This window comes from Zea mays, chromosome 7 (assembly GCF_902167145.1).
Source record: "Zea mays cultivar B73 chromosome 7, Zm-B73-REFERENCE-NAM-5.0, whole genome shotgun sequence".
Lineage (NCBI taxonomy): Eukaryota > Viridiplantae > Streptophyta > Magnoliopsida > Poales > Poaceae > Zea > Zea mays.
This window is the reverse complement of record NC_050102.1, coordinates 22,106,767-22,177,660: the sequence shown is the minus strand read 5'-3', so window position 1 is coordinate 22,177,660 and position 70,894 is coordinate 22,106,767. Positions and strand designations below refer to the sequence as shown.

Sequence of the window (70,894 nt, the reverse complement as noted above, 5' to 3'; positions counted from 1 at the left end):
TTAATTTTTCTTTTTATTGCATGTTTAGGTTGGCAAAAAGAGTGCGTAAATTATCTTCCTCATCACTAGAGGATTCATATCTAGTGGAGGATTTAGATTTAACCTTCTTCTTTTTGCCATCCTTTGCCATGAGGCACTTGTGGCCGACGTTGGGGAAGAGAAGTCCCTTGGTGACAGCGATGTTGGCGGCGTCCTCGTCGTCGGAGGAGTCGCTAGAGCTTTCGTCGGAGTCCCACTCCCGACAAACATGGGCATCGCCGCCCTCTTCTTGTAGTATCTCTTCTTCTCCCCTTCTTGTCGTCGCCCCTGTCACTGTCACTAGAAATAGGACATTTTGCTATAAAGTGACCGGACTTACCACACTTGTAGCAAACCTTCTTGGAGCGGGGCTTGTAATCTTTCCCCCTCCTTTGCTTGAAGATTTGGCGGAATCTCTTGATGACGAGCGCCATTTCCTCATTTTCGAGCTTGGAGGCGTCAATGGGTGTTCTACTCGGTGTAGACTCCTCCTTCTTTTCTTCCGTCGCTTTGAATGCGACCGGTTGAGCTTCGGACGTAGAAGGACCGTCAAGCTCGTTGATCTTCCGTGAGCCCTTAATCATAAATTCAAAGCTCACAAAGTTCCCGATAACTTCCTCGGGGGTCATTAGTGTATATCTTGGGTTGCCACGAATTAATTGTACTTGAGTAGGGTTAAGGAAAATGAGTGATCTTAAAATAACCTTAACCACCTCGTGGTCATCCCACTTTTTGCTCCCGAGGTTGCGCACTTGATTCACCAAGGGCTTGAGCCGGTTGTACATATCTTGTGGCTCTTCTCCTTGGCGAAGACGGAAGCGACCGAGCTCCCCCTCGATCGTTTCCCGCTTGGTGATCTTGGTGAGTTCATCACCCTCATGCGTGGTCTTGAGCACGTTCCAAACTTCCTTGGCGCTTTTTAATCCTTGCACCTTGTTGTACTCCTCCCTACTTAGAGAGGCGAGGAGTATGGTTGTGGCTTGGGAGTTGAAGTGCTCGATTTGGGCCACCTCGTCCTCATCATAGTCCTCATCCCCTACAGATGGTACCTGTGCTCCAAACTCAACAACATTCCATATACTTTTGTGGAGTGAGGTTAGATGAAATTTCATTAAATCACTCCACCTAGCATAATCTTCACCGTCAAAGGTTGGCGGTTTGCCTAATGGAACGGAAAGTAATGGAGTATGTCTAGAAGTGCGAGGGTAATGTAAGGGGATCTTACTAAACTTCTTACGCTCATGGTGCTTAGAAGTTATGGAGGGCGCGTCGGAGCCGGAGGTAGATGGGGATGAGGTGTTGGTCTCGTAGTAGACCACCTTCCTCATTTTATTTTTCTTGTCGCCACTCCGATGCGACTTGTGGGAGGAGGCCTTCTTGTCTTTCCCTTTCTTTTTGTTGCGGGACTCTTCCGATGAAGCCTTCCCATGGCTTGTAGCGGGCTTGTCGCTGGTTTCCATCTCCTTCTTGGCGTGTTCTCCCGACATCACTTCGAGCGGTTAGGCTCTAATGAAGTACCGACTTTGATACCAATTGAAAGTCGCCTAGAGGGGGGGTGAATAGGGCGAAACTGAAATTTGCAAAGTTAATCACAACTACAAGCCGGGTTAGCGTTAGAAATATAATCAAGTCCGCGAGAGAGGGTGCAAAACAAATTGCAAGCGAATGAAGAGTGTGACACGCGGATTTGTTTTACCGAGGTTCGGTTCTCGCAAACCTACTCCCCGTTGAGGTGGTCACAAAGACTGGGTCTCTTTCAACCCTTTCCCTCTCTCAAACGGTCCCTCGGACCGAGTGAGCTTTCTCTTCTCAAATCAACCGGGAACAAAACTTCCCCGCAAGGACCACCACACGATTGGTGTCTCTTGCCTTGGTTACAATTGAGTTTTGATCACAAGAAAAGAATGAGAAGGAAGAAAGCGATCCAAGCGCAAGAGCTCCAAAGAACACAACAAATCACTCTCACTAGTCACTAAAGCTTTTGTGGAATTGGGAGAGGATTTGATCACTTGGGTGTGTCTTGTATTGAATGCCTAGCTCTTGTAAGTGGTTGGAAGGTTGAAAACTTGGATGACTTGAATGTGGGGTGGTTGGGGGTATTTATAGCCCCAACCACCAAACTAGCCGTTTGGTGGGGCTGTCTGTCGCATGGTGCACCGGACAGTCCGGTGCACATCGGACATGTCCGGTGCGCCAGCCACGTCACCAAGGCCGTTGGGTTCCGACCGTTGGAGCCCTGACTTCTGGGCCCGCCTGGATGTCCGGTGGCGCACCGGACATGCACTGTAGACTGTCCGGTGCGCCACTTCGCGCGTGCCTGACTTCTGCGCGCTCTGGCGCGCATTTAATGCTTCTGCAGGTGACCGTTGGCGCGAAGTAGTCGTTGCCTCGCTGGCTCACCGGACAGTCCGGTGCACACTGGACATGTCCGGTGAATTATAGCGAAGCAAATTCCCGAAGCTGGCGAGTTCCTGAGACACCCTTCCTTGGAGCACCGGACACTGTCCGGTGTACACCGAACAGTCCGGTGAATTATAGCGGAGCGTCTCTGGATTTTCCCGAAGCTGAGGAGTTCAGCGTGAAGTCCCCTGGTGCACTGGACACTGTCCGGTGGCACACCGGACAGTCCGGTGTGCCAAATCAGGGCACACTTCGGTTATCCCTTTGCTTTTTTGTTGAACCCTGTTCTTGGTCTTTTTATTGGCTAAGTGTGAACCTTTAGCACCTGTATAACTTATGCACTAGAGCAAACTAGTTAGTCCAATTTATTTGTGTTGGGCAATTCAACCACCAAAATCATTTAGGAAATAGGTGTAAGCCTAATTCCCTTTCAATATGTCATATGTGTGATATCCTATTCTCGGTGGATGGTGATATCCTGGCCCAAACCTTAATAGAATTAATAGAGTATGCATACCAATAAGGTGCATCTTCTTTTTTGAAAGCCTATCTCAAAAGAACCTATGGATTAAGCGTGTTTGGAATGGAGAAATCGTAGGATGTGTGACTGACTGGAAAGTCTTATCGGGTGCGCATTAGTGAGGACAAAGTGTGAACAAAAGACTCGTGTTGGTATGTGGGGATGATATATGATTCTAGAGAGCTGCCAAGAGTAAGTATCGTCGGCCCAGAAGTGGACAGGGTTTTACAAATGATATTAGAGCCAACCCTCGCGGTTTCACGGGCATGTGTGGGCTAGGGGTTCAGGCATATAACACATGATGTATGTGGACCCAAAGTGGTTACATGGCATGTCATATGACGACACTAGACACACAGACGTGGCTAAGAAGAGAGTTTCCTGGCTTTGAGTTGAACGACGAGGACATCGGTATTCTAGGGGGAAGGATTGTGATATCCTGGCCCAAGGTTTAATAGAGTTAATAGAGTACTCATACCAATAAGGTACATCTTCTTTTTCGGAATTCTATCTCGAAAGAACCTCTAGGTTAAGCATGCTTGGCCTGGAGAAATCTTGGGATGTGTGACCGTCCGGGAAGTCTTCTCGGGTGCGCATTAGTGAGGATAAAATACACATAAAAGACTCTTGTTGGTCTGTGGGGATGGTATATGATCCTAGAGAGCTGACAGGAGTAAGTACCGCTGATCCGAGAGTGTCGGGTACCATAATTAGGGGTACCCCCAACACTCCTAAACTCGGCTGGTAATCACCATCAGCGCAAACTGCAGAGACTGATGGGCGCAATTCAGGTCAAGGCTTCGTCTACTCAAGGGACGCAATCTTGCCTCGCCCGAGCCCAGCCTCGGGCAAGAACAGTAGTCCCAGGCGAATTCACGCCTCGCCCGAGGGCCTCTACAGCAACGGGCGCACCCTCGACTCGCCCGAAGCCCCAGCTCGGGCAGGCTTCGTTGTGAAGCAACCTTGGCCAAATCACCTCACCAACCGACCGTATCGCAGGCGCATTCAATGCAAGGATCGCCTGGCGCCTTATCCTAACACGCGTGCCTCAGTCTACAAGGTCGAAGTGACCGCAGTCACTTCGCCCTCCTACTGACTAACCTGACAGGAAAACAGCGCCGCTCGCCCCTCTCCGACTGCTGTGCAGCTGAGTCCAGCCTCAGGCGCAACAGGAAGCTCCGCCTCGCCCGACCCTGGGCCTCGGCCTCAGTAGGAAGTCACCGCCTCGCTCGACCCTAGGGCTCGGCCCCCGCCTCGGCCTTGGAAGGTGGTCTCCGCCTCGCCCGCCCCCAGGGCTCGGCCTCAACCTTGACCTCGGAAGGTGGTCTCCACCTCACCCGACCCTAGGGCTCGGCCTCAACCTCGACCTCGGAAGGTGGTCTCCGCCTCGCCCGACCACGGGGCCCGGCCTCAACCTCGACCTCGAGAGGAGTCGCGTCCTCGCCCGACCCCGGCCTCGGCCTCAGGAGGAGCCTCCGCCTCGCCCGACCTTGGGCTTGGACCGACCACGCCGCAGGGGGTACATCATTACCCTACCCCTAGCTAGCTCAGGCTACGGGGGAACAAGACCGGCGTCCCATCCAGGCTCGCCTCAGTAACAAGTAATGATGGCTCCCCGCGTGCGTCCATGACGACAGTGGCTCTCAGCCCCTTACGGAAGCAAGGAGACGTCAGCAAGGTCCCAACAGCCCCGACAGTTGTGCTTCTACAGGGCTCAAACGCTCCTCCGACGGCCACGACACCGCGTACACAGGGCTCTAGCACCTCTCCGACAGCCACGTTGGCATCTACATAGGGCTCCGGCTCCTCTCTGCCGGACACGTTAGCATATTGCTACACCCCCATTGTACACCTGGACCCTCTCCTTGCATCTATAAAAGGAAGGGCCAGGGCCCTCATACGGAAGGTGGTCACGCGGGACTCCCTCTCTCCCTCGCGAACGCTTGTAACCCCTACTGCAAGCGCACCCACTCTGGCGCAGGATAACACGAGCCACGGTTTTCCCCCCTTTGTGTTCCATCTCGCGCCAACCCATCTGGGCTGGGGCACGCAGCGACAATTTTACTCGTCGGTCTAGGGACCCCCCGGGGTCGAAACGCCGACAGTTGGCGCGCCAGGTAGGGGCCTGCTACGTGTTGACGAACAACTTCCCGTTGAGTTCCAGATGGGTAGTCTCCAGCAACCTCTTCAGCCCGGGACGCTGCTCCGTTTCGGGAGTCTCAAGTTCATGTCCCTCGATGGTAGCTACGACATAGTACTCCTTCCTCCGCAATGCGGCAGCGACAACGACGGTCGTCAGCCCGCCCGGCGGCAGCGGACTCGGCGACGTCTTCCCCCCGTGGCGGAAGAGCAACATCCGGGTTTGTCCCGTCGCCTTCCTCGCTGCAGGAGGAGGAGGCGGGGCAACCGTGGCTAGGCAGGAGGCGGCACCTTGTCGGCTGTCGAGCGAGTCGACGACGCCGGCACCCCAGCGGGGGACATGTTTGGCGTTGACCTCGCGCCTGAGACAATGACGAGTGTTGTTTCCCCGCAATATGCCAACCCCAAGCGGATAGATGACGCCAGCACACTCGCAGAGGGCCTACTGGGCGTTAGCCTCGTACCTGAGATAACGGTGCAGTCTGTCCCCGACGCGACTTCGTCACCGTCCATCGATTGAGAGGTACCGTCCGTTTTCCACCCTGCGCCTTTTAGATTCAGCTTCGATCCACCAAGCGATCCCGCTTCGGTGAGCGCTTTCATAAAGGCATATCCTAACCATCCGGGGTACCATATGTGGTCAACCTGGGATCGACTGATGGCCGTCTTGACTTACGGGCCCCCGGGCTTCGAGGAAGACGACGAGCTCGACTCTGGTTGGGATTTCTCTGGGCTCGGTAATCCCAGTGCCATGCGAGACTTCATGACCGCATGCGACTACTGCCTCTCCGATTGCTCCGATGATGGCCACAGCCTTAACGATGAAGGTTGTGGCCCAAGTCGCGAATGTTTCCACATCGATCTAGGGGGTCTCGACGAAGGCAACCACCTTGGTATGCCGGAGGACGATGATCCCCCTGGGCCTGCGCCTCGCGTTGACATCCTGCGGGAGCTAGCTGTGGTCCCAGTCCCTATGGGGGGTCAGGACACACAGCTCGAGCAAATCCGCGAGATGCAGTCCAAGCTCGACGAGGAAGCAGGACAACTTGTGCAGCTCCGGCAAAACATCGAGCAGGAGTGGGCAGGCCGAGCACTAGCCGAAGAAGCGCGTCATCAGGCCCAGGACCTCCAGCGCTGTATCACTAACGATGTCAGGGCAAGGCTGCCCCCGGCTTCCAATGGGGTCAGCCAAAACCTGGCTGCAGCGGCAATACTACTCCGAGCGATGCCGGAGCCATCCACCACCGAGGGGCGGCGTATCCAGGGAGAACTCAAGAATCTCCTGGAGGATGCCGTGGTCCGACGGGCCGAGAGCTCTACCTCCTGAAGGCAAGGGTACCCCCCGGAGCATCGCGCCGCGACTTCCTGATTCATGCGGGAAGCCTCGGTCCACACCGGGCGCACGCGGGACGCGACGCCTGCGGCCCCGGGTCGCCTCGGCAACGAGCACCACCGCCACGACCGTCGAGCCCGCCTCGACGAAAAGGTGTGCCGATGCTACCACCCCAGGCGTGGGGGACGCTACGACAGTGGGGAGGATCGGAGCCCCTCGCCCGAACCACCTGGTCTGCAAGCCTTCAGCCGGGCCATACGACGGGCGCCGTTCCCGACCCGGTTCCGAGCCCCGACTACCATCACCAAGTACTCGGGGGAAACAAGACCAGAACTGTGGCTTGCGTACTACCGGCTGGCCTGCCAGCTAGGTGGAACGGACGATGACAACCTCATCATCCGCAACCTCCCCCTGTTCCTCTCCGACGCCGCCCAAGCCTGGCTGGAGCATCTACCTCCTGCGCAGATCTCCAACTAGGACGATCTGGTCAAAGCCTTCGCTGGAAACTTTCAGGGCACGTATGTGCACCCCGGGAACTCCTGGGATCTCCGAAGCTGCCGCCAGCAGCCAGGGGAATCCCTGCGGGAGTATATCCGACGATTTTTGAAGCAGCGCACCGAGCTTCCCAACATTACCGACTCAGATGTCATCGGCGCGTTCCTCGCCGGCACCACTTGCCGCGAACTGGTGAGCAAACTGGGTCGCAAGACTCCCACCAGGGCGAGCGAGTTGATGGACATCGCCACCAAGTTCGCCTCTGGTCAGGAGGCGGTCGAGGCCATCTTTCGAAAGGACAAGCAGCCTCAGGGACGCCAGCAGGAAGATGTCCCTGAGGCATCCGCCCAGCGCGGCACGAAGAAGAAAGGCAAGAAGAAGTCGCAAGCGAAACGCGACGCCGCCGACGCAGATCTTGTCGCTGCCGCCGAGCACAGGAACCTTCGGAAGCCTCCCGGAGGGGCCAACCTGTTCGACAAGATGCTCAAGGAGTCATGCCCCTATCATCAGGGTCCCGTCAAGCACACCCTTGAGGAATGCGTCAGGCTTCGGCGCTACTTCCATAAGGCCGGGCCCCGGCGGAAGGTGGCAAAGGCCATGACCACGACAAGAAGGAGGGCAACAAGACAGAGGAGTTCCCCGAGGTCCACGACTATTTCATGATCTACGGTTGGCAAGTGGTGAATGCCTCGGCTCGGCACCGCAAGCAGGAGCGCCGGGGCCCGGGAGGTCTGCTCGGTGAAGGTGGCGACGCTAGTCTACCTAGACTGGTCCGACAAGCCCATCACCTTTGACCAAGGCGACCACCCCGACCGTGTGCCGAGCCCAGGAAAGTACCCGCTCGTTGTCGACCCCGTCATCGGCAACGTTAGGCTCACCAAGGTCCTCATGGACGGAGGCAGCAGCCTCAACATCATCTACGCCAAGACCCTCGGGCTCTTGCAGATCGATCTGTCCACGATCCGGGCCGGTGCGGCGCCCTTTCACGGGATCATCCCCGGGAAGCGCGTCCAGTCCCTTGGACAACTCGATCTGCCCGTCTGCTTCGGGACTCCCTCCAACTTCCGAAAGGAAACCCTCACGTTCGAGGTGGTCGGGTTCCGAGGAACCTACCACGCGGTGCTGGGGAGACCGTGCTACGCCAAGTTCATGGCCGTCCCCAACTACACCCACCTCAAGCTCAAGATGTCGAGCCCCAACGGGGTCATCACCGTCGGATCCACATACCGACACGCGTACGAATGCGACGTGGAGTGTGTGGAGTACACTGAGGCCCTCGCCGAGTCCGAGGCCCTCATCGCCGACCTGGAGTGCCTCTCCAAGGAGGTGCCAGATGCGAAGCGCCACGCCGGCAACTTCAAGCCAGCAGAGGCGGTTAAGTCTGTCCCTCTCGAACCCAGCAACGACGCCTCCAAGCAAGTCCAGATCGGCTCCAAGCTCGACCCCCAAATAGGAAGCAGTGCTTGTCGACTTTCTCCGCGTGAACGCCGAGGTTTTTGCGTGGAGTCCCTCGGACATGCCTGGCATACCGAGGGATGTCGTTGAGCACTCGCTAGATATCCGAGCTGGAGTCTGACCCGTGAAGCAGCCTCTGCGCCGTTTCGACGAAGAAAAGCGCAGAGCCATAGGCGAGGAGATCCACAAGCTGATGGCTGCGGGGTTCATCAAAGAGGTATTCCATCCCGAATGGTTAGCCAACCCTGTGCTTGTGAAAAAGAAAGGTGGGAAATGGAGGATGTGTGTAGACTACACTGGTCTAAACAAAGCATGTCTGAAGGTTCCCTACCCTCTGCCTCGCATCGATCAAATCGTGGATTCCACTGCTGGGTGCGAAACCCTGTCATTCCTCGACGCCTACTCAGGGTATCACCAAATCAAGATGAAAGAGTCCGACCAGCTCGCGACTTCTTTCATCACACCTTTTGGCATGTACTGCTATATTACTATGCCATTTGGTTTGAGGAATGCAGGTGCGACATACCAAAGGTGCATGAACCACGTGTTCGGAGAGCACATCGGCCGAACGGTCGAGGCTTACGTCGATGACATCGTAGTCAAGACGAGGAAAGCCTCCGACCTCCTCTCTGACCTTGAAACGACATTCAAGTGTCTAAGGGCGAAGGGCGTGAAACTCAACCCCGAGAAATGTGTCTTCGGAGTCCCCCGAGGCATGCTCCTGGGGTTCATCGTCTCCGAGCGGGGCATCGAGGCCAACCCGGAGAAAATCGCGTCCATCACCAACATGGGGCCTATCAAAGACTTGAAAGGAGTACAAAGGGTCATGGGATGCCTTGCGGCTATGAGCCGCTTCATCTCACGCCTCGGTGAAAAAGGCCTACCCTTGTACCGCCCCTTAAGGAAGACCGAGCGCTTCACTTGGACCCCCGAGGCCGAGGAAGCCCTCAGAAACTTAAAGGCGCTCCTTTCAAACGCGCCCATCTTGGTGCCCCCCGTTGCAGGAGAAGCCCTCTTGATCTACGTAGCCGCAACCACTCAGGTGTTCAGCACCACGATCGTAGTCGAGAGACGAGAAGAAGGGCATGCTCTGCTCGTCCAGAGGCCGGTCTACTTCATCAGCGAAGTGCTATCCGAGACCAAGATCCGCTACCCGCAAATTCAGAAGCTACTGTACGCAGTAATTCTGACGCGGCGAAAGTTGCGACACTACTTCGAGTCTCATCCGGTGACTGTGGTGTCATCCTTCCCCCTGGGGGAGATCATCCAGTGCCGAGAGGCCTCGGGTAGGATAGCAAAGTGGGCGGTGGAGATCATGGGCGAGACAATCTCGTTCGCTCCTCGGAAGGCCATCAAGTCCCAAGTCTTGGCGGACTTCGTGGCTGAATGGGTCGACACCCAGCTACCAACAGCTCCGATCCAACCGGAACTCTGGACCATGTACTTCGATGGGTCGCTGATGAAAACAGGAGCAGGTGCGGGCCTGCTCTTCATCTCACCCCTCGGGAAGCACCTCCGCTACATGTTGCGCCTCCATTTCCCGGTGTCAAACAACGTGGCCGAGTACGAGGCTCTGGTTAACGGGTTGCGCATCGCCATCGAGCTAGGGGTTCAGCGCCTCGACGCTCGTGGCGACTCGCAGCTCGTCATCGACCAAGTCATGAAGAACTCCCACTGCCGCGACCGAAAGATGGAGGCCTACTGCGATGAGGTTTGGTGCCTGGAAGACAAGTTCAACGGACTCAAGCTCAACCACGTCGCCCGACGGTACAACGAGACTGTGGATGAGCTGGCTAAGATAGCCTCGGGGCGGGCAATGGTTCCCCCGGATGTCTTCTCCAGAGACATACATCAACCCTCCATCAAGACCGACGACACGCCCGAGCCCGGGGAAGCCTCGACCCAGCTCGAGAAGGCCTCGGCCCAGCCCGAGGAGGCCTCGGCCCAACCCGAGGCACCCTCGGCCGCCGAGGGTGAGGCACTGCGTGTTGAGGGAGAGCGGAATGGGGTCACGCCTAATCGAAACTGGTAGACCACGTACCTGCAATATCTCCACCGAGGAGAGCTACCCCTCGACAAAGCCAAAGCTCGGCGACTGGCGCGACGCGCCAAGTCGTTCGTCTTACTGGGTGATGAAAAGGAGCTCTACCACCGCAACCCCTCAGGCATTCTCCAACGATGCATATCCAACGCTGAAGGACAGGAGCTATTGCAAGAGATACACTCGGGGGCTTGCGGTCACCACGCAGCACCTCGAGCCCTCGTTGGGAACGCCTTCCGACAAGGCTTCTACTGGCCAACCGCGGTGGCCGACGCCACTAGGATTGTACGCTCCTGCCAGGGGTGTCAATTCTACGCAAGACAGACGCACCTGCCCGCTCAGGCCCTCGAGACAATACCCATCACCTGGTCGTTTGTTGTATGGGGTCTGGACCTCGTCGGTCCCTTGCAGAAGGCACCCGGGGGCTTCTCGCACCTGCTGGTCGCCATCGACAAATTCTCCAAGTGGATCGAGGTCCGACCCCTAACGAGCATCAGGTCCGAGCAGGCGGTGGCTTTCTTCACCAACATCATCCATCGCTTCGGGGTCCCGAACTCCATCATCACCGACAATGGCACCCAGTTCACTGGCAAGAAGTTCCTAGACTTCTGTGAGGACCACCACATCCGAGTGGACTGGGCCGTCGGGGCTCACCCCATGACAAATGGGCAGGTGGAGCGTGCCAACAACATGATTCTGCAGGGACTTAAACCGAGGATCTACAACGACCTCAACAAGTTCGGCAAGCGGTGAATGAAGGAACTACCCTCGGTGGTCTGGAGTCTGAGGACAACGCCAAGCCGGGCCACAGTTTTCTCGCTGTTCTTTCTAGTCTATGAGGCCGAGGCTATCTTGCCCATAGACTTAGAATACGGTTCCCCAAGGACAAGGGCGTACAACGACCAAAGCAACCAGACCAGCCGAGAAGACTCGCTGGACCAGCTGGAAGAGGCTCGGGACGTGGCCTTGCTACACTCGGCGCGATATCAGCAGTCTCTGCGACGCTACCACGCCCGAGGGGTTCGGATCCGAGACCTCCAAGTAGGAGACTTGGTGCTTCGGCTGCGGCAAGACGCCCGAGGGCGCCACAAGCTTACTCCTCTCTTGGAGGGACCATTCATCATCGCCAAGATTTTGAAGCCCGGAACATACAAGCAGGCCAACAATCAAGGCGAGGTCTACAACAACGCTTGGAACATTCGACAGCTACGTCGCTTTTACCCTTAAGATGTTTTCAAGTCATTCATATGCCTCATTTTCTTTACATACACAAATAGAGTCTAACCGTCAAGGAAGGGTCAGCCTTGCCTCGGCAAAGCCCGACCCTCCCTCGGGGGCTAGAAGGGGGGACCCCCTCTGCGTCAAAATTTTCCTCGGAAAAGTTTTCTACCAAAAACGACTTTCGTGCTTTCCGACTATATCGATAACAGAATCCCACAAAACGAATAAGAGCGCACGTAAGCGGCAAGGCTGACCGAGCCGAGGGACTCCTACGCCTCCGGGATACGGATACCTCACTCGTCACCTTCCGTGAAAAGTAACTCTTACTCGGATAAGCGATTCTGCTACTGACGAACAAGTCTGGATACTCGAAACGAGAGGAAAAGAAACGCAGCTTTATAACACGACAACAAAGTGTTTAGGCCTTGGCAGCCACGAAAGACACATGCATGCTCCAAACAAACTCTCCCTGCAGGTTCAGACATCAACAGAGGGAGCAGCAGCACCCTCGGCGTCGTCTCCACCTTCGGCGAAATCTGGCCTGGCCTCGGACGGCGGCACGGGCGGAAGGATCTCCACCTCGAAGGAGGACGCCAGCACCAAGCTCGGGCCATCATAGCCAAGGTCTCCGGAAGGGTCCCGGCCCGGGTAGATACCTCGACCGGCCGCTCCATAGCCTCAGCCAGCTGTCCCCCGAGGACATCAGCCCGGCTCACGGCCTCGGCAGCATGACTCTGAGGTTGGTCCCGCTAGCGGACGACCTGGCCAAGCTCTTCTTGCCGCTGCTGCACCTCCTCGGCCAGGGAGGCCACGTGCTCCCAGGCCGACGAAGCTTCTCCTCGAGCCGACTCCGCCTCTGTCCACGCTGACACCGCTGCCTCCGGCTCCGGCTCATCGCAGAGCAGCCGAAGGTTCTATAACTGAGCAAGAGAAGCCTTGGGTGGCAAGGCCGACCGAGCTAAGGGACTCCTACGCCTCCGGGATACAGATACCTCACTCGTCACCTTCAGCACAGGGCAACTCACACTCGGTTAAGCGGTTCAGCTAGTCGACAGGCGAGTCCTAGTGCCCGAAATGAGGAAGAAACACGGTATTACACTCAAATACCCAGATGTTCAGGCCTCGACAGCCACAATGAACAAACACCGGCACTCAAGGTGCCATTACAAACGGAACTCCGGTTCCACTCCCGCGGGTATGAACAACCTCCACATCAGAGGGCCTGCGGGATGACAAACTCCAGTTGGCTCGCCGCCGACCACTGCAGCAGCAGCAACAGCGACCTCCACTCCGGGCGGCTAAACAGCAGCAGTGATGACCTCAGGGCAGACGCTGCTGCGACAAGGCCCTCGCCCACGTCCTCGCTCGAGGGGCGAGGACAAGCTATCAAAGCCAAAGAGCCGGAGGTCAGTCCACGGGTGGCGCCGACGGTCTCGTCGGCGGAGAAACCTTCTCCGGCTGCCACCACCTCAGCACCGACGACGGCAGCCACCTGCCCACCAGCACCGCACCAGCGAGCGCCGGCCGCCCCAAAGTGCACCGGCAGATGCCCACTCAAGTCCACCCGGACGGGCGGGCACCGACCTCCACGCGGAGGCGTCGTGCCGGAGTAAGCACAAGACAATCCAAGAACACGAACGCCGCCCTAGCGGCGTGCGACGTCTTGGACGGTCCCCCGGTGTGTACGGCGCAACCGCCGCCCGTACGGTGGGCGGACAGCCACGCTCCGCCCCAGCAGTGGGAGGTGGCACCGGAAGCAGCGCCAGAGCCAGCTGAGCCAGCGAGCTAGGCATGCTGGAGCTGACGACGCTTGCGGCCGGCCGGCCCCGCGTTGTCGAAGTCCGCCCCTCCGCTAGGCCGGTGAGCGCCCTCTCCCTTGAATGCTGAAGGAAGAGGTGGCCCACCGGCCCATACGGGAGGTAGAGCTCCGGCTCAGCTCGCCCCCTGCCACAACAAGGATGATGAAGATCCTTGAAGCTGAGGGCGGGGCAGAGGCCGCAGCCCGGCTTGCTTCTTCCCACCATCGAACTGGTGGTCACCATCCTGGTGACTAATAGTCGCCTAGAGGGGGGTGAATAGGGTGAAACTGAATTTACAAAATTAATCACAACTACAAGCGGGGTTAGTGTTAGAAATAATAATGAGTCCGAGAGAGAGGGCGCAAAACAAATCGCAAGCAAATGAAGAGTGTGACATGCGGATTTGTTTTACCGAGGTTCGGTTCTCGCAAACCTACTCCCCGTTGAGGAGGCCACAAAGGCCGGGTCTCTTTCAACCCTTCCCTCTCTCAAACGGCCCCCTCGGACCGAGTGAGCTTCTTTTCTCAAATCACTTGGGAATCAAAACTTCCCGCAAGGACCACCACACAATTGGTGTCTCTTGCCTCAATTACAAGTGAGTGTTTGATCACAAGAAAGAATGCCAAAGAAAAGAAGCGATCCAAGCGCAAGAGCTCAAATGAACACTACAAATCACTCTCTCTAGTCACTAAGGCTTTGTGTGGAGTTGGGAGAGGATTTGATCTCTTTTGGTGTGCTTTGCAATGAATGCTAGCTCTTGTATAGTGGTTGGAAGCTGGAAAACTTGGATGCAATGAATGGTGGGGTGGTTGGGGTATTTATAGCCCCAACCACCAAACATGACCATTGGTGGAGGCTGTCTGTCGTATGGTGCACCGGACAGTCCGGTGTACACCGGACATGTCCGGTGCGCCAACCACGTCACCAAAGCTGTTGCAATTTGACCGTTGGAGTTCTGACTTCTGGGCCTGCCTGGATGTCCGGTGGTGCACCGAACATGTACTGTAGAGTGTCCCTTTAAATACTCTCTCTCCCTTTGGTCATAAATAAATAAGTGAAGATTATACCAAAGATGAGGTCCTTTTGCTCTCTCCCCCAAAGATGGAGAGTGGTGCGGAGTGACGGCGAAGAATGAGTTACGGAGTGGAAGCCTTTGTCTTCGCCGAAGACTCCAATTCCCTTTCAAATACACCTATGACTTGGTTTGAAATAGACTTGAAAAGCACATTAGTCATAGCATATGAAAGAGACATGATCAAAGGTATACTTATGAGCTATGTGTGCAAGTTTAGCAAAAGAAATTTCTAGAATCAAGAATATTGAGCTCATGCCTAAGTTTGGTAAAAGATTGTTCATCAAGTGGCTTGGTAAAGATATCGGCTAATTGATCTTTAGTATTAATGTATGCAATCTCGATATCCCCCTTTTGTTGGTGATCCCTAAGAAAATGATACCGAATGGCTATGTGTTTAGTGCGGCTATGTTCGACGGGATTATCCGCCATCTTGATTGCACTCTCATTATCACATAGCAAAGGGACTTTGGTTAACTTGTAACCGTAGTCCCGCAGGGTTTGCCTCATCCAAAGTAATTGCGCGCAACAATGACCTGCGGCAATGTACTCGGCTTCGGCGGTGGAAAGAGCAACCGAATTTTGCTTCTTTGAAGCCCAAGACACCAAGGATCTTCCCAAGAACTGGCAAGTCCCTGATGTGCTCTTCCTATTGATTTTACACCCCGCCCAATCGGCATCCGAATAACCAATCAAATCAAAAGTGGATCCCCGAGGGTACCAAAGCCCAAACTTAGGAGTATAAGCCAAATATCTCAAGATTCGTTTTACGGCCGTAAGGTGAGCTTCCTTAGGGTCGGCTTGGAATCTTGCACACATGCATACGGAAAGCATAATATCCGGTCGAGATGCACATAAATATAGCAAAGAACCTATCATCGACCGATATACCTTTTGATCCACGGACTTACCTTCCGTGTCGAGGTCGAGATGCCCATTGGTTCCCATGGGTGTCTTGATGGGCTTGGCATCCTTCATTCCAAACTTGGTTAGAATGTCTTGAGTATACTTTGTTTGACAAATGAAGGTGCCCTCTTGGAGTTGCTTGACTTGGAATCCTAGAAAATACTTCAACTCCCCCATCTTAGACATCTCGAATTTCTGTGTCATGATCCTACTAAATTCTTCACATGTAGATTCGTTAGTAGACCCAAATATAATATCATCAACATAAATTTGGCATACAAACAAATCATTGTCAAGAGTTTTAGTGAATAAAGTAGGATCGGCTTTTCCGACTTTGAAGCCATTTGCAATAAGGAAGTCTCTAAGGCATTCATACAATGCTCTTAGGGCTTGCTTGAGCCCATAAAGCGCCTTAGAGAGCTTATAGACATGATTAGGATACTCACTGTCTTCAAAGCCGGGAGGTTGCTCAACATAGACCTCTTCCTTGATTGGTCCATTGAGGAAGGCACTCTTCACGTCCATTTGGTAAAGCTTGAAGCCATGGTAAGTAGCATAGGCTAATAATATGCGAATTGACTCAAGCCTAGCTACGGGTGCATAAGTTTCACCGAAATCCAAACCTTCAACTTGGGAGTATCCCTTGGCCACAAGTCAAGCTTTGTTCCTTGTCACCACACCATGCTCATCTTGCTTGTTGCGGAAGACCCATTTGGTTCCTACAACATTTTGGTTAGGACGTGGAACTAAATGCCATACCTCATTCCTAGTGAAGTTGTTGAGCTCCTCTTGCATCGCCACCACCCAATCCGAATCTTGGAGTGCTTCCTCTACCCTGTGTGGCTCAATAGAGGAAACAAAAGAGTAATGTTCACAAAAATGTGCAACACGAGATCTAGTAGTTACCCCCTTATGAATGTCGCCGAGGATGGTGTCGACGGGGTGATCTCGTTGGATTGCTTGGTGGACTCTTGGGTGTGGCGGCCTTGGTTCTTCATCCTCCTTGTCTTCATCATTTGCATCTCCCCCTCGATCATTGCTGTCATCTTGAGGTGGCTCATCATTTTGATCTTCTCCTTTATCATTTTGAGCCTCGTCCTCATTTTGGGTTGGTGGAGATGCTTGCGTGGAGGAGGATGGTTGATCTTGTGCATGTGGAGGCTCTTCGGGTTCCTTAGGACACACGTCCCCAATGGACATGTTCCTTAGCGCGATGCACGGAGCCTGTTCTTCACCTAACTCATCAAGATCAACTTGCTCTACTTGAGAGCCGTTAGTCTCATCAAACACAACGTCACAAGAAACTTCAACTAGTCCTGAGGACTTGTTAAAGACTCTATATGCCCTTGTGTTTGAGTCATATCCTAGTAAAAAGCCTTCTACAGTTTTAGGAGCAAATTTAGATTTTCTACCTCTCTTAACAAGAATAAAGCATCTGCTACCAAAAACTCTAAAATATGAAATATTGGGCTTTTTACCAGTAAGGAGTTCATAGGATGTCTTCTTGAGGATTCGGTGTAGATATAACCGGTTGATGGCGTAGCAAGCGGTGTTGACCGCCTCGGCCCAAAACCGATCCGGTGTCTTGTACTCATCAAGCATGGTTCTTGCCATGTCCAATAGAGTTCGATTCTTCCTCTCCACTACACCATTTTGTTGTGGGGTGTAGGGAGAAGAGAACTCATGCTTGATGCCCTCCTCCTCAAGGAAGCCCTCAATTTGAGAGTTCTTGAACTCCGTCCCGTTGTCGCTTCTAATTTTCTTGATCCTTAAGTCGAACTCATTTTGAGCCCGTCTCAAGAAGCCCTTTAAGGTCTCTTGGGTATGGGATTTTTCCTGCAAAAAGAACACCCAAGTGAAGCGAGAATAATCATCCACAATAACTAGACAGTACTTACTCCCGCCGATGCTTATGTAAGCGATCGGGCCGAATAAATCCATGTGTAGGAGCTCCAGTGGCCTATCACTTGTCATGATGTTCTTGTGTGGATGATGAGTGCCAACTTGCTTCCCGGCTTGGCATGCGCTACAAATCCTGTCTTTCTCAAAATGAACATTTGTTAGTCCTAAAATGTGCTCTCCCTTTAGAAGCTTATGAAGATTCTTCATTCCAACATGGGCTAGTCGGCGGTGCCAGAGCCAACCCATGTTAGTCTTAGCAATTAAGCAAGTGTCGAGTTCAGCTCTATCAAAATCTACCAAGTATAGCTGACCCTCCAACACTCCCTTAAATGCTATTGAATCATCACTTCTTCTAAAGACAGTGACACCTACATCAGTAAATAGACAGTTGTAGCCCATTTGACATAATTGAGATACGGAAAGCAAATTGTAATCCAATGAATCTACGAGAAAAACATTGGAAATGGAATGGTCAGGAGATATAGCAATTTTACCCAATCCTTTGACCAAACCTTGGTTTCCATCCCCGAATGTGATAGCTCGATGGGGATCTTGATTTTTCTCATAGGAGGAGAACATCTTCTTCTCCCCTGTCATGTGGTTTGTGCACCCGCTGTTGAGTATCCAACTTGAGCCCCCGGATGCATAAACCTACAAAACAATTTTAGTTCTTGATTTTAGGTACCCAAACGGTTTTGGGTCCTTTGGCATTAGAAACAAGAACTTTGGGTACCCAAACACAAGTTTTGGAGCTCTTGTGTTTGCCCCCAACATACTTGGCAACGACCTTGCCGGATTTGTTAGTCAAAACATATGATGCATCAAAGGTTTTAAATGAAATGCTATGTTCATTTGATGCACTAGGAGTTTTCTTCTTAGGCAACTTAGCACGGGTTGGTTGCCTAGAGCTAGATGTCTCACCCTTATACATAAAAGCATGATTAGGGCCAGAGTGAGACTTCCTAGAATGAATTCTCCTAATTTTGTTCTCGGGATAACCGGCAGGGTATAAAATGTAACCCTCGTTATCCTGAGGCATGGGAGCCTTGCCCTTAACAAAGTTTGACAATTTCTTAGGAGGGGCACTGATTTTGACATTGTCTCCCCTTTGGAAGCCAATGCCATCCTTAATGCCAGGGCGTCTCCCACTATAGAGCATACTTCTAGCAATTTTAAATTTTTTATTTTCTAAGTTATGCTCGGCAATTTTGGCATCTAGTTTTGATATATGATCATTTTGTTGTTTAATTAAAGACATGTGATCATGTATAGCATTAATATCAACATCTCTACATCTAGTACAAATAGAAGTGTGCTCAATAGTAGATGTAGAGGGCTTGCAAGATTTCAATTCTACAACCTTAGCATGTAACATATCATTCTTAGTTCTAAGGTCGGAAATAGTAGCATTGCAAACATCAAAATCTTTAGCCTTAGCAAGCAATTTTTCATTTTCATTTCTAAGGCTAGCAAGAGAAATGTTCAATTCATCAATCCTAGCAAGTAAATCATCATTATTATTTCTAGAATTGGTAATTGAAACATTACAAACATGAGAATCAACCTTAGCTAATAAATTAGCATTTTCATTTCTAAGGTTGTCTATTGTCTCATGGCAAGTGCTTAGCTCACTAGATAATTTTTCACATTTCTCAATTTCTAGAGCATAAGCATTTTTAATTTTAACATGCTTCTTGTTTTCTTTAATAAGGAAGTCCTCTTGGGAATCCAAAAGGTCATCCTTTTCATGAATAGCACTAATTAATTCATTTAATTTTTCCTTTTGTTCCATGCTAAGGTTGGCAAAGAGGGTACGCAAGTTATCCTCCTCATCACTAGCATTATCATCACTAGAAGACTCGTATTTAGTATATGATTTGGATTTAACCTTCTTCCTCTTGCCGTCCTTTGCCATGAGGCACTTGTGGCCGACGTTGGGGAAGAGGAGTCCCTTGGTGACGGTGATGTTGGCGGCGTCCTCGTCGGAGGAGGAGTCGGTGGAGCTCTCGTCGGAGTCCCACTCTCGACAAACATGGGCATCGCCGCCCTTTTTCTTGTAGTATCTCTTCTTCTCCTCTCTTCTCCCCTTATTGTCATCGCTCCTGTCACTGTCACTAGAAATAGGACATTTAGCTATAAAGTGACCGGGCTTACCACAATTGTAGCAAACCTTCTTGGAGCGGGGCTTGTAATCCTTCCCCCTCCTTTGCTTGAGGATTTGCCGAAAGCTTTTGATGACAAGCGCCATCTCCTCGTTATCGAGCTTTGAGGCGTCGATTGGTTGTCTACTCGATGTAGACTCCTCCTTCTTCTCCTCCGTCGCCTTAAATGCGACCAGTTGTGCCGTGGATGTGGAGGGATCATCTAGCTCGTTGATCTTCTTCGAGCCCTTGATCATATACTCAAAGCTCACAAAATTCCCGATTACTTCCTCGGGAGTCATTAGTGTATATCTTGGGTTGCCACGAATTAATTGAACTTGAGTAGGGTTAAGGAAAATAAGAGATCTTAGAATAACCTTAACCACCTCGTGGTCATCCCACTTTTTGCTCCCGAGGTTGCGCACTTGGTTCACCAAGGTTTTGAGCCGGTTGTACATTTCTTGTGGCTCCTCCCCTTGGCGAAGACGGAAGCGATCGAGCTCCCCCTTGATCGTTTCCCGCTTGGTGATCTTGGTGAGTTCATCACCCTCGTGCGCGGTCTTGAGTAAGTCCCAAATCTCCTTTGCACTCTTCAACCCTTGCACCTTGTTATATTCCTCTCTACTTAGAGAGGCAAGGAGTATGGTTGTGGCTTGGGAGTTGAAGTGCTCGATTTGGGCCACTTCATCATAGTCTTCATCCCCTACGGATGGTACCTGTACACCAAACTCAACAACATCCCATATACTTTTGTGGAGTGAGGTTAGATGAAAACGCATTAAATCACTCCACCTAGCATAATCTTCACCATCAAATGTTGGTGGTTTGCCTAATGGGACGGAAAGTAAAGGTGTATGTTTAGAAATGCGAGGGTAGCGTAGGGGAATCTTACTATACTTCTTACGCTCTTGGCGTTTAGAAGTGACGGACGCCGCGTCGGAGCCGGAGGTGGATGCCGATGAAGAATCGGTCTCGTAGTAGACCACCTTCCTCATCCTCTTTTTCTTATCCCCACTCCGATGCTGCTTGTGGGAAGAGGATTTCCCCTTCTTCTCTTTGTGGTGTGAAGAAGATTTCTTCTCCTTCCCTTTGGAGGAGTCCTTCTTCTTCTCCTTCCTCTTGGTGCGGGACTCTTCCGATGAAGTGCTCCCGTGGCTTGTAGTGGGCTTTTCGCCGGTCTCCATCTCCTTCTTGGCGTGATCTCCCGACATCACTTCGTGCGGTTAGGCTCTAATGAAGCACCGGGCTCTGATACCAATTAATAGTCGCCTAGAGGGGGGGTGAATAGGGCGAAACTGAAATTTACAAAATTAATCACAACTACAAGCCGGGTTAGTGTTAGAAATAATAATGAGTCCGAGAGAGAGGGCGCAAAACAAATCGCAAGCAAATGAAGAGTGTGACACGCGGATTTGTTTTACCGAGGTTCGGTTCTCACAAACCTACTCCCCGTTGAGGAGGCCACAAAGGCCGGGTCTCTTTCAACCCTTCCCTCTCTCAAACGGCCCCCTCGGACCGAGTGAGCTTCTTTTCTCAAATCACTTGGGAATCAAAACTTCCCGCAAGGACCACCACACAATTGGTGTCTCTTGCCTCAATTACAAGTGAGTGTTTGATCACAAGAAATAATGCCAAAGAAAAGAAGCGATCCAAGCGCAAGAGCTCAAATGAATGCTACAAATCACTCTCTCTAGTCACTAAGGCTTTGTGTGGAGTTGGGAGAGGATTTGATCTCTTTTGGTGTGCTTTGCAATGAATGCTAGCTCTTGTATAGTGGTTGGAAGCTGGAAAACTTGGATGCAATGAATGGTGGGGTGGTTGGGGTATTTATAGCCCCAACCACCAAACATGACCGTTGGTGGAGGCTGTCTGTCGTATGGTGCACCGGACAGTCCGGTGTACACCGGACATGTCCGGTGCGCCAGCCACGTCACCAAAGCCGTTGCAATTTGATCGTTGGAGTTCTGACTTCTGGGCCTGCCTGGATGTCCGGTGGTGCACCAGACATGTACTGTAGAGTGTCCGGTGCGCCAGCATGGGCGTGCCTGACGCCTGCACGCTCTGGCGCGCATTAATTGCTGTTGCAGGCGACCGTTGGCACGAAGTAGCCATTGCCCCGCTGTTACACCGGACAGTCCGGTGTACACCGGACATGTCCGGTGAATTATAGCGGAGCAGCCGCTGAGATTTCCCGAGGCTGCCGAGTTCCAGAGCCGCGTCTTCTTAGAGCACCGGACACTGTCCGGCTTCTGAAAATTCCCGAGACTGAGGAGTTCTGTGCGAGGTCCCCTGGTGCACCGGACACTGTCCGGTGCGCCACCGGACAGTCCGGTGCGCCAGACCAGGGAGCCTTTCGGGATGCCTTTAGCTCTCTATTTTGAACCCAACTTTGGTCTTTTTAATTGGCTTGTTGTGAACCTTTGACACCTGTATAACTTATACACTAGAACAAACTAGTTAGTCCAATTGTTTGTGTTGGGCAATTCAACCACCAAAATTAATTAGGGACTAGGTGTGAGCCTAATTCCCTTTCAGTGACCATCGGTGAGGGAATGCAGCCGGGCTACCTGATGAAAATCCTTGAAGCCGAGCGATGGCTGAAGGGTGCCCACCTCCGTGAGGTTGCGCTCCTCCAACAACAAGACGAAGGTGGAAGGATGCGGTGCATGAGGGGAGTGCGAAGGCATGGCTACCGCCCGGGGGGTCGATCCCTTTTTAAAGGCGGCTCTCCCCACTCGCGTCCTCAGGCGTCGCGGACTAAGTCTTCACCGACGTGCTCCAGGGTCCTCCCCCTACGACACGGGGGCTGGGTCCCACACGTCATGCAAGTTGGCCCGGAACAGAAGAAGCCAAACCGTCGCGCGCGGAGCGTGTAACCGCCCCGCGGTTACAAGCACTCCTCCATCCTCACCGAAACCAATGGTTGAAAGGGCGGACCGCCATGCAGGTGGCGTGCAACCGCACCACGGAGACGCACCCCTTCGACTTCGACGCATCCAGCATGGAGGCCCAGGCCCACACGTCATGTAACCGGCGCGCCGGTTACTACATGCGAAAAACTGCACCGCCACTTGCGCCAATGCCGCGCCTTCTCGACTGCGGAACCGGTGCCACGACTCGAGGCAACCCTGCGCATGGCCCAACAGTGCCAACCGAGCACATCGGTCACGGGTCAGTTAGCCGCGGGAGGAGGCGCGACGGTCGATATGGCCAAAAGTGGGCCGGCAGTAATGGCGGCAGCAGACGAGCGGAAGCAGCAGTCAAATCGTCTGCAGGCTCACGTCCCCTCCTGGAGCAGCAGGGGAGCCCTCTCCCACGGCGTGAAGACGATGCGCCTGTGTCCCGTCCCTCGAACGGCTCGCGCAACGGCCGCCCCGCGAACCACCCGTCCCGTCGCATTAACTTCACGGCAGGGCAAACGACACCTTTGGCAGGCGAAGCGGGCGACGTTTCACCTCCGCCATGATGACCGCGTCAAAAAAGGTGCGCCACACCGTTTAAATTCATATCCTTTTCTTCTTCCCCTTTCTCTCTCTTGCTACAGGGACCAGGAAAGGGGACATTTTGAAAGGGATCCTTCTCCGCGAAGGAAGCGGGCCCCGAGCCCTCCTACTGATCAGGGGTTCGAAGGCTGGCCCCCCGGAAGGGTTCGACAGCCACCCCAGAGCACTCGGGCTTCAGGCTCATTACTGATCAGAGGTTCGAAGGCTGGCCCCTCGGAAGGGTTCGACAGCCGCCTCAGAGCACTCGGGCTCCGCGCCCACTACTGATCAGGGGTACGAAGGCTGGCCCCTCAGAAGGGTTCGACAGTCGCCCAAGAGCACGCAGAGCGAGGGATAACTCTGGGTACGTCCGATACATGGCCGAGGCTTGGGCTACGCTCCCGAGGTACCCTAGGACATTTCCGAGAACAGCAGGATCGATTTTGTAACGGAATCCCATCAGAGGGAGGCATCGAGCCCTCGGACCCTATAAAACGGGACCGGGTCCGGCAAATCACCTGCAGGTACTTTTGGAGCGCGCCTCTGGGCCACTAGCCGACCCTTATCGAACGGGGCACGGGCGTCCACTCGGATCACCCGTTAGCAACTCACTGGAGACACCATGTTCGGCGCCCTCCGAGGGCAACATGGCGCTTTCCCCCCCCCCCTTCCTCCTTGCAGAAAGGCGACGAAGGGGCGTATCATAAAAGTAGAGTCAGTCCTTGATCGTCCTCTCGCTCCGTGCAGAGGCTCGGGGGCTGCTCTCGCAAACCCGGCTACGACCAAACTGTTGACAATGTCAACAAACCAGCCTGAAAACTCGGAACCTGACCATGCACCCGGGCTACGATCAGATCGCATGAGGGAACAACCAGACCGGCCAAGGCATCACGAAAGGCATTAAGACCTCAGAGGAGTCAAACCACTCCTCCGAGGCCTCGGGGGCTACACCCGGCGGGTGCGCTCGCGCGCACCCACCAGAAAAAAATATTACCGAGAAAGGCCGGTCCCCTTGCAAAAAAGTGCGACAAAGCCTCCAAGCGAGTACCAACACTCCCTTTGAGGCTCGGCGGCTACTGTCGGGTACCATAATTAGGGGTACCCCTAACACTCCTAAACTCGGCTGATAATCACCATCAGCGCAAACTGCAGAGACTGATGGGCGCAATTCAAGTCAAGGCTTCGTCTACTCAAGGGACGCAATCTCGCCTCGCCCAAGCCCAGCCTTGGCGAGAACAGTAGTCCCAGGCGAATTCACTCCTCGCCCGAGGGCCTCTACAGCAACGGGCGCACCCTCGACTCGCCCGAAGCCCCAGCTCGGGCAGGCTTCGTTGTGAAGCAACCTTGGCCAAATCACCTTACCAACCGACCGTATCGCAGACGCATTCAATGCAAGGATCGCCTGGCGCCTTATCCTGACACGCGTGCCTCAGTCTGCAAGGTCGAAGTGACCGCAGTCACTTCGCCCTCCTACTGACTGACCTGACAGGAAAACAGCGTCGCTCGCCCCTCTCCGACTGCTGTGCCACCCGCTAGGGTGAGGCTGACAGCAGCTGAGTCCAGCCTCAGGCGCAACAGGAAGCTCCGCCTCGCCCGACCCTGGGCCTCGGCCTCAGGAGGAAGTCACCGCCTCGCCCGACCCCAGGGCTCGGCCCCCGCCTCGGCCTCGGAAGGTGGTCTCCGCCTCGCCCGACCCCAGGGCTTGGCCTCAACCTCGACCTCGGAAGGTGGTCTCCGCCTCGCCCGACCCCAGGGCTCGGCCTCAACCTCGACCTCGGAAGGTGGTCTCCGCCTCGCCCGACCACAGGGCCCGGCCTCAACCTCGACCTCGGGAGGAGTCGCGTCCTCGCCCGACCCGGGCCTCGGCCTCAGGAGGAGCCTCCGCCTCACCCGACCTTGGGCTCGGACCGACCACGCCGCAGGGGGTACATCATTACCCTACCCCTAGCTAGCTCAGGCTACGGGGGAACAAGACCGGCGTCCCATCCAGGCTCGCCCCGGTAACAAGTAATGATGGCTCCCCGCGTGCGTCCATGACGATGGTGGCTCTCAACCCCTTACGGAAGCAAGGAGACGTCAGCAAGGTCCCAACAGCCCCGACAGTTGTGCTTCTACAGGGCTCAAACGCTCCTCCAACGGCCACGACACCGCGTACACAGGGCTCTAGCACCTCTCCGACAGCCAAGTTGGCATCTACATAGGGCTCCGGCTCCTCTCTGCCGGACACGTTAGCATATTGTTACACCCCCATTGTACACCTGGACCCTCTCCTTGCATCTATAAAAGGAAGGGTCAGGACCCTCATACGGGAGGTGGTCGCGCGGGACTCCCTCTCTCCCTCGCGAACGCTTGTAACCCCTACTGCAAGCGCACCCACTCTGGCGCAGGATAACACGAGCCGCATTTTCCCCCCTTTGTGTTCCATCTCGCGCCAACCCATCTAGGCTGGGGCACGCAGCGCAATTTTACTCGTCGGTACAGGGACCCCGGGGACGAAACGCCGATAGAGAGTGAACGAGGTGTTACAATATTCGTTAAATCTAGTGCCATGGTGAGGAAGCAAGAGAAAATATTTTTGAAAATACTAATCAATGCTTAAAGGTGTTATTGTCCTATGGGACACTTTGAGAGTTAGTAGCTTTAAAAATTGGTTTGAGAGAGGCGCTTGCTGAGGTGGCCAGACATTCATTCGGAAAATCTAGTGACCATCCAAGAAGGGTCACCGGAGCTTCCATTCGAACGTTGCCTCGGATGAAGAGATTTTAGCGAACTCAGACTGGGACAACGAGGACATCATCTACAACATTGTCACCCCTTTGATGGGTGCATCCACATCATCAGCACATCCTTTGGATTTGTAGTCACCTTGATTTTCCTGCCGAGGAGGGAGCTACAAGAGATTAGTGATAGTTGGACAGTCAAAGGGAGGCATACACTAGAAGGCGAGAAAAGGGAACCATCGAAGTTTGGATTTTAAAATGAATCTTGAAGTAATAATTTTTATTTTGCGTATGACTTAACTGTATATCGAATACCTATTTTATGGTTCATGTAATACGTAGTACATGTTGAATCCTTTTTATCGCTAACGTTGCCACTATAAACCTCACATCTGTGCGTGGTATGACTCTGAGCAACATCTAGACCTTGTTCGTTTGTGTCGGATTGATGGGTCGGAACAATTCCGAGCCGGATTGCTTCTCTAATTTATATAAACTTTGATTAGCCGGAACGATTCCGGGTGCAATCCGATGTAAACGAACAAGGCTCTAGTTGGATTGCTACCTTGTTCCAACTCGATCCATTGGTGGGGACAAAAATTATTGGCCGACCGGATAAGAATCTAGAGGTTTAGACTGTCTTACGAGCATGATCCCATTACAAGTTGAAGAGTTGCAGGACACGAACAATTTCGCCCGACGCATTGCAGTCATAGAGTAGCAGAATATCTTGTGTGTGCAGTCAAATATCAACACATGTACCTTATCCATCCTAGGTCTAACTGAGGTGAAGCTTGTTTGGTTGGGTCCCGGCCTAAACACATGAACTTTCTCTCTGCACCATGTGTTCGCCAATATTTAATGATGCTACCACTTTCAAACCTACCTCTCAAAATGTGTCCATCGATCAATTTCTACATGAAGTCCTTCATGACTTTCTCCATCATCTACTAGCTCCACACGTTGGCCCTTCTCCCTCACACAAACATTAGACTCACCATTTTTTCACTTCTAGTTTACATAAACAAAAACAAAAAAAAAGAGAGGAGGAGGAGCTAGAAAATCATATCAATCATTTGGGTCTAGCTTGAGTACTTCATTAGGCAATGTAGCGTGGCAACTGTATGTTGGGGCCGAGAACAAAATCCTGACCTATTCGGGAATGACTACTTAATTGTAAGGATACGTCTGTTCGACAAGTATGGCACAACTGCACATAACCTGTTGTATCTCTATATTCAAGTCGGCTACATGTAGTGCGTTAGTGTCTTCTTTCTCGACCTGCCATCTCCAAAGCCCAAACTCATAATGAGTTCCACTCAGAAATTTGGGGCATGGTTATTGAATCAAAATGAAAAGTTAGCACACACCTATACAGTGGATGATGAGGAGGACGATACTCTTAACACGCGCTAAGAGGGAGCAACACCCTTACGTCGGTGCTACAACGAGGATCAGTGGGGGAATGTCGGCTCTCTAAAACCTCGGTAAAACATTGAGTAGTCTTCTAATCCTTACCTTAGTACTACATATATTTACTCTTGAGCAATTCAAGTTAAGTGTTTGCATTCTTAAAATTATTATGCTAGTGTATAGTATTGGAAATTAGGGTACAAAACTTCGTATCACATCATTATCTAGTTAGGTGAAGTTATACTACTGATTAGGATTTAAATTGCACAATATTTTTTTGAAAAGCCTAAGGCACAAGAAAGTTAACCATGCGCGGCAGTCGCCGAACCTCAGCACGGCCGTTGCTGCACACGGCTTTACGGCCTCAGATGGCGAGGAGAGCTGCTCGCTCGGACTAATAAAGGCCCATACAGGTCCGGCTATATTTAGCCCACAAAGGCCTATACAGGCCTGGCTCGACGAGCCGGCAGCCCGGCACTTATAATTCCGCCTTCTCCCACCTGTCTCACACCCTCTAGCCAAAACCCTAGCAGCCGCCCGGTGCTCCCTCTCTGCAGGTGGCGGCGCGCTCCCCTCGCCTCGTTTGTTCTTCCTCCCGTCTCCCTCACTAATCGCTACTGACTTTTCTCTTGCCTGATCCAGATCTCCCTTCGCAGCCGCCGAGGAACCCCTTCACAGCGCGGAAGATGGCGTAAGTCTCCCAACCGATATCTTTTCCATGCTCGTTTCAGGGATCTTGGTCCGGTTAGCGAAATTTTAGTTCCGGATTGGTATGACGCTAGAATCGTTCTGCTTGATGCGTGTTTTCCGTAATTGTTACGGGTAGGGGTACCAATATACTAATAGCTCGGTAGATTAGTTGCGCTACTATTGGGATGAAATGATTATCCTGCTACTATGCTGTCTTCCCTGGGCCAAACTTGGTAAAGGCATGTTCATCACTATTTGTGCTCTGGAATCTAAGTGCATTCGTAACACATTGTTGGATCAAAAGTGTGCAATTCAAGCTTCCAATGTTTTCATGCTAAATGTCCTGCTGACCAAACCGAACTGAGGTTTTGATGGTTAATTGTGTTGTTAGTTAGGTGTATTTTTCTGTGGTTTGCGTTATCTATGTACTTAATTGAGAGATGAATGTTTCTGTCTCAATTGATTGTTGTTATTAATTTATCATCATCATCAGCATATCAAAGACTGTAAAAACGAACCTCACTTTATATGCTTTTAAGTTCTGCTGGCTTCTTACCTATGTCCTGTTGCTTATTAAGCACTAGAGCCTCCCAATTACTGAGTACTACTAGTATTGAAATGTTTCATCTTGGTGCGGTATATGTTGATACTCATCTAGCCTTTGCAAAATTGTTTGTTATAGTTATTGCTTTTTGCTCCTGCATTGTCAATTCACCAAATTCTGGTTTGGCAGTGAACAGGAGGCCCCAGTCGCGGTTGAGGCACCAACCCCAGTTCTTGGGGAGCCTATGGACTTGATGACTGCTCTGCAGCTCGTGATGAAGAAGTCAAGTGCTCATGACGGTCTTGTGAAGGGTCTCCGTGAGGCTGCCAAGGCCATCGAGAAGCACGCCGCTCAGCTTTGCGTGCTTGCTGAGGACTGTGACCAGCCAGATTACGTCAAGTTGGTGAAGGCACTCTGCGCTGAGCACAATGTTCACCTGGTCACTGTTCCTGCCGCTAAGACTCTTGGCGAGTGGGCCGGGGTGAGTTAAGAGTCTCTTTCTCTAAAACTTGTGCTGCTTTTTACATAGTATGATTGTTGCTGCCTATATAGTGTTACTGGATTACTCATTTGAACATTCATTTCATAACTTCCAATGCTTTAAGTTATGCTTGATAGGGGAAAGTTTACTATCGTTTGTAAGAGCATCTCTATGTGTCTTTCTAAAATTTACTTTCTAAATCATCATTTAGAGTCATTTGAATAAAAATAGTTTTCTATATATTTTTATTCTTCAACATCTTTTCTTTATCTTATGTACACTCTAGAGAGATATCCTCACCATCCATATTTGACTAGCGAGAAGTGCTGAACAGAGGATGGCTATATTTAGATATCCAGTTAGAGAAGCTATTGGACGGTGTATTTCTTCACCACAATCTGTGTTCCTTCTAAGGCTGTCTCCACTAGCCTCCCTATACCACTCCCTTTTTCAAACTCTACTCTGCAAGCAGTGCAGTCTACAGTGCAAAATGATGTTCTGCATGGCCATATGCACGCTCTTCTGAGCACGGCCTAAGGATATATAATCTCTTGGAGTTGCTTTAAATGTCAAGCCTTTACATTTTCTTTTTAGTCCTTTAAGACATGTTTCAATTTTCTAGAGCATGCCATTTTCCACTATGCTGTGCAGTATGAACTTGCACCTTGATCATAACAGCCTCCACTTATGCCCCCTTGCAGCTTTGCAAGATTGACTCTGAGGGCAAGGCAAGGAAGGTTGTAGGCTGCTCCTGCGTCGTCGTCAAGGTAGCATATCAATCACCTACGTTCCTACTAACAAATAATTATTTTGGTTTACCTTAGGCAGGTGACATGACATTCCACTGTTTCGTTTCAATTATCAGGACTACGGTGAAGAATCTGAGGGCCTTAACATAGTGCAGGAGTATGTCAAGTCGCACTAGATGTGTGACATGTTTCAGTGATACTCTTGATTTGGACCTGGGCTTAAAATTATGCTTTTGCATCTGGGGCTTGCCTAGGAGATTAGAACATTTTACTAGAAGAGCCGAAGAGGATATGTATGAACAATTTGGACATCTGAATTTTTTTTGTTTATGGTGCTGTCGTCTGGTTTTAATGCAAATCATGAAGAGCCGAGTTTATTCTTGATTTGTGTTTACCTTTTTACTCATGTTTCTATACCCATATCCCATTGGCTTATGGAAATCTGTTTTGTGCCGTGTGGCAAATCAAATCATACTTGAACTGCAATTTCCTGAAACTGGAGGATGAAAGCAGAAGGAAACTGTCGGAGTCGCCAGACAGTGTAACATGCGATAGTAGAGTAGCATTTTTTTTGTTTTTTTTTTTTTTTTGCTGCTTGCCTGAGCCTGACCATACTTGCCGCACCCGCACTACATGTTAGCCATTTTCAGCCGATTCTTAGAAATTGAAGACAATTAAACAAGCTCATACTTCAAAAAATTCATTTCCCCCTTTTTCTAATGTACATTCTGTCTAGTCTCCCTTGTTTCACTACCAGTGAGCAGCAAAATGTTTGTTAGCTTCTCCTTTAAAGTTTTGCACTAGAGAACCATGCCAAACAAGCTAGAGAAGTCGATAGTTGTGTTCAAAATGAAATGTCTCGCGTTTGAATTTGTGTTGTCCACGAGTTCGAAACCGAACGTGCCCTAATCTTCACCACCGTGGTGGGTGTGCGTCCATTACTCTTACCAAACCCATCATGTGCCTCCAAGCATCTTTCTTCTAAACCCATCAAAGTATCAAACTGTACTGTTGTACCTGGCGCGCAGTTGGAAACCCTACCAAAGGAGCAGTTCACGAGGACGAAAGACAACGTGTCGTCATTGTATTGGCCGGAAGACTCCAAATCGCTCGAGCGTCGAGCCGAGTGGAATGAAGAAAGAGTGAGAAGCAGCACAAGGCGGGAAGCCGGGAACGGATAAGATAACAATCAACAAACAACAAGCCCGCGCGAGACTGTTCTTTCTCCATTTCCCAATGGCCGCCGCCGCCGCCGTCTTCTTTCCCTCCACCCCGAATCCTCGGCACCGCCTCGCCGCCGCCGCCCGCCGCCCTCCACCCAGCTTCACCGGCGCCACCGACGCCGTGCCGCTACCGGAGGACGAGGACTCCAGCGACGACGATGCCGACGACGACGGCGCGCCACGCAGGAGCGGGCGCAGGGACCGGCGCCGCGCGGTGCGCGTCGCGTGGGAGAAGCTAGTCCGGTGGTCCCGCTCCTGGCGCCGCCGCAACCGCAGCGACGTCCTCGAGACCACGCGCAAGGTAGACTCGCTCGCACCCTCTATGTGTGGGCTTGGGAGGGTCGCTTCTTCCTTTGCTGGATCTGATCGAGAGGGGCTGCATGGCGAGTCTTTGCTTTTTCAGGTGGTGGTTCTCGGGGGCGGGTCGTTCGGGACGGCCATGGCCGCTCACGTGGCGGCCAAGAAGGCCGATCTCGAGGTGGCCATGCTGCTCAGGGACGACCACATCTGCCGGTCCATCAACAACGCACATGTCAATTGGTTGGTAACCTCTGCTGCCTTTGTTTTCTCGATCCATGAGGTAGAATAGCACTTAAAAATCATCTCGAACGAATAGATGCTCAGATTATCCACGAACAGGGCACGTTGTCTGATGACCTTAGTGACCTAGTGATATCATCCTGTTATTATTATGACCAATTAGGCAATGCCACGTTTCCGGTTTGGAAAACTAGTTTTATTTGCTGTGTGCATTTAGCCGTTAGCATACATCAATTTGTGCTGCATCCTATTTGCATTCCTCAGAATACATGCGTCCTGATGAGGCCATCCCCGAACAACTTGCACTTGTTCTCTGCCTGCTCACGGCAAGTAATGTCGGTTTGTACATACGGAAGGTGCTGTAGGGTCGCGCTCTATAGGCCGATTTGGTACTGTACTTTCCATCTTTGGTCCACTTCCATATGATTTTATTTTATCATCTAAATCCGACTTCAGATGCACATCTTATATGCATACCCAGAGAGTGGCCTCATCATGAAACTGTTTTCGGTGAATGTATCTCAATTGCAGCTTCTGGCTTTTTACTGCAGCAAGTACTTATCAGAACACAGATTGCCAGAAAATATCGTCGCAACAACTAGTGCTGCTGATGCTTTAGCAGGAGCTGATTTCTGCTTCCATGCTGTTCCGGTTCAGGTATTCACGGTTCTTCACGAAGCATTATGCTCGTTGCTGACATTTAGTCCTCTTGACTCTCTTACTTTTTGTGGCAGTTCAGTTCATCCTTTCTTGAAAGTATTTCAACACATGTTGATCCAAAGTTGCCATTCATATCACTTAGCAAAGGGCTGGAACTCAATACCCTTCGGACAATGTCTACAATCATCCCACGAGCATTGGGAAATCGCCGCCAACCGTTTGTTGTTCTGTCAGGACCATCATTTGCTGTAGAGTTAATGAACAAATTGCCTACAGGTCTGTTGATATCATTAATATTGTTAACCTGCTGTCACTTTTTTTTCAAGCTTAATGTTGATGCTGAGTTATTTGTACCTGTATTCCTTTGAACTTCTTCACATATCTATATATGAAAGAACAAACGATGGGTTTGAAGACACCAAAACAACCCTATAACAATCAGAAAATTCCGAGAAAAGAAAAGAAAACGAATTCCAACAAACTCTCAATAATCAAGAGCGGAAACAGAGCTTCTGCACTACTTATATTTTTTGGTCCAGTTTTTGCTGTATGTTGTATGGCAAATGCAACTGTAATTTTAGCTACTGTTTTTTTTCTTCTTCTTGAAAACATAACAAAAAATGGCGTGAGCTGTATTTGTAACCATTGGTATCAGAATGGTACAACAAATACAACTGTATTTTAAAATCCAGCTATGCAATTGTGCAAGCTATTCCTCTAGTGTTTGATGCTCACTAGTCTTTGAATTTCTTTCTTTCATCAAGCACTTGGAATCTCTCAATTTGGACTGAAGTTTATTGTCATTCAACTTTTAATTGTAGCAATGGTGGTGGCATCCAAAGACAACAAGTTGGCAAGTTCTGTTCAACAACTGTTAGCATCCCCAAATTTGAGGATAAGCACATCAAGGTAAAATTGCCTAGCTCCATGAGTTCATCACAGAAGATACAACAAGCTACAACTGCACGAATGCAAAAATGCATGCCATGTAGGCTCGTATTTACTAAAACTGAGAAAGAAGATGAGGTGGAAGATGCGTGAACGAAATGAAACACAGATTTTTTTGCTCTTCTTACTATTTGGTTTTTTATGTATGAGAAAGAGAGAAAATTTCTTACAGTTTATATTCAGGGGCATGACAATAGTTTCTGAACTATTAAGACAAGGGAAAAGTGACTGTGTTACTACCTGAATATTCCAGAACATTCAATAATTTGCAACTAGTACGTTCAACAGCTAAGCATAAGAAATAGGTTTCCTTGTTTCAAATTAGTTACTACCACGCAGTTCAATACTAGTCTTAGGAGCAATATCTTGGGAATTTCTGTTGCTTGAGAAACTTTTGTCCAGCTAAAACTAGCCCAACTAATAGGCTATACATAATATATCATACCAACATAAAGAAGTGTGATGAACGTTTCTTCCACTGTTAACTATTTATGATTTTGTACACATTAGGATTTAGGAGGTAGGTTAGTAGAGATTATTTTGATCATGACAGTTTTGTACTTCAGCGACCTGTGATACTGAGAAAACAATAGGCGAATATTTTGAATGTGACCTATGATACTTCAGTGATGTTACAGGAGTAGAAATCGCAGGTGCCCTGAAGAACGTTCTTGCAATAGCTGCAGGTATAGTGGAAGGCATGAGTCTCGGGAACAACTGTATGGCTGCCCTTGTTGCCCAAGGCTGTTCAGAGATACGGTGGTTGGCGACGAAGATGGGAGCAAAGCCAACCACTCTTTCTGGCTTGTCTGGGTCCGGTGACATCATGCTCACATGCTTCGTCAACCTTTCGCGGAATAGAACAGTGGGACTACGCCTCGGTTCTGGTGAAAAGCTTGACAGAATCATGGGTTCTATGAATCAGGTGTGCAGAATTCCTCCCATGGCATCAGTTTATGCACAGGGTGTCACCTACTCATCTGTGTAACCTGTGGTTAGTGGATTTGTCTACATGTTTAGGTTGCTGAAGGCGTATCAACTGCTGGGGCTGTCATTGCGTTGGCGCAGAAGTACAAGGTCAAAATGCCGGTATTGACAGCGGTGGCACGGATAATTGATAATGAGTTAACTCCAACTAAGGCGGTTTTGGAGTTAATGAATCTTCCCCAGGTACGTTATTAAATTTGAAGTTTCGTTCTGACTACCAAATGAACTGGATCACTTTGTTTCACAAGCACATGCACAGCCATCGGGTCCTTGCTCTGTTTTAAATTTGTTGTGTTTGGCTAGTGGCTCCACATTTTTTAATTTGTAAAATTTAAACAATAATCAGGGGCAATTTGTCTAAGCAACCACATAGTCTTAAAAGATGGAAAACAAACTTGGTTTCTCCTGAAATCGTTCTTCATGTGTTGTCAGTGTCTTTTACTGTTGTGTTCCAGCGACAATAATATTTTGATCATGCGAAAAGGCGTCCTTGTTTGCCTGGAAGACTGAAACGCACAAGGGTTCCTCACTAGTAAATCTTCCATTGTTCTTGTTCGGATTGGTAATGCGTAACATCATGTAAAAACATTCTTTGACAGGTTGAGGAAGTCTGACGAGGCTAGCAACGGAGTTCTGCATTTTTCCACTTGGCTCCGAGTGTAGCTTGGGCCCATGGCCGACCGTATGAAAAATCTGCCAAAGACCGTTACTTTTTTTTGGGTAGCATTACATTATTAATGAAAAAATGATATCCAGTAACGGTGGTATTTAGCATTTCCTAAATTTCGAAACACATTTTCCTGTCCTTGTACACCGGCAAAAACTTCACGATGACGTTTCTTTTGAAAGAGGAAACTGTTCTCAAGCTCTGGCATTTAAATTGGAAACGTTTCTAGCACTCACTGGTTACTTTATAAATGATGTTTGGTTTACGTATTTGTAATGTGATAAGTAATTGATAACGTTAAACCATATTTATTTAAGTCCAACACAAATCAGATACTACACTGGAAATTGATACTGGACTATTCAAACTTGTTAATATTGGTACTCTAGTATGAATTATTACTATTGCTATTTACGTTACTTGTGAACCAAACAACACCATAGCAGTAACAATAATGTAACAAACGATCAATCACGGCTGCCCTATTTATGTTACCAGGTACCACACTTGTTACTTGTTAGTTGATATAGGGTCTCTTTGGAACAATTTTTTTCATGAAAAGTTTTTTTAGAATCTGGATTTCCGAACAATTTAGCGATTACGAGAATCTCAATAGCACAACTTTTATGTAGCGATGAAAACGAACGGAAACGGACAGAAAAACCCTTCTCCCGTTTCCGCTCCCGCAATACATCGTCGGAAATGGGTGCCGGATCGGAACAACCATGGACGAAAATGGGTCTGGGTTATACGGGTTTACGGAAACGAACCAATATAGCCGAAAATTAATCGAAAACGAATGGAAATTGCCTCAACGGAAAAATTAGTCGGAAACAAACACTCACGAGGTGTTGTGGACATAGTCTAAATTCAAATTCAACTGTCCACTAAATAGTGAGAAAATAAATCCACAAGACAACATGACCACATAACACAAATAAGTCCACATGAGTACATGACCACACAGCACAAATATCAAATCCACCAAGTAAACTTACACTCAGGCTCAGCCCACATGAACTCAGTTTAGACACAATAATAATTAGCATAGTAATAGTCATACTCACACATTGATACACACATTCATACATAATAAAAGTTCTTTAATATCTTCATGATATGAAGCATTTGCAAATGATTCAAACACCATGACATTCGGCCTTCGGCACTGACGGATCGACGGCGTCTAGAGTCTGGAGCTGAAGGTACCCATCCAACCGCCGAGCCATGCGTGTGGAGGCCGAGCGTACTGGAGTTAGAACGATGGGAGATTGGAAGTGGGCTTATGGTTCACGTCATCACGTATGTGCTTGTCAGTGTGTGTGTGGAGACTAGAGATGGCAATGGGTACCCGCTATCCGAAACCCGGTGGGTTTTTACTCTATTAGGGTATGGGTTTGGGTCAATTTCTCTACACATAGGTTTGTTAATGGGTTTAAATGGAAACCCAACGGGTACGTGGGCATGGGTTTGTTCTTCCACTACTCATACCCGCAAACCCATGGGTTTTTAAAACCCGCCTTAAAATCAACATTCCTTATAAATATGTCTCATAATATTATTAATTAAATATGTTCTAATTGAAATAAACTTCATGTAACAAATTTTAGGCTAAAATTAGTTATCACTTGTTCCTTTTATGCTAGCTTATTAATGTATTGATTGTCATTTACATGATGAATTATTTTTTATGTTTATGTTAGTGGGTATGGAAAACCCGTTGGGTACCCGAAACCCGCATGGGTATGGGTTTGGGCAAAATTTTATACCCGTCATGGGTATGAGTTTTTTAGCGGGCGTATTTTTTCTTCGCGGGTATGGGTTTGGGCAAGTAATACCCAGCGGGTTTTTACCCATTGCTATCTCTAGTGGAGACGTGCAGTGGAGGTATTAGGATCCAGTTCATTAGTTGGGCTTGGCCGCTTTGGGCCCAACAGATGATGGGTGGAAAGCTTGTACAACGACACTATGATAGTGTATATCTAGTGGGCCTTAATTTTCGAGTTAAATCCGAGTTAAATCCGGAAATATCTCCATCGAATACGGGATTCCGATAATCCGAACGGAAAATAGTCTTTCCCGATTCTGTCCCGCTATTGTAGACTCCGAACCCGTAACTCGTCTCGAACCCGTATTTTTTCGAAAATCTGGAAACAGGCGGGTTAAATGTTGTCGGCGTTTCGACCCCGGGGGGGTCCCTGGACCGACGAGTAAATTGTCGCTGCGTGTCCCAGCCCAGATGGGTCGGCGCGAGACGGGACACAAAGGGGGGAGAACAGTAAGGGGAAACCGCGACCTTCGTGTTGTCCTGCGCCCAGGGCGGATGGATGCGCTTGCAGTAGGGGGTTACAAGCGTTCGCGTGGGAGAGAGAGAGAGAGAGCGAGAGCCTTATGCGTCGACCCGTTCTCCCACGCGGCCAACCCTCCGTATGAGAGCCCTGGACCTTCCTTTTATAGACGTAAGGAGAGGGCCCAGGTGTACAATGAGGGGTGTAGCAATGTGCTAACGTGTCTAGCAGAGAGGAGCTAGTGCCCTATGTACATGCCGTCGTGGCTGTCAGAGAGGTGTTGCTCCCCTGTTCATGTGATGTCGTGGCCGTCGGAGGAGAGCTGGAGCCCTGCGGAAGTACAGCTGTCGGGGCTGTCGGATCCTTGCTGACGTCTCCTTGCTGGCGTAAGGGGCTGGGAGCTGCCGTCGTCATGGAGCGTGCGGGGTGTCATCATTACTTGTTTACTGGGACGAGCCAGATGGGACGCTGGTCTTGTTCCCCGTAGCCTGAGTTAGCTAGGGGTAGGGTAATGATGGCCCCCCTGGCGACGTGGTCGGTCCGAGCCCGAGTTTGGGCGAGGTGGCGATTCCTCCGAGGTCGAGGTTGAGTCCGAGCCCTGGGGTCGGGCGAGGCGAAGTTCATCGTCTTCCGGGGCCGAGGCTGAGTCCGAGCCCTGGGGTCGGGCGAGGCGGAGTCCATCGTCTTCCGGAGCCGTGGTTGAGTCCGAGCCCTAGGGTCGGGCGAGGCGGAGTCCATCGTCTTCCGAGTCGTGGTTGAGTCCGAGCCCTGGGGTCAGGCGAGGCGAAGTCCATCTTCTGAGGCCGAGACGGGGCCGAACCATGGGGTCGGGCGAGGCGGAGCTTCCTATGTCGCCCGAGGCTGGACTTAGCCGCTGCCGACCTCACTCTGGCGAGTGGCACGGCAGTCGGAGCAGGGCAGGCGGCGCTGTATTCCTGTCAGGTCGGTCAGTGGAGCGGCGAAGTGACTGCGGTCACTTCGGCCTTGTCGACTGGGGCGCGCGTCAGGATAAGATGTCATGCGGTCCTTGCATTAAACGCTCCTGCGATATGGTCGGTTGGTGTGGTGATTTGGCCAAGGTTGCTTCTCCGCGAAGCCTACCCGAGCTGAGCCTCGGGCGAGTTGATGGTGCGTCCGTTGCTTGAGGGGACCCTCGGGCGATGCGTGATTCTTCCGGGGTCGGCTGTCTTTGCCCGAGGTTGGGCTCGGGCGAGGCGGGATCGTGTCCCTTGAGCGGAGCCTTGGCCTGAATCGTGCCCATCAGGCCTTCGCAGCTTTGTGCTAATGGGGTTTACCAGCTGAGATTAGGAGTCTTAGGGGTACCCCTAATTATGGTCCCCGACAGTAGCCCCCGAGCCTCAAAGGGAGTGTTGGCACTCGCTTGGAGGCTTTTGTCGCACTTTTTTGCAAGGGGACCCGCCTTTCTTGGTTGCATTTCGTTCCGGTGGGTGCGCGCGAGCGCACCCGCCGGGTGTAGCCCCCGAGGCCTCGGAGGAGTGTTTTGACTCCTTCGAGGTCTTAGTGCCTTTCGTGATGGCTCGGCCGGTTTGGTTGTTCCCTCGTGCGAACTGGTCGTTGCTCGGGTGCTTAGTCAGGTCCCAAGTTCTCGGGCTGGTATGTTGACGCTGTCAACGGTTTGGCCGGAGTCGGGTTTGCGAGAGCAGCCCCCGAGCCTCCGCACAGAGCGAGAGGACGGTCAAGGACAGACTCGGCTTTTTTCATACGCCCCTGCGTCACCTTTCCGCAAGGAGGAGGAGGGAAAGCGCCATGTTGCCCTCGGAGGGCGCCAAACATGGTGTCTCCAGTGAGTTGCTAGCGGGTGATCCGAGTGGACGCCCGTGCCCCATTCGTTAGGGGTCAGCTAGTGGCCCGGAGGCGCGCTCCAAAAGTACCTGCGGGTGATTCGCCGGACCCGGTCCCCTTTTGACGGGGTCCGAGGGCTCGATGCCTCCCTCTGGTGGGATTCCGTTACAAAATCGTTCCCGTCGGTCTCGAAAATGTCCTAGGGTACCTCGGGAGCGTAGCCTGAGCCTTGGTTATGTATCGAACGTACCAAGGGTCATCCCTCGCTCTGTGTGCTCTGAGGCGGCTGTCGAACCCTTCGGGGGCCAGCCTACGAACCCCTGATCAGTAGTGGGTGCGGAGCCCGAGCGGCCTGAGGCGGCCGTTGAACCCTTCCGAGGGGCCAGCCTTCGAACCTCTGACCAGTAGTGGCGTGGAGCCCGAGTGCTCTGAGGCGGCTGTTGAACCCTTCCGAGGGGCCAGCCTTCGAACCTCTGATCAGTAGGGGGGCTCGGGACCGCTTCCTTCGCGGAGAAGGATCCCTTTCAGAGTATCCCCTTTCCCGGTCCCTGTAGCAAGAGAGAGAAAGAGGAAGTGGAAAAGGATACGAAATCGAATGACGTGGCGCACCTTTTTTGACGCGGTCATCATGGCGGAGGTGAAGCGTCGCCTGCTTTGCCTGCCAAAGGTGCCGCCTGTCTTGCCGCAGAGTTAATGCGACGGGACGAGTGGTTCGCGGGGCAGCCGTTGTGCGTGCTCGAGTCGTTCGAGGAACGGGCATTTCTCCTTTGAGTTTTGAATCTCGCGGCGGGTTCGGGTGAAGTTTTGAATGAGTCTCGCCTGGACCTTTATATATTCGGTAAGAGGGACTGGTGACGGTTCTTTACTCTACTGCTCGCCTCCCACTTAGGTTTTCGCAACCTGAGGGAATAGCCAGAGAAAGAAAACCGCGCACCTTGTCCACCCCGCCGCCACCTCTTCTGCTTGGTGATGGCCGACCGGGTAACCGTTGTTTCGCCGCGCGACCCGTGACCTTTCTCCACCGTCACGGCGGACGATCTGGAGGCTCTTGTTGCCGATGGTTTGCTTCGTCCTCTCTCCAGTGGCCCGCAGTCGGAGTGGATGGTCCCTCCGAGTGGAGCCGCCCCGTCCCCGCCGCCAGGGTATGTGCTGAGCTTCGTCTCTTTTCACGAGCGGGGGTTCGGAGTGCCGGCAAGTCATTTCATGCGGGCGATTCTGCACTTCTACGGGGTGGAGCTGCACAATCTTAGCCCCAACTCCATCGCGCAAGCAGCCATCTTCGCGGCGGTTTGCGAAGGGTTTTTGGGGATTGCCCCCCACTGGGATCTGTGGACCCATCTCTTCTTTGCGGAGCTTTTTGCCTCGACGACGGGGGAAAGAAGAGTTCGCATGGCGGTGCGGGTCGGTGGCTGCATCCTCCAGTTGAGGCAGGCGCGGGCGCAGCAGTACATCCCTGCCGTCCTTGTGTCTTTGAACAAGGGGTGGCATCGCCGGTGGTTTTACCTCCGGAATGACGATGGGAGGCTCCCGTCATTTTCTCAATGAGTGGTGACCGCCGTCGGCAGTAACTGGCGCTATGGGGCCCCGCGCGAGAGACAGAAGAATCTCGAGCCCCTTTTGAAGGCCTTGGAGGAGCTACGAGAAGGAGGGCTCATCGCCGCGGGGGTGGTTGCCGCCATCCATCGCCGGAGGGTGCTCCCCTTGACGGAGCGGCGACTGCTGCTTTCGGAGATGACGCTGGGGGTCGACTTGGAGGGTTCGCAGATGTCCCCAGTCCCCCTCCCCGCCAATGACCTCCACAGGCGGGTAGCCGCCACGGTAGGAAAGCTGGATGCCGGTGCTCTTACCCAGTCCTCGATGCGCCCCGAGCGTGGGTGTATATCCCTGGTGAGTGTCCGCTCCTTCTTCCTTCTCTTGTAAGACTGCCCCTGGGTTCTCACAGCTGAGATTTTCGTCCGTCTCCAGGAGGTGGGGTCTCACAAGCCTTCTCTGCCACCGGTCCCAGAGGACGCGGTGGACCGAGCCGCGCGGAGGGTCGCTGCTGAGAAGAAGAAGGAAAAGAAGGACGCAGAAAAGGCTCGGGCCCGCGAGCGAATGCGGGCTCGGGATGCCTTGGAGAGGCGTCGTCGGCGGGAGGAGAGGGACGGGCTCCCGAGGGAGCCGTCGCCGGAGACGCCTCACGATGACGATGACGACGATGATGACGATGATGAAGAGGATGACATGGCCGTCCGCCTTGGCCTCAGCCCAGATCTGAGGCTGGGCTAGGGGTCGTCGAGCCAGCCCCCGAGTGGGCTGGCGCCGTCAGTATCCGGGGCCGGGACATCGGGGTCCCGGTCCGAAGAACGGGGGCAGGCCGAGGGGGTACTTGACCCCTTGGCCGAGGTAGTTGAGGTGACCCCGGGGAGTCAGGCCGACTCGCCTGTTCCCCAAGAGCCGTTGTCCGTGCCGACTGCACAGGAGGTTGATCCTCGGGTCGTCGTGTCTACGCTCAGACGGACTGTCCCTTCGGCGCCCCGGGCGCCCGAGGCAGGGATGGTGCCGAAGCCAGCAGCGGGGCAAACCGTGGGGGTGCCCGCGGGGACCGAGGCTCGAGGGGCCTCCCCGCAGGCACGATTGGCCGTGGCCCGGAGTGGGTAAGTATCTGCGGATTCCTCTGTCCCGGCTCCTTCTTCGTGTGTCCTGATCCTGCTCTTTCCTTTCTTCCTAGCAAACGGAGGCACGGTTCGACCGGTCTGGCTCCTCGGAAGGCCCTTAAGACGGTGCCAGCTTCTGCGGCCAGTGCTGCACCGGGCCTCGCCGGCCGGCTGGCCTCTACTCAAGGTGCCCTCGAGCAGGGGGCTCAGGCGGCACAGGTCGCCGTGGGGCGAGCTCCCGAGGCCGACCCCTCTGTCGAGGCAGCCGTCGTGCCGAGGGAGACTGCTGGCGCGGCTGCGGCCTCGAGCCCGCCAGACGTGTTGCCGGCGCTGGCACCGGCTTCTGCCGAGGCTGTTGCCGTTCTGGCCGTGGAGCCACCCGTCGCCGCCGACGCTGAGATGGCCGAGGCGCCGCTACTTGATGCCTCGGAGGAGGGGGGCGCAGAACCGCGACCCGTCCTGGGGAGCGGCAACCTCGCCCTTGCGCAGCGCAGTCCCGACGGGCGGCGTCAGTCGCTCCGGTTCTGGGCCCGTGGCGCTTCGGATCCCCTCTTCGTTCTTGACGATGAGCGAGAGGAGCAGTCTTGGGACGGGCTTCGTGAGTGTGCCGAGGCAACGGTGGGGTCGCTTCGGTCGACCTTGGAGGTCCTTTGCAGGGACGTTCCCAAGATCCTTCAGGTAAGGATTTCAGGCATACCTTTCACGTGATCAAGGTATTCTTTATGACGCCCCGCTTCCTTTCCTTAGGATCTGACGGATCTGAGCGCCGCCAAGTCGTCGTTCATCCACCGCGAGGCTGACGTCTGGGGTTCGCTGCGGTCCTTGAGGACCACGCTTGCCAAGACTACCGAGCGCCTCTCTCGATGGAGCGCCGAGGTGGCAGACCTTCGGTTGCTCTGTGTCGATCTGGGGGCAGAAGCAGCGACGGCACGCGCAGAGGCGCAGCGGTGGCAGCAGGAGCTCGGCCAGGTCATTGGTGAGCGGGATCAATCCCGAGACCGGGCCGTTGAGGCTGAAAGTCGGGCTGAGGCCCTTGGAGGCCAGCTAGCCAAGGCGTCCGTTCGGGCCAGAGCCCTTGCGGCGGACCTGGCCGTGGCCGTGGGGTCTGCTCAATCCGCCCAAGTCGCAGCCTCAGAGCAGCGTGCCCGGGCTGAAGGTATGTCTTGGCTGTTGTGAGATTTTGATTCAGCTTCATTCTTCAACTTGTGTTTGAGGACTTCTGCTTTGGCGGTTTGCAGAGCTCGAGTCTGCTCTCAACGAGTCCGCCAAGGCACTCGCCCGGGCGACCGAGCAGAGGGAGGCCGACCAAGTGGCTATGTCTGAGGCTATCTCGGCCTTCTGCCAGACTTTTGGCCTTGATGACATCCCCTCGGGAAGCTCTCCCCAGAGTCGCTTGCAGGCCTTGGGCGCCCATGCGCGCGACAGACTCCGCGAGGTGCTGCATCACGGTGTTAGGCGGGCCTTCGCCGTGCTCGCTTCCCACTACGATGTGGACTTGGAGCGGGTCAGCGAGGGGTACTACCTCCCCGACGAGGACGAAGCTGCCCTGGCCGAAGTCCAGAGGCTTGACGCGGCCGCTGCGGGCCCAAGTGCGGTGCTGGCTTCCACCTTCGAGGCGGAGATCCTTCCGCTTGCGCCGCCGTTCGAGGGCGGGGCGGATCTTGCCGAGGGTGGCAATGAAACCGAGGATGCAGCTCCTCCCCCGGGCGATGCCTGATTCTGCCAGAGCAGTTTATTTTGGACATGTGTGTCTTTCGCGGCCGCTGAGGCCTGAACACTTTATCGTTGTGAAAATAAAGCTGCGTCTCCTTTCCTCCTTTTTCCCGTATCCGGGCTTGTTTGTCAGTAGCAGGATTGCTTACCCAAGTAAGAGTTATTTTTCGTGGTAGGCGACAAGGGAGGTATCTGCGTCCCGGAGGTGTAGGAATTCCTCGGCTCGGTCGGCCTTGCCATTTACATGCACTCTTATTCGTTTCTCGGGGTTTTGTTACTGACATGGCCGAGAAACGCGAAAGTCATTTTGGTGGAAGACTCTTTTCGAGGAAAATTTTGACGCAGAGGGGGTTCCCCCTTCTAGCCCCCGAGGGAGGGTCGAGCTTTGCTGAGGCAAGGCTGACCCTTCCTTGATGGTTAGACTTTGTTGGCATATGTAAACGAGGTGTATGAACGACTTGAAAACATTTCAAGGGTAGAAACGACGTAGCTGTCGGATGTTCCGAGCGTTGCTGTAGACCTCGCCTTGACTGTTGGCCAGCTTGTACGTCCCGGGCTTCAAAACCTTGGCGATGACGAACGACCCTTCCCAGGGAGGCGTGAGCTTGTGCCGCCCTCGGGCGTCTTGTCGTAGTAGAAGCACCAAGTCGCCCACCTGGAGGTCTCGGGACCGAACCCCTCGGGCGTGGTAGCGTCGCAGGGAATGCTGATACCGTGTCGAGTGTAGTAAGGCCACGTCCCGAGCCTCTTCCAGCTGGTCCAGTGAGTCTTCTCGGTTGGTCTGGTTGCGTTGGTTGTCGTAGGCCCTCGTCCTTGGGGAACCATATTCTAAGTCTGTGGGCAAGATGTCCTCGGCTCGATAGACTAGAAAGAACGGCGTGAAACCCGTGGCTCGACTTGGCGTCGTCCTCAGGCTCCAGACCACCAAGGGGAGTTCCTTCATCCATCGCCTGCCGAACTTGTGGAGGTCGTTGTAGATCCTTGGCTTGAGTCCTTGCAGTATCATGCCGTTGGCACGTTCTACCTGCCCATTTGTCATGGGGTGTGCCACGGCGGCCCAGTCCACCCGGATGTGGTGGTCTTCGCAGAAGTCCAGGAACTTTCTGCCAGTGAACTGGGTGCCGTTGTCGGTGATGATGGAGTTCGGGACCCCAAAGCGATGGATGATGCTGGTGAAGAATGCCACCGCCTGTTCGGACCTGATGCTGTTTAGGGGTCGGACTTCGATTCACTTGGAGAATTTGTCAACGGCGACCAGTAGGTGCATGTAGCCCTCGGGTGCCTTCTGCAAGGGACCGACGAGGTCCAGACCCCACACAGCAAACGGCCAGGTGATGGGTATTGTTTGCAAAGCCTGAGCGGGTAGGTGCGTCTGCCTTGCGTAGAATTGACACCCTTGGCAGGTGCGGACAATTCTAGTGGCGTCGGCCACCGCGGTCGGCCAGTAGAAACCTTGTCGGAAAGCGTTTCCAACAAGGGCTCGAGGCGCTGCGTGATGACCGCAAGCCCCGAGTGTATTTCTTGTAAGAGCTCCTGGCCTTCGGCGATGGATATGCATCGCTGGAGGATGCTGGAGGGGCTGCGGTGGTAGAGCTCCTTCCCGTCACCCAGCAAGACGAATGACTTGGCGCGCCGCGCCAGTCGCTGAGCTTCGGCTCTGTCAAGGGGTAGCTCTCCTCGATGGAGATATTGCAGGTATGGGGTCTGCCAGTTTCGATTAGGCGTGACCCCATTCGGCTCTTCCTCGATGCGCAGAGCCTCACCCTCGGTAGCCGAGGGTGCCTCGGGCAGGGCCAAGGGTGCCTCGGGCCGGGTCGAGGCCTTCTTGGGCTCGGGCGTGTCATTTGTCTTGACTGAGGGTTGATGTAGGTCCCGGGAGAAGACGTTTGGGGGAACCGTTGTTCGCGCTGAAGCTATCTTCTCTAGCTCGTCCGCAGTCTCGTTGTACCGCCGGGCGACGTGGTTGACCTCGAGCCCGTAGAACTTGTCCTCCAGGCGCCGAACCTCGTCGCAGTAGGCTTTCATCTTCGGGTCGCGATAGTGGGAGTTCTTCATGACTTGGTCGATGACAAGCTGCGAGTCACCGCGAGTGTCGAGGCGTCGGACCCCTAGCTCGATGGCGATGCGCAACCCGTTGACCAGAGCCTCGTACTCAGCCACGTTGTTGGACGCCGGGAAATGGAGGCGCAGCACGTAGCGGAGGTGCTTCCCGAGGGGCGAGATGAAGAGCAGGCCCGCGCCTGCCCCTGTTTTCATCAGCGACCCGTCGAAAAACATGGTCCAGAGTTCCGGTTGGATCGAAGCTGCCGGGAGTTGGGTGTCGACCCATTCAGCCATAAAGTCCGCCAAGACTTGGGACTTGATGGCTTTCCGAGAGGCGAATGAGATTGTCTCGCCCATGATTTCCACCGCCCATTTTGCAATTGTGACGGAACCTCCCAAGTAATTAGGCCCACCTACAGTTGTCCTTGTCCAACAGACATCAGACAACCCTGTAGATGTTCCTGAATCACTCGACAAGTTCGGTATCTTCTTTCTTACCTTTCCAGGAACGTTTCACCCGTCTTGCAGACATTACAGATCATCGGAGATAAGGAAATGCGGAAGCGATTACATAAACTTACATTTATTTAGAAAGTAAGATCAAGTTACTTATTACAGACCAGAGTTATCCTAGGAGTGCAGAATAATATTATTACAATACCAAGGGAGGTAAAAACGCCTCCTGATAGTTTTTAAACAAAAAGTTCTATATGGAGGACCAAGTCCTCCCGCAGCTTCACTCGTGTTTTTCTTCCTTGGGAACCACCTTGGAGCAGAAGCAACAAAAAAATGTCGCTTCCTCACCTAAAAACAACGGAGGGATAAACCCTGAGTATGGAATTACTCAGCAAGTCTTACCCGACTAAAGAAAAGACTCTCAAGGGTATGCTGGTTAAGGGAGTCAAGGTAAGGCTTTTCAAAATCAAAGACTCTGTTTTGCAGAAATGCTTACTAAAGTGGATCCTTAAAAATCCGGTTTTATTTGTCAAGTTAAGTAAAATTACCTGCAACTAGAGTTCTTTCTACCCTAGTTCAATCACTTGACCTACACTAGCCAATTTCTTAACAAACCGATCATCTTTAGTGGATTGCTACGTGTAAGTCAGTGACCAAGTCTTCATAACCGCGAAGGTACGGCGATCCGAATCGATTATACTCAGCTGAGGATCTCCAATCACACGACATATGTAGCACTTAACCCTTGCATATGTCAACCCGCCACCGGGGTTCTTAAGACCAGATCAGGTTCATGCAAACCGAGAGCACAGATACGCCACCATCCAGCCTCTTGCCACGGAGGGTACATGCTACTCCCGCCACCGCTCCACGCCCATTTCGTGTTATCTTATTCTGGCCTTAGTCTGCCCGAGGCAAGGCTCACCCATGACGAGGCATGTGACCAGTTAAAGGGTCCCCGGTTAGCAGGCCTACATCGACACGGTCCTTAATCGACTCAGACGGAGACACTACACCGAGACTCTCTTCTCGTGCAAGTCACCCGCCCGGTCTCAGCTTAATCATTTAAACCTAAATCTTGGTACCTGGCAGAGGTATATCTTTTCCGATGTTGAACCCATCATGGCCATGATGGATCCACCATCAAGTTTTATTTTTGAAAACAACCCTCCCACTTTGCCAATCATCTTTTGTAAAACAAATCCTTTTGTTTTTCTAGAGCAATACTAAGCATAGTAAAACCTTTTTGTAAAAACAGGGTTTCAAGGGAGGTAATCAAGTTCAAGGAAGGTAATGCAGGAATTGTTTAAGCATTCAACCCCTATCACCTAATGCAGCAAGCAAGTGAGAAAGATTTTAAAAACATCAAGGAAGGTGGCAAATGTATCGGGGCTTGCCTTCGTTAGTAGGTGAGTCAGGCTTGCCCGCAGATATCGAAGTAGAAACAATTCCCGGCCTGAGATTCCGAAGGTGGTGGTGTCTTCTCTTCGGTCACTTCAATCTCTTCTTCGTTTTCTAAATATAACCATATAGGTATATATAAGAATGAATGCGATGTAATGCTCATGAGAGTGCAAAGATAATAAAGATTTATTATCTAAGTCTTGAATACAACTTTCCTTCACGGAACTCCGAGAACTTAGGGTTTCCGGAGTCAGTAAAGGAGTTCAAAGGGCAGGGGGTGTTTTGGGTTCTAATTATCAAACAAGGTCCAAATCAACCCAAACTTTACCCAAGGCTTATAAATAATGTGTAGAGCTCATATAAAAAGTTTGGACATTTTTTGAATTACCATATGCTTTCTAAAAATCTAGAACTATTGCTTTAAACTACTTTAAATGCCTTAAAATTCCTTATCTATTCTAGAAATCATGAAACTATTTTTGTTAAATACTTTGGAAAATAAGAAGTCTAGGAAAATTAGTTTCACAATTTTAGGATTTTTCTACAATTTTCTAGAATTTATTTGGCTCTGGAAGAAAAAGAAAAGGAAAAACTAGCAACAGTAGTGGGCCGATTTCAGCCCAGCGGCCCAGTCCAGAGAGAAAAGCGCGCGCGCGCCCGCGCGTTGGCGGCATTGCGAAAAGAACCCTGGGTTCTTGGCTAACTGGAGACAGGTTCTTCCACTATTTAACACAGTCGCTGACAGTTTGCAGTATGGTCCCTGGATTTCTATTTCTTTACCGCACGAGGTCCACGACAACGGTGAACGCGACCGCGCTCCGGTGAGCAACTGTACCGGCCGAACGGGGCCATGACCGGCACTCCCGAGCGACGGACACCAAATTAGACCTACCCCGAGCATTTCCCCTAAGTTAATTTCACAGTTGGTGAGCTATCAAGCTCTGTCCACGCAGACCGCGGACGATGAGGACAATTGCACGCGTTCCCGGCAACCAGTGGGCTCCTAGTTCAATTCGGTGGTTCGGCAAGCATCACAGGGTTATGAGAATACTCAAACGAGGGAGAGAGGAGGATGAGCTGACCGGAAAGGGGCTGGCCGCGGTGAAGCTGTTCTTCGCGGTGGCGCAAACCGAATTGGGGGGAATTCAAAATTCGTGCGCTCTGGTGAACAATTGAGGGTGGGATTGGAGCTCTGGTTTCCTGATGAGGTAGCGCAGCTAACCGGGGGCTTAATTTATAGGAGGCTTCAGCGGTGGCGCTCAATTTGGCCGGGCAGAGCTGGCGGCCAGAAACAGAGAAGAACACGGCGCCCGACATAGGTGGCTTTAACCGTGGCAGTCACTCCGGTGATCACCGGGCATGCACTCAGTGAGTCACTACGATGAGGACTAGCGCTTAAGCACGTGGCACGCAACGGCGACAGCTCGACGGCGGTGAGAGTTATCCGAGCGGCCGACGAGGGAGGGGTACGGCAAGCTTAGCCGCAACCGAGCGCAAGTTGGTCCTTCGCCAAGACTTTTTTACTTGTCGGAGCTTATCTACTGACCACGACGCACGAATCCAAACGCCGGCGACACGAATCGCGGCGGAAGGGGTCGTCGGCGGTGAGCATTTTGCGCTGGCGTTCTGATCCTTATCAGGTCACTGTACCATGGCAAAATCCGATTCAGTGCACCTGACAGTCGAAGTTCAGGGCCAAATTCCTCTCAGATTTCTATAGCAACGTGACCAACACTCTACAACAAAATTATAGCTTAATAGACCAGCTCCAACTTTGATACATCGTGCATCCACAAACAGTCACAGGATCTTGCTTAAAATTAAGCCCTAAGTTCATGTCATGCCACTGTTAATCTGAATTTCAGATTTCAAGCAGTCTGACAGTCCAACTTCAGGCTCATTTATCTCAGAATTTTGCATAACAACTATGCTCACACTCTTAAGCAAAGTTGTTCCCCTTTGTTAGGTCTACAAGTTTGATGTGGTGACCTAGGGCAAATTCTTACTGATTTGAAAGTTAATAAGCTCCAAAGTTGAGCTTACAACACTGAAATTCAGACTTAACATGAAATCTCAATTAGGGTCCCTTTTGCAAATGAGTCCAAAACTTAGGGTTTGGCTTGTAAATTCACATATTTGTGAACCAAAGGACTTAGTATGCCTTAATACTATAGTTTTTACACTTTAGTCCAAATATGCAGTGTTTTTGCATATAGGCCCCTAGGGTTTGGATTTAGGGTTTTCCAGGGTTCCAATTAGGGTTTTTGGTATCTCAGGGGTATAAATGTGATTTAAGTTCATTCTTGGGAACATTTTATGACTATTCCCCTAAGGTTTTTAGGTTTTCTCAATTTGGGTTATGTCTTACCTCTTTAATCCCTATTTAGGGTTAAGTTCCCTATCGAGGGCTCTATTTGCAAAATGCTATAACAATACAACTTGTTTGAAATTTTTACCTAGTGAATGCACTCTAGGTGTGTCAAACATATGCAATGCCAATGTTTATGATGCCATGCTCAAGTTTTAGTAGCAGTAACACCAGGGGTGTTACATCCTTCCCCCCATAAAAGAATCTCGTCCCGAGATTAAAAGTCCTAGGGTAAGTAATGGAAAAGGAAACGCGACATACTTTTATTCCCTTATTTCTGGTACAAGGCAGGGGTGGTTTGGGACTCACTCTTTTATTACCATAGCTATATATATGCTTTACAAATTACAAGAGGCTAAAAATCCTAGGAAATTTTTATCTAAAAAGTCTTGAGTCTCCCATGTAGCCTCATCTTCGGAATGTTGGTTCCACTGTATCTTGTAAAATTTGAGGGTTTTTCTTCGGGTAACCCTGTCCTTTTGGTCCAAGACTCGAATAGGGTGCTCAGAGTATGTCAAGTCCGGTTCAAGGACAACATCTGTCACTTCAACGGTTCGATCGGGAACCCGAAGACACTTCTTCAATTGGGACACGTGGAACACATTATGCACAGCAGACAAGGTTTCGGGTAACTGAAATCGGTATGCCACTGGCCCATATCTTTCCAGAATAAGAAAAGGACCAATATATCATGGTGCAAGTTTTCCGTTAACCCCGAAACGCGATACTCCCTTCATTGGTGAAACCTTCAGGTAGACATAGTCTCCCTCAAGGAAATATAAGGGCATTCGCCGTTTGTCTGCATAATTCTTCTGACGAGCTTGAGCTTTCTTCAAATTATGAATTATCCTTTGAACTCTTTCTTTAGTCTCTTTCACCATATCAGGCCTGAAGAAGTACCTTTCACCAGGTTCAGACCAATTTAGCGGAGTACGACATCGTCGTCCATATAAAGCTTCAAAGGGTGCCATCTTGATGCTTTCTTGATAGCTATTATTATATGAAAATTCCGCTAACGGCAAACATTCATCCCATTTTTGTGGAAATTCCAGAACACATGCCCATAGCATATCTTCAAGTATCTGATTTACCCTCTCAGTCTGCCCACTGGTTTGAGGATGGTAGGCCGAACTATGGAGCAACTTAGTACCCAAGGATTTGTGAAGTGCTTCCCAAAACTTGGCTACAAATTGAGGTCCACGATCCGACATTATGGTCTTCGGAACACCATGCAGACTAAGAATACGAGCAATGTACAATTGGGCATAGACAGTAACTAGGTGATCTGTCTTGACCGGTAGAAAGTGAGCAATTTTCGTAAGCCGATCAATTATAACCCAGATAGAATCATACCCTTTTGTAGTCCTGGGTAATCCCACAATGAAGTCCATACTAATATCTTCCCATTTCCATGTTGGGATCGGCAAAGATTGTAATGGACCAGCTGTCTTCATGTGTATGGCCTTGACACGTCTGCAAGTGTCACACTTCGCCACATAGCGTGCAATTTCAATTTTCATCTTCATCCACTAGTAGTGCTGCTTTAGATCATGATACATCTTAGTGCTTCCTGGATGAATAGAATAGCGACTAAGATGTGCTTCATCTAAGATTTGCTGGCAGAGTTCTTCATTCTTCGGCACCACTATGCGGTTATTGAACCATACCACGCCTTGATCGTCTTCTTTGAAACATTTGGCTGTTCCAGCCCTTATCTTCTCATGTATGTGCTTCATACCCTCATCATCTTTTTGCGCGTCAATTATTCTTTGTAAGATGACTGACTCTAGCTTCAAATGATTTGCAGTCCCATGTTGAATCATTCCCAGGTTTAATTTCTCCATCTCCTGGCATAATGTAATGTCAGAAGTCCTCATTGTTAGACAATGGCAGGAAGCCTTGCGACTGAGCGCATCTGCCACTACATTTGCTTTTCCTGGGTGATAATGGATTTCTAATTCATAATCCTTGATCAGCTCGAGCCATCGCCTTTGTCTCATATTCAATTCTGACTGGGTGAAGATATATTTCAAACTTTTATGGTCTGTATAAATATGACAGACATTACCCAGCAAATAATGACGCTAGATCTTTAGAGCATGAACCACCGCAGCTAACTCCAGATCATGAGTAGGATAATGTTCCTCATGTCGGCGCAACTGCCTTGAAGCATATGCAATTACTTGGTCTTCTTGTATTAGCACACAGCCGAGGCCACTGCCTGATGCATCACAATACACATCAAAGGGCTTATTAATATCCGGTTGAGCCAATACAGGAGCAGTGGTTAATAATTTCTTCAATTGTTCAAAAGCTTCATCACACTTTGAAGACCAATTGAATTTAATATCATTCTTCAATAAACTTGTGATTGGCTTCACAAGCTTAGAAAAATCTGGTATGAATCGGCGGTAATATCCAGCCAGTCCAAGGAAACTTCGGACCTGATGAACCGTGGTCGGGGCTTTCCACTCCAAAATGTCCTTGACTTTGCTGGGATCTACCGCAATCCCCCTAGCAGATAGTACATATCCCAGAAACTGAATTTCCTCCAGCCAAAACGCGCATTTACTGAACTTGGCATATAACTGATGTTCTCTCAGGCGCGTTAACACGATCCGTAAATGCTGGGCGTGCTCCTCTTCATTCTTGGAATATATTAAAATATCAACAATGAAGATCACCACAAACTTGTCCAACTCGGGCATGAATACCGAGTTCATCAAATACGTGAAGTGGGCAGGAGCATTTGTCAATCCGAAAGACATTACCAGGTATTCAAATAATCCATACCGCGTAGTGAATGCGGTCTTTGGTATATCTTCGGGCCGGATACGGATCTGGTGATAGCCTGATCTGAGATCAATCTTGGAGAAGACCCTCGCTCCAATCAGTTGATCAAATAGAATGTCAATCCTCGGGAGAGGGTACTTGTTTTTGATGGTGACCTCATTCAGGGGTCGATAATCCACACACATCCGTAAAGTTTGATCCTTCTTTTTGACGAATATGGCTGGACAACCCCAAGGCGACGAGCTTGGCCGGATAAATCCTTTCTCAAGTAGATCTTGTAATTGAATCTTCAGTTCTGCCAACTCATTAGGAGGCATTCGGTACGATCTTCTAGATACTGGAGCCGTACTGGGCTTCAACTCAATTACAAACTCTACCTCCCGTTCAGGTGGCAGTCCGGGCAAATCCTCGGGAAAGACATCGGGAAACTCGCATACCACCGAAATATCCTTGATTTCCGGTATAACGACTTCATAGACTCTGCCATTAGCTTTGGTTGGAATGGGGATAGGCAAAAGAATTTCTTCCTGGTTATGACTCAACCTGATAATTTTCTAATCAGTGTTGAGGGTTGCTTTGTGTCTGGCTAACCAATTCATGCCCAAAATGACATCTATATCTTGGCCTTTCAGAACGATCATATTAGTAGGAAAGTCTCGTCCGGCCAAGGTTACAGGCACTTGATAGGCCACTTCTTTTCACTTTTGGTAGCTTTACTATCGGTCATAGAAGACCATTCGTTAACCAACTTTATAGAGGGAGGGGGCCTGAAAAGGTCCAGTTCACCATCAAGTGCTTCTCTCGCTACATGAGAAGGTCCGACTTCCATCCCGACATGATCCACAGGTTCACTGGGGTGCAGTTGCGAATACAACACATGAACTTCTTCATGTAGTGTATTATAATAGACCTGCAGGTTATCCATGGCTGAGCTAAGCTCCTCCACGCGGGCTCGAGCTTTGGCTTCCTTAGCCCAGGCGAGTAGACGAGAGTTAACCGTCCAATCGAGCGCTAGATCTCGTTTCGCGAGTTGGTCTTGCAAGTAGCGGATGACTGCATCCGCGACCCATAGATCATTCCTGTAACGGAGTTCTGATTGAAGCAGTTCGACTTGTGCTTCCAGATCCCCGATAGGATCGTTGCTACCACTGCTACTTTCTTCATGTCTTGGGACAAGTTAATGGCGGGGTACGCCAATGGGTCTAGTAGATTTGCACGCGGTCTTTCTGGTGCGCGACAGCATTTCTCTAATGGGGAAATCTTATTAGTATAGTTCTTAGCATGATGCATGTATAATTACAGAATCAACCTTAGTTGATTCACACCTTCTATATGTTGCACTCTTACTACCTGGTATTTAAGATAGACTCTTCAGAATACTTAGGTAAGAAGGAAAGAGAGTTTCTAGATAAGTCTTTTTAGAAAACCCTTTTGAAGATGCCTCATAATATCTGCAAAGAAGGGCTTCGCTCCGAAACCAGCTGTGACGGAACCTCCCAAGTAATTAGGCCCACCTACAGTTATCCTTGTCCAACAGACATCAGACAACCCTGTAGATGTTCCTGAATCACTCGACAAGTTCGGTATCTTCTTTTTTACCTTTCTAGGAACGTTTCACCCGTCTTGCAGACATTACAGATCATCGGAGATAAGGAAATGCGGAAGCGATTACATAAACTTACATTTATTTAGAAAGTAAGATCAAGTTACTTATTACAGACCAGAGTTATCCTAGGAGTGCAGAATAATATTATTACAATACCAAGAGAGGTAAAAACTCCTCCCGATAGTTTTTAAACAAAAAGTTCTATATGGAGGACCAAGTCCTCCCGCAGCTTCACTCGTGTTTTTCTTCCTTGGAAACCACCTTGGAGCAGAAGCAACAAAAAATTGTCGCTTCCTCACCTAAAAACAATGGAGGGATAAACCCTGAGTATGGAATTACTCAGCAAGTCTTACCCGACTAAAGAAAAGACTCTCAAGGGTATGCTGGTTAAGGGAGTCAAGGTAAGGCTTTTCAAAATCAAAGACTCTGTTTTGCAGAAATGCTTACTAAAGTGGATCCTTAAAAATCCGGTTTTATTTGTCAAGTTAAGTAAAATTACCTGCAACTAGAGTTCTTTCTACCCTAGTTCAATCACTTGACCTACACTAGCCAATTTCTTAACAAACCCATCATCATTAGTGGATTACTACGTGTAAGTCAGTGACCAAGTCTTCATAAACGCGAAGGTACGGCGATCCGAATCGATTATACTCAGCTGAGGATCTCCAATCACACGACATATGTAGCACTTAACCCTTGCATATGTCAACCCGCCACCGGGGTTCTTAAGACCAGATCAGGTTCACGCAAACCGAGAGCACAGATACGCCACCATCCAGCCTCTTGCCACGGAGGGTACACGCTACTCCCGCCACCGCTCCACGCCCATTTCGTGTTATCTTATTCTGGCCTTAGTCTGCCCGAGGCAAGGCTCACCCATGACGAGGCATGTGACCAGTTAAAGGGTCCCCGGTCAGCAGGCCTACATCGAGACGGTCCTTAATCAACTTAGACGGAGACACTACACCGAGACTCTCTTCTCGTGCAAGTCACCCGCCCGGTCTCAGCTTAATCATTTAAACCTAAATCTTGGTACCTGGCAGAGGTACATCTTTTCCGATGTTGAACCCATCATGGCCATGATGGATCCACCAACAAGTTTTATTTTTGAAAACAACCCTCCCACTTTGCCAATCATCTTTTGTAAAACAAATCCTTTTGTTTTTCTAGAGCAATACTAAGCATAGTAAAACCTTTTTGTAAAAACAGGGTTTTAAGGGAGGTAATCAAGTTCAAGGAAGGTAATGCAGGAATTGTTTAAGCATTCAACACCTATCACCTAATGCAGCAAGCAAGTGAGAAAGATTTTAAAAACATCAAGGAAGGTGGCAAATGCACCGGGGCTTGCCTTCGTTAGTAGGTGAGTCAGGCTCGGACCCGTAGATATCGAAGTAGAAACAATTCCCGACCTGAGATTCCGAAGGTGGTGGTGTCTTCTCTTCTGTCACTTCAATCTCTTCTTCGTTTTCTAAATATAACCATATAGGTATATATAAGAATAAATGCCATGTAATGCTCATGAGAGTGCAAAGATAATAAAGATTTATTATCTAAGTCTTGAATACAACTTTCCTTCACGAAACTCCGAGAACTTAGGGTTTCCGGAGTCAGTAAAGGAGTTCAAAGGGCAGGGGGTGTTTTGGGTTCTAATTATCAAACAAGGTCCAAATCAACCCAAACTCTACCCAAGGCTTTTAAATAATGTGTAGAGCTCATATAAAAAGTTTGGACATTTTTGGAATTACTATATGCTTTCTAAAAATCTAGAACTATTGCTTTAAACTACTTTAAATGCCTTAAAATTCCTTATCTATTCTAAAAATCTTGAAACTATTTTTGTTAAATACTTTGGAAAATAAGAAGTCTAGGAAAATTAGTTTCACAATTTTAGGATTTTTCTACAATTTCCTAGAATTTATTTGGCTCTGGAAGAAAAAGAAAAGGAAAAACTAGCAACAGTAGTGGGCCGATTTCAGCCCAGTGGCCCAGTCCAGAGGGGAAAGCGCGCGCGCGCGCCCGCGCGAAAAGAACCCTGGGTTCTTGGCTAACTGGAGACAGGTTCTTCCACTTTTTAACACAGTCGCTGACAGTTTGCAGTATGGTCCCTGGATTTCTATTTCTTTACCGCACGAGGTCCACGACGACGGTGAACGCGGCCGCGCTCCGGTGAGCAACTGTACCGGCCGAACGGGGCCATGACCGGCGCTCCCGAGCGATGGACACCAAATTAGACCTACCCCGAGCATTTCCCCTAAGTTAATTTCACAGTTGGTGAGCTATCAAGCTCTGTCCACGTAGACCGCGGACGATGAGGACAATTGCACGCGTTCCCGGCGACCAGTGGGCTCCTAGTTCAATTCGGTGGTTCGGCAAGCATCACAGGGTTATGAGAATACTCAAACGAGGGAGAGAGGAGGATGAGCTGACCGGAAAGGGGCTGACCGCGGTGAAGCTGTTCTTCGCGGTGGCGAAAACCGAATTGGGGGGAATTCAAAATTTGTGCGTTCTGGTGAACAATTGAGGGTGGGATTGGAGCTCTGGTTTCGTGATGAGGTAGCGCAGCTAACCGGGGGCTCAATTTATAGCAGGCTTCAGCGGTGGCGCTCAATTTGGCCGGGCAGAGCTGGCGACCGGAAACAGAGAAGAACACGGCGCCCGGCATAGGTGGCTTTAACCGTGGCAGTCACTCCGGTGATCACCGGGCATGCACTCAGTGAGTCACTACGATGAGGACCAGCGCTTAAGCACGTGGCACGCAACGGCGACAGCTCGACGGCGGTGAGATTTATCCGAGCGGCCGACGAGGGAGGGGTACGGCAAGCTTAGCCGCAACCGAGTGCAAGTTGGTCCTTCGCCAAGATTTTTTTACTTGTCGGAGCTTATCTACTGACCACGACGCACGGATCCAAACGCCGACGACACGAATCGCGGCGGAAGGGGTCGTCGGCGGTGAGCATTTTGCGCTGGCGTTCTGATCCTTATCAGGTCACTGTACCATGGCAAAATTCGATTCAGTGCACCTGACAGTCGAAGTTCAGGGCCAAATTCCTCTCAGATTTCTATAGCAACGTGACCAACACTCTACAACAAAATTATAGCTTAATAGACCAGCTCCAACTTTGATACATCGTGCATCCACAAACAGTCATAGGATCTTGCTTAAAATTAAGCCCTAAGTTCATGTCATGCCACTGTTAATCTGAATTTCAGATTTCAAGCAGTTTGACAGTCCAACTTCAGGCTCATTTATCTCAGAATTCTGCATAACAACTATGCTCACACTCTTAAGCAAATTTGTTCCCCTTTGTTAGGTCTACAAGTTTGATGTGGTGACCTAGGGCAAATTCTTACTGATTTGAAAGTTAATAAGCTCCAAAGTTGAGCTTACAACACTGAAATTCAGACTTAACATGAAATCTCAATTAGGGTCCCTTTTGCAAATGAGTCCAAAACTTAGGGTTTGGCTTGTAAATTCACATATTTGTGAACCAAAGGACTTAGTATGCCTTAATACTATAGTTTTTACACTTTAGTCCAAATATGCAGTGTTTTTGCATATAGGCCCCTAGGGTTTGGATTTAGGGTTTTCCAGGGTTCCAATTAGGGTTTTTGGTATCCCAGGGGTATAAATGTGATTTAAGTTCATTCTTGGGAACATTTTATGACTATTCCCCTAAGGTTTTTAGGTTTTCTCAATTTGGGTTATGTCTTACCCCTTTAATCCCTATTTAGGGTTAAGTTCCCTATCCAGGGCTCTATTTGCAAAATGCTATAACAATACAACTTGTTTGAAATTTTTACCTAGTGAATGCACTCTAGGTGTGTCAAACATATGCAATGCCAATGTTTATGATGTCATGCTCAAGTTTTAGTAGCAGTAACACCAGGGGTGTTACAGCAATCCTACCCGAGGCCTCTCGGCACTGGATGATCTCCCCCAGGGGGAAGGATGACACCACAGTCACCGGATGAGACTCGAAGTAGTGTCGCAACTTCCGCTGCGTCAGAATCACCGCGTACAGCAGCTTCTGAATTTGTGGGTAGCGGATCTTGGTCTCGGACAGTACCTCACTGATGAAGTAGACCGGCCTCTGGACGGGCAATGCATGCCCTTCTTCTCGTCTTTCGACCACGATCGCGGCGCTGACCACCTGAGTGGTAGCGGCGACGTAGATCAAGAGGGCTTCTCCGGTAGCGGGAGGCACCAGGATGGGTGCGTTCGTAAGGAGCGCCTTCAGGTTCGCGAGGGCTTCCTCGGCCTCGGGGGTCCAAGTGAAGCACTCGGTCTTTCTTAAGAGGCGGTACAGAGGTAGGCCTCTTTCGCCGAGGCGCGAGATGAAGCGACTCAGAGCCGCAAGGCATCCCATGACCCTCTGTACACCTTTCAAGTCCTTGATGGGCCCCATGTTGGTGATGGCCGCGATTTTCTCCGGGTTGGCCTCGATGCCCCGCTCGAAGACGATGAACCCCAAGAGCATGCCTCGGGGGACTCCGAAGACGCACTTCTCGGGATTGAGTTTTACGCCTTTCGCCTTGAGACACTTGAATGTCGTTTCAAGGTCGGAGAGGTGGTCGGAGGCTTTCCTCGTCTTGACTACGATGTCATCGACGTAAGCCTCGACGGTCCGACCAATGTGTTCGCCAAACACGTGGTTCATGCACCTTTGGTATGTCGCACCCACATTCCTCAAGCCAAATGGCATAGTAACGTAGCAGTACATGCTAAAAGGTGTGATGAAAGAAGTCGCGAGCTAGTCGGACTCTTTCATCTTGATTTGGTGATACCCTGAGTAGGCGTCGAGGAATGACAGGGTTTCGCACCCAGCTGTGGAATCCACGATTTGATCGATGCGAGGCAGAGGGTAGGGAACCTTCGGACATGCTTTGTTTAGACCAGTGTAGTCTACACACATCCGCCATTTCCCTCCTTTCTTTCTTACAAGCACAGGGTTGGCAAGCCATTCAGGATGGAAAATACCTCTTTGATGAACCCTGTAGCCATCAGTTTGTGGATCTCCTCGCCTATGGCTCTGCGCTTTTCTTCGTCGAATCGGCGCAGAGGCTGCTTCACGGGTCGGGATCCAGCTCGGATATCCAGCGAGTGCTCGACGACATCCCTCGGTATGCCAGGCATGTCCGAGGGACTCCACGCGAAAACTTCGGCGTTCGCGCGGAGAAAGTCGACGAGCACTGCTTCCTATTTGGGGTCGAGCTCGGAGCCGATCCGGATCTGCTTGGAGGCGTCGTTGCTGGGGTCGAGAGGGACGGACTTAACTGTCTCTGCTGGCTCGAAGTTACCGGCGTGGCGCTTCGCATCTGGCGCCTCCTTGGAGAGGCTCTCCAGGTCGGCGATGAGGGCCTCAGATTCGGCGAGGGCCTCGGCGTACTCCACGCACTCCACGTCGCATTCGTACGCGTGTCGGTACGTGGGGCCGACGGTGATGACCCCGTTGGGGCCCGACATTTTGAGCTTGAGGTAGGTGTAGTTGGGGACGACCATGAACTTGGCGTAGCATGGCCTCCCCAGTACTGCGTGGTAGGTTCCTCGGAACCCGACCACCTCGAACGTGAGGGTTTCCCTTCGGAAGTTGGAGGGAGTCCCAAAGCAGACGGGCAGATCGAGTTGTCCGAGGGGTTGGACACGCTTCCCGGGGATGATCCCGTGAAAAGGCGTCGCGCCTGTCCGGATCGAGGACAGATCGATCCGCAGGAGCCCGAGGGTCTCGGCGTAGATGATGTTGAGGCTGCTCCCTCCGTCCATGAGGACCTTGGTGAGCCTGACGTTGCCGATGACGGGGTCGACAACGAGCGGATATTTCCCCGGGCTCGGCACACGGTCGGGGTGGTCGCCCTGGTCGAAGGTGATGGGCTTGTCGGACCAGTCTAGGTAGACTAGCGCCGCCACCTTTACCGAGCAGACCTCCCGACGCTCTTGCTTGCGGTGCCGAGCCGAGGCGTTCGCCACTTGCCCACCGTAGATCATGAAGCAGTCGTGGACCTCGGGGAACTCCTCTGCCTTGTGATCCTCCTTCTTGTCGTTGTTGTGGGCCCTGCCACCTTCCGCCGGTGGCCCGGCCTTGTGAAAGTGGCGCCGAAGCATGACGCACTCCTCAAGGGTGTGCTTGACGGGCCCCTGATGATAGGGGCACGTCTTCTTAAGCATCTTATCAAAGAGATTGGCACCTCCAGGAGGTTTCTGAGGGTTCTTGTACTCAGCGACGGCGATGATAGTCGCCTACAGGGGGGGTGAATAGGGCGAAACTAAAATTTACAAATATAAACACAACTACAAGCCGGGTTAGCGTTAGAAATAAAAACGAGTCCGCGAGAGAGGGTGCAAAACAAATCGCAATCAAATAAAGAGTGTGACACGCGGATTTGTTTTACTGAGGTTCGGTTCTCGCAAACCTACTCCCCGTTGAGGAGGCCACAAAGGCCGGGTCTTTTTCAACCCTTTCCCTCTCTCAAACGGTCCCTCGGACCGAGTGAGCTTCTCCTTCTCAATCAAACGGGAACAAACTTCCCCGCAAGGACTACCACACAATTGGTGTCTCTTGCCTTGGTTACAATTGAGTTGTTTGCAAGAAAGAATGAAAGAAAGCACGATTGCAAAAGCCAAGCGACAAGAGCGGTAAATAACACATGGATCTTTCTCTCTCTCAAGTTACTAATCACTAATGATCACTTGTCTCAACTTTGGAACTTGGAGAGATTGGAGGCTTTGAATGTGTCTTGGAATAGATTGCTAGCTCTTGTATTGAATGTTGAAGGTTGGAATGCTTGGGTGAAGTGAATGGAGGTGGTTGGGGTTGTATTTATAGCCACCAACCACTTCCTAGCCGTTGCTCCATTCTGCCGACCGCGGACGGTCCGCCCGCCTGGCCCGGACGGTCCGCGCCTGTAGATCAACGGCTGAAAACGCAACGGTCAGCAGTAACGGCTATATCAACGGCTATATTGCATTTAATGCGTCGTCAGATGTCAGATAAAGTCAGTCGCGGACAGTCCGGTCGTGCACCCCGGACGGTCCGCGAGGATGCTATAATTCATTTTTCCGAACCCGTCACCTTCGGGTTTTTCGGTTCCTCACCTACCAGACGGTCCGCGCCTGAGGCCGGACGGTCCGCGCAAGGTCACGGACTGTCCTTGCTTTTCCTCCGGACGGTCCATAGTGTAGACTTGTATTTTTGCATTGGTTCTGTCTGAGGGTCATCCTGGTGTTGCGGACGGTCCGCCACAAGGGCCCGGACGGTCCGCGCTTGGCCTGTTTTTCCAAAAAAACTTCTCCTGTCCGGAATAATCTACGGTATTCCGGACAGTCGATTTAGTATAGTTGTAGATGAACCTTTGGCACCTGTAGAACATATAATCTAGAGCAAAACTAGTTAGTCCAATTATTTGTGTTGGGCAATTCAACCACCAAAATCAATTAGGAACTAGGTGTAAGCCTAATTCCCTTTCAATCTCCCCCTTTTTGGTGATTGATGCCAACACAAACCAAAGCAAGTGTAGAATTGTATAATTGAACTAGTTTGCCTAATGTAAGTGCAAAGGTTACTTGGAATTGAGCCGATATAAATACTTATAAGATATGCATGGATTGTTTCTTTTATTTTTAACATTTTGGACCACGCTTGCACCACATGTTTTGTAAATTCTTTTCAAAGTCATTTTGCAAATAGTCAAAGTTAAATGGATAAGATTTTGCGAAGCATTTTCAAGATTTGAAATTTTCTCCCCCTGTTTCAAATGCTTTTCCTTTGACTAAACAAAACTCCCCCTAAATGAGATCCTCCTCTTAGTGTTCAAGAGGGTTTTGATATATCATTTTTGAAATACTACTTTCTCCCCCTTTTGATCACAATAAGATACCAATTTGACAATACTCTTTGAAAAAGCTAAATTTTTGAAATTGGTGGTGGTTGTGCGGTCCTTTTGCTTTGGGCTAATACTTTCTCCCCCTTTGGCATGAATCGCCAAAATGGAGTCATTAGAGCCCTTTAAATACTCTCTCCCCCTTTGGTCATAAATAACTAAGTGAAGATTATACCAAAGACGAAGTCCTTTTGCTCTCTCCCCCAAAGATGGAGAGTGGCGCGGAGCGACGGCGAAGGATGAGTTACGGAGTGGAAGCCTTTGTCTTCGCCGAAGACTCCAATTTCCTTTCAATATACTTATGACTTGGTTTGAAATAGACTTGAAAACACATTAGTCATGGCATATGAAAGAGATATGATCAAAGGTATATAAATGAGCTATGTGTGCCAATCAACAAAAGAAGTTCCTAGAATCAAGAATATTTAGCTCATGCCTAAGTTTGGTAAAAGTTTGTTCATCTAGTGGCTTGGTAAAAATATCAGCTAATTGATCTTTAGTATTAATATATGCAATCTCCATATCCCCCTTTTGTTGGTGATCCCTAAAAAAATGATACCGAATGGCTATGTGTTTAGTGCGGCTATGCTCGACGGGATTGTCGGCCATTTTGATTGCACTCTCGTTATCACATAGCAAAGGGACTTTGGTTAATTTGTAACTGTAGTCCCGCAGGATTTGCCTCATCCAAAGCAATTGCGCGCAACAATGGCCTGCGGCAATATACTCGGCTTCGGCGGTAGAAAGAGCGACCGAATTTTGCTTCTTTGAAGCCCAAGACACCAAGGATCTTCCCAAGAACTGGCAAGTCCCTGATGTGCTCTTCCTATTGATTTTACACCCCGCCCAATCGGCATCCGAATAACCAATCAAATCAAATGTGGATCCCCGAGGGTACCAAAGCCCAAACTTAGGAGTATAAGCCAAATATCTCAAGATTCGTTTTACGGCCGTAAGGTGAGATTCCTTAGGGTCGGATTGGAATCTTGCACACATGCAAACGGAAAGCATAATGTCTGGTCGAGATGCACATAAATAGAGTAATGAACCTATCATCGACCGGTATACCTTTTGATCCACGGACTTACCTCCCGTGTCGAGGTTGAGATGCCCATTTGTTCCCATGGGAGTCTTGATGGGTTTAGCATCCTTCATTCCAAACTTGCTTAGAATATCTTGAGTATACTTCGTTTGGCTTAGGAAGGTGCCTTCTTGGAGTTGCTTCACTTGAAATCCTAAGAAATACTTCAACTCCCCCATCATAGACATCTCGAACTTTTGTGTCATGATCCTACTAAATTCTTCACATGTAGACTCATTAGTAGACCCAAATATAATATCATCAACATAAATTTGGCATACAAACAAGTCATTTTCAAGAGTTTTAGTGAATAGAGTAGGACCTTTCCGACTTTGAATCCATTAGTGATAAGGAAATCCCTAAGGCATTCATACCATGCTCTTGGGGCTTGCTTAAGCCCATAAAGCGCCTTAGAGAGTTTATAGACATGGTTAGGATACTCACTATCTTCAAAGCCGGGAGGTTGCTCAACATAGACCTCTTCCTTGATTGGTCCATTGAGGAAGGCACTTTTCACGTCCATTTGATAAAGCTTAAAGCCATGGTAAGTAGCATAGGCCAATAATATGTGAATTGACTCAAGCCTAGCTACGGGTGCATAGGTTTCACCGAAATCCAAACCTTCGACTTGAGAGTATCCCTTGACCACAAGTCGAGCTTTGTTCCTTGTCACCACACCATGCTCATCTTGCTTGTTGCGGAAGACCCATTTGGTTCCTACAACATTTTGATTAGGACGTGGAACTAAATGCCATACCTCATTCCTAGTGAAGTTGTTGAGCTCCTCTTGCATCGCCACCACCCAATCCGAATCTTGGAGTGCTTCCTCTACCCTGTGTGGCTCAATAGAGGAAACAAAAGAGTAATGCTCACAAAAATGTGCAACACGAGATCTAGTAGTTACCCCCTTATGAATGTCGCCGAGGATGGTATCGACGGGGTGATCTCGTTGGATTGCTTGGTGGACTCTTGGGTGTGGCAGCCTTGGTTCTTCATCCTCCTTGTCTTGATCATTTGCATCTCCCCCTTGATCATTGTCGTCATCTTGAGGTGGCTCATCTCTTTGATCTTCTTCTTCATCATTTTGAGCCTCATCCTCATTTTGAGTTGGTGGAGATGCTTGCGTGGAGGAGGATGGTTGATCTTGTGCATTTGGAGGCTCTTCGGATTCCTTAGGACACACATCCCCAATGGACATGTTCCTTAGCGCGATGCATGGAGCCTCTTCATTACCTATCTCATCAAGATCAACTTGCTCTACTTGAGAGCCGTTAGTCTCATCGAACACAACGTCACAAGAAACTTCAACTTGTCCAGTGGACTTGTTAAAGACTCTATATGCCCTTGTGTTTGAATCATATCCTAGTAAAAAGCCTTCTACAGTTTTAGGAGCAAATTTAGATTTTCTATCTCTTTTGATAAGAATAAAGCATTTGCTACCAAAAACTCTAAAATATGAAATATTGGGCTTTTTACCGGTTAGGAGTTCATTGGATGTCTTCTTGAGGATTCGGTGTAGGTATAACCGGTTGATGGCATAGCAGGCGGTGTTGACCGCCTCGGCCCAAAACCGATCCGAAGTCTTGTACTCATCAAGCATGGTTCTTGCCATATCCAAAAGAGTTCGATTCTTCCTCTCCACTACACCATTTTGTTGTGGCGTGTAGGGAGAAGAGAACTCATGCTTGATGCCCTCCTCCTCAAGGAAGCCTTCAATCTGAGAGTTCTTGAACTCCGTCCCGTTGTCGCTTCTAATTTTCTTGATCCTTAAGCCGAACTCATTTTGAGCTCGTCTCAAGAATCCCTTTAAGGTCTCTTGGGTTTGAGATTTTTCCTGCAAAAAGAATACCCAAGTGAAGCGAGAATAATCATCCACTATTACAAGACAATACTTACTCCCGCCGATGCTTATGTAAGCAATCGGGCCGAATAGATCCATGTGGAGTAGCTCAAGCGACCTGTCGGTCGTCATGATGTTCTTGTGTAGATGATGGGCACCAACTTGCTTTCCTGCTTGGCATGCGCTACAAACCCTGTCTTTCTCAAAATGAACATTGGTTAGTCCTAAAATGTGCTCTCCCTTTAGAAGCTTATGAAGATTCTTCATCCCAACATGGGCTAGTCGGCGTTGCCAGAGCCAACCTATGTTAGTCTTAGCAATTAAGCATGTGTCAAGTTCAGCTCTATCAAAATCTACTAAGTATAGCTGACCCTCTAACACACCCTTAAATGCTATTGAATCATCACTTCTTCTAAAGACAGTGACACCTATATCAGTAAAGAGACAGTTGTAGCCCATTTTGCATAATTGAGATACAGAAAGCAAGTTGAAATCTAATGAATCTACAAGAAAAACATTGGAAATAGAATGGTCAGGTGATATAGCAATTTTACCCAATCCTTTGACCAAACCTTGATTTCCATCCCCGAATGTGATAGCTCGTTGGGGATCTTGGTTTTTCTCGTAGGAGGAGAACATTCTCTTCTCCCCAGTCATGTGGTTTGTGCACCCGCTGTCGAGTATCCAACTTGAGCCCCCGGATGCATAAACCTACAAAACAAGTTTAGTTCTTGACTTTAGGTACCCAAACGGTTTTGGGTCCTTTGGCATTAGAAACAAGAACTTTGGGTACCCAAACTTAAGTCTTGGAGCCCTTGTGTTTGCCCCCAACAAACTTGGCAACTACCTTGCCGGATTTATTAGTTAAAACATATGATGCATCAAAAGTTTTGAATGAAATGTCATGATCATTTGATGCATTATGAGTTCTCTTCTTAGGCAACTTAGCACGGGTTGGTTGCCTAGAACTAGATGTCTCACCCTTATACATAAAAGCATGATTTGGGCCAGAGTGAGACTTCCTAGAGTGAATTCTCCTAATCTTGCTCTCGGGATAACCGGCAGGGTACAAAATGTAACCCTCGTTATCCTGAGTCATGGGAGCCTTGCCCTTTACAAAATTTGACAATCTTTTAGGAGGGGCATTAAGTTTGACATTGTTTCCCCTTTGGAAGCCAATGCCATCCTTGATGCCAGGGCGTCTCCCATTATAAAGCATACTACGAGCAAATTTAAATTTTTCATTCTCTAAGTTATGCTCGGCAATTTTAGCATTTAATTTAGCTATATGATCATTTTGTTGTTTAATTAAAGCCATGTGATCATGAATAGCATTAATATCAACATCTCTACATCTAGCACAAATAGAAACATGCTCAACAATAGATGTAGAGGGTTTGCAAGATTTTAACTCTATAACCTTAGCATGTAATATGTCATTTTCACTTCTAAGGTTAGAAATAGTAATATTGCAAACATCAAAATCTTTAGCCTTAGCAAACAATTTTTCATTTTCATTTCTAAGGCTAGCGAGTGAAATGTTCAATTCTTCAATCCTAGCAAGTAAATCATCATCATTATTTCTAGAATTGGAAGTTGCAACATTACAAACATGAGAATCAACCTTAGCTAATAAATTAGCATTTTCATTTCTAAGGTTGGCAATAGTGTCATGGCATGTGCTTAGCTTACTAGTTAATTTCTCACATTTTTCTACCTCTAGAGCATAAGCATTTTTAACTTTAACATGTTTCTTATTTTCCTTAATTAGGAAGTCCTCTTGGGAATCCAAAAGGTCATCCTTTTCATGAATAGCACTAATTAATTCATTTAATTTTTCCTTTTGTTCCATGTTAAGGTTGGCAAAAAGGGTACGCAAATTATCTTCCTCATCACTAGCATTATCATCACTAGAGGACTCATATCTAGTGGAGGATTTAGATTTAACCTTCTTCCTTTTGCCGTCCTTTGCCATGAGGCACTTGTGGCCGACGTTGGGGAAGAGGAGTCCCTTGGTGACGGCGATGTTGGCGGCGTCCTCATCGTCGGAGGAGTCGGTGGAGCTCTCGTCGGAGTCCCACTCGCGGCACGCGTGGGCATCGCCGCCCCTCTTTTTGTGGTACCTCTTCTTTTCTCTCCTCTTGCCCTTCTTGTTGTTATCCCTGTCACTGTCACTTGATAATGGACATTTAGCTATAAAGTGACCGGGCTTACCACACTTGTAGCAAACCTTCTTGGAACGAGATTTGTAATCCTTCCCCTTCCGTTGCTTGAGGATTTGGCGAAAGCTTTTGATGATTAAAGCCATCTCCTCGTTGTCGAGCTTTGAAGCGTCGATTGGTTGTCTACTTGGTGTAGACTCCTCCTTCTTCTCCTCCGTCGCCTTGAAAGCCACCGGTTGTGCTTCGGATGTGGAGGGATCATCAAGCTCGTTGATCTTCTTTGAGCCCTTGATCATACATTCAAAGCTCACAAAATTCCCGATAACTTCCTCGGGAGTCATTAGTGTGTATCTAGGATTACCACGAATTAATTGAACTTGAGTGGGGTTAAGGAAGATGAGTGATCTAAGAATAACCTTAACCACCTCGTGGTCATCCCATTTCTTGCTCCCGAGGTTGCGCACTTGGTTCACCAAGGTTTTGAGCCGGTTGTACATATCTTGTGGCTCCTCCCCTTGGCGAAGACGGAAGCGACCGAGCTCCCCCTCGATCGTTTCCCGCTTGGTGATCTTGGTGAGTTCATCACCCTCGTGCGCGGTCTTGAGTAGATCCCAAATCTCCTTCGCATTCTTCAACCCTTGCACCTTGTTATATTCCTCTCTACTTAGAGAGGCGAGGAGTATCGTTGTGGCTTGGGAGTTGAAGTGCTTGATTTGGGCTACTTCATCCTCATCATAGTTCTCATCCCCTACGGATGGTACCTGTGCACCAAACTCAACAACATCCCATATACTTTTGTGGAGTGAGGTTAGATGAAATCGCATTAAATCACTCCACCTAGCATACTCTTCACCATCAAATGTGGGTGGTTTGCCTAATGGGACGGAAAGTAAAGGTGTATGTTTAGAAATGCGAGGGTAGCGTAGGGGAATCTTACTATACTTCTTACGCTCTTGGCGCTTAGAAGTGACAGACGCCGCGTCGGAGCCAGAGGTGGATGCCGATGAAGAATCGGTCTCATAGTAGACCACCTTCCTCATCCTCTTTTTCTTGTCCCCACTCCGATGCGGCTTGTGGGAAGAGGATTTCTCCTTCTTCTCTTTGTGATGAGAAGAAGATTTCTTCTCCTTCCCTTTGGAGGAGTCCTTCTTCTTCTCCTTCCTCTTGGTGCGGGACTCTTCCGATGAAGTGCTCCCGTGGCTTGTAGTGGGCTTTTCGCCGGTCTCCATCTCCTTCTTGGCGTGATCTCCCGACATCACTTCGAGCGGTTAGGCTCTAATGAAGCACCAGGCTCTGATACCAATTGATAGTCGCCTAGAGGGGGGGTGAATAGGGCGAAACTGAAATTTACAAATATAAACACAACTACAAGCCGGGTTAGCGTTAGAAATAAAAACGAGTCTGCGAGAGAGGGTGCAAAACAAATCGCAATCAAATAAAGAGTGTGACACGCGGATTTGTTTTACCGAGGTTCGTGTCGGCGTTTCGAGACAGGGGGGTCCCTAAGCCGACGAGTGAGTGTGCTGCGTGCCCCAGCCCAGATGGGTCGAGCGCGTGGGCGAGCGCGAAGGGGGGAGAGGCGAGGCGGCCGGAGCCGAGCGTGAGAGAGGTGGAAGTCCCGCGGCCTTCGTGTTCGTCCCGCGCCCAGGTCAGGTGCGCTTGCAGTAGGGGGGTTACAAGCGTCCACGCGGGTGAGGGAAGCGAGCGGCCCCAAGAGAGCGCCTGTCCCGTCCTCGGTCCCGCGCGGCCAACCTTCTCTGAGAAGGCCCTGGTCCTTCCTTTTATAGTCGTAAGGAGAGGATCCAGGTGTACAATGGGGATGTAGCAGAGTGCTACGTGTCTAGTGGAGGGAGAGCTAGCGCCCTAGGTACATGCCAATGTGGCAGCCGGAGAGATCTGGGCACCCTGCTGGCGTGATGTCGTGGCTGTCGGAGGTGCGGTGGAGCCTGATGGAGGGACAGCTGTTGGAGCGGTCGAGTCCCTGCTGACGTTGTCCTGCTTCCGTAAGAGAGCTGGGGGCCGCCGTCGTCATAGAGCTTGTGGAGCGCCATCATTGCCCCTCTGGCGGAGCTGGCCGGATGAGACGCCGGTCTTGTTCTCCGTGACCCGAGTCGATTCGGGGTGGGATGATGATGGCGTCTCCTGTTGACGTGGCGGTCTGTGCTCTAGGCAGGGCGACGTGGGGTTTCCTCCGAAGCCGAGGTTGAGTCTGCCTTCTGTTGCCGTGGCCGAGCCCGAGCCAAGGGGTCGGGCGAGGCGGAAGTCGTTCGGCCGAGGCCAGGGCGGAGTCCGAGCCCTGGGGTCGGGCGAGGCGGAGTTTCGTCGTCTTCCGGGTCTTAGCCCGAGTCCGAGCCCTGGGGTCGGGCGGAGCGGAGTTCGCCGTCTTCCGGGTCTTAGCCCGAGTCCGAGCCCTGGGGTCGGGCGGAGCGGAGTTCGCCGTCTTCCGGGTCTTAGCCCGAGTCCGAGCCCTGGGGTCGGGCGGAGCGGAGTTCGCCGTCTTCCGGGTCTTAGCCCGAGTCCGAGCCCTGGGGTCGGGCGGAGCGGAGTTCGTCGTCTTCCGGGTCTTAGCCCGAGTCCGAGCCCTGGGGTCGGGCGGAGCGGAGTTCGCCGTGGCGCCTTTGGCAAGGCCTGATTGCCTGTCAGACTCACTCTGTCGAGTGGCACTGCAGTCGGAGTGGCGCAGGCGGCGCTGTCCTTCTGTCAGACTGGCCAGTGGAGCGGTGGAGTGACGGCGGTCACCTCGGCTCTGCCGGGGGCGCGTGTCAGGATAGAGGTGTCAGGCCACCTTTGCGTTAAATGCCCCTGCAATTTGGTCAGTCGGTGTGGTGATTTAGTCAAGGTTGCTTCTGAGCGAAGCCAAGGCCTTGGGCGAGCCGGTGATGTGTCCGCCATAAAAAGGGGGCCTCGGGCGAGACGGAAGTCTCTCGAGGTCGGCTGCCTTCGGCCGAGGCTAGGCTCGGGTGAAGCGTGATCGAGTCACTCGTGTGGACTGATCCCTGACTTAATCGTGCCCATCAGGCCTTTGCAGCTTTATGCTGATGGGGGTTACCAGCTGAGAATTAGGCGTCTTGAGGGTACCCCTAATTATGGTCCCCGACAGTAGCCCCCGAGCCTCGAAGGGAGTGTTAGCACTCGCTTGGAGGCTTTTGTCGCACTTTTTTGCAAGGGGACCAGCCTTTCTCGGTTGCATTTCGTTCCGGTGGGTGCGCGCGAGCGCACCCGCCGGGTGTAGCCCCCGAGGCCTCGGAGGAGTGGTTACACTCCTTCAAGGTCTTAATACTTCGCTTAACGCTTCAGCTGGTCTGGTCGTTCCCTCATGCGAACTGGTCGTAGCCCGGGTGTACGGTCGGGGCCCAAGCTCTCGGGCTGGTATGTTGACGCTGTCAACGATTTGGCCGGAGCCGGTTTTCGTGAGAGCAGCCCCCGAGCCTCTGCACAGGGCGAGAGGACGATCAGGGACAGACTCGGCTTTTTACATACGCCCCTACGTCGCCTTTCCGCAAGGAGGAGGGGGGGAGTGCGCCATGTTACCCTCGATGGGCACCGAACATGGTGTCTCCGGTGAGCTGCAAGCGGGTAATCCGAGTGGACGTCCGTGCCCCGTTCGTTGGGGGTCGGCTAGGGGCCCAGAGGCACGCCCAAAAGTACCTGCGGGTGATTTGCCGGACCCGGTCCCCTGGCGACGGGGTCCGAGGGCTCGATGCCTCCCTCCGATGGGATTCCGTTACAAGATCGTTCCCGCTGGTCTCGGAAATGTCCTAGGGTACCTCGGGAGCGCAGCCCGAGCCTCGGTTATGTATCGAACGTACCCCTGGTCATCCCTCGCTCGGTGTCTGAGGCGACTGTGAACCCTTCGGGGGCCAGCCTTCGAACCCCTGATCAGTAATGGGCGCGGAGCCCGAGTAGCCTGAGGCGGCCATGGAGCCCTTCGGGGGGCTGGCCTTCGAACCCCTGACCAGTAGTGGGTGTCGGGCCCACGCGATCTGAGGCGACTGTTGAACCCTCGGGGGGCCAGCCTTCGAACCCCTGATCAGTAATGGGGGGCTCGGAGCCCGGTTCCTTCGCGGAGAAGGATCCCTTTCGGGGTATCCCCCTTCCCCGGTCCCTGTTGCAAGAGATAGAGAAAGAGGAAAATGGAAAAGGATACGAAATCGGACGACGTGGCGTACCTTTTCTGACGCGGTTATTACGGCGAAGGTGAAGCGTCGCGCGCTCCTCCTACCAGAGGCGCCGCGTGTCCCGCCGCGGAGTTAATGCGACGGGGCGAGTGGTTGGCGGGG

At 50.7% G+C, this 70,894-nt stretch overlaps 2 protein-coding genes across 2 annotated transcripts; both read left to right on the top strand.

Annotated features, from left to right (window-relative positions):
• The first annotated feature begins 27,537 nt into the window (after positions 1-27,537).
• LOC100282880 (ribosomal proteinS12 (homolog)) lies at positions 27,538-29,923 on the top strand. The gene is made up of 5 exons (NM_001155786.2): positions 27,538-27,614; positions 27,700-27,748; positions 28,481-28,772; positions 29,474-29,539; positions 29,638-29,923. The coding sequence occupies exons 2-5, from the start codon at positions 27,744-27,746 to the stop codon at positions 29,695-29,697; spliced, it is 423 nt and encodes a 140-aa protein (NP_001149258.2). The 5' UTR covers positions 27,538-27,614; positions 27,700-27,743; the 3' UTR covers positions 29,698-29,923.
• Positions 29,924-30,709: 786 nt separating this feature from the next.
• On the top strand, positions 30,710-34,727 carry LOC100383152 (Glycerol-3-phosphate dehydrogenase [NAD(+)] 2 chloroplastic). The gene is made up of 8 exons (NM_001361949.1): positions 30,710-31,045; positions 31,148-31,284; positions 31,836-31,941; positions 32,019-32,220; positions 32,766-32,853; positions 33,520-33,817; positions 33,913-34,062; positions 34,479-34,727. The coding sequence occupies exons 1-8, from the start codon at positions 30,758-30,760 to the stop codon at positions 34,491-34,493; spliced, it is 1,284 nt and encodes a 427-aa protein (NP_001348878.1). The 5' UTR covers positions 30,710-30,757; the 3' UTR covers positions 34,494-34,727.
• Positions 34,728-70,894: the final 36,167 nt, after the last annotated feature.

What these genes read in the sequence shown, in the direction of transcription:
- LOC100282880 (NM_001155786.2), top strand. An exon ending in CTCTTGGCGAGTGGGCCGGG is followed by an intron (nt 28,773 to 29,473) that starts GTGAGTTAAGAG and finishes GCCCCCTTGCAG; the next exon opens with CTTTGCAAGATTGACTCTGA. An exon ending in GCTCCTGCGTCGTCGTCAAG is followed by an intron (nt 29,540 to 29,637) that starts GTAGCATATCAA and finishes TTCAATTATCAG; the next exon opens with GACTACGGTGAAGAATCTGA.
- LOC100383152 (NM_001361949.1), top strand. Translation starts at nt 30,758, where the DNA reads ATGGCCGCCGCCGCCGCCGTCTTCTTTCCCTCCACCCCGAATCCTCGG. An exon ending in TCCTCGAGACCACGCGCAAG is followed by an intron (nt 31,046 to 31,147) that starts GTAGACTCGCTC and finishes TTGCTTTTTCAG; the next exon opens with GTGGTGGTTCTCGGGGGCGG. An exon ending in AACAACGCACATGTCAATTG is followed by an intron (nt 31,285 to 31,835) that starts GTTGGTAACCTC and finishes TTTTTACTGCAG; the next exon opens with CAAGTACTTATCAGAACACA.